The sequence below is a fragment of the Oncorhynchus gorbuscha genome, unplaced genomic scaffold, assembly GCF_021184085.1.
Source record: "Oncorhynchus gorbuscha isolate QuinsamMale2020 ecotype Even-year unplaced genomic scaffold, OgorEven_v1.0 Un_scaffold_579, whole genome shotgun sequence".
Taxonomy (NCBI): Eukaryota; Metazoa; Chordata; class Actinopteri; order Salmoniformes; family Salmonidae; genus Oncorhynchus; species Oncorhynchus gorbuscha.
The window spans coordinates 87,721-159,344 of NW_025745413.1; the positions used below are offsets into that span (position 1 = coordinate 87,721).

At 44.3% G+C, this 71,624-nt stretch overlaps 3 protein-coding genes and 2 long non-coding RNA genes across 8 annotated transcripts in view; 1 reads left to right on the plus strand and 4 right to left on the minus strand.

The window, feature by feature from the left end:
• Positions 1-1,441: 1,441 nt before the first annotated feature.
• LOC124018772 lies at positions 1,442-4,507 on the minus strand. The gene is made up of 3 exons (XR_006835681.1): positions 4,175-4,507; positions 2,355-2,472; positions 1,442-2,252 (listed from the first exon to the last, which is right to left on the minus strand). It is a non-coding gene; the product is annotated as an uncharacterized LOC124018772 (long non-coding RNA).
• A 15,165-nt stretch (positions 4,508-19,672) lies between these two features.
• LOC124018771 lies at positions 19,673-20,593 on the minus strand. Its single transcript, XM_046334130.1, has 2 exons — positions 20,438-20,593; positions 19,673-20,251 (listed from the first exon to the last, which is right to left on the minus strand). Exons 1-2 carry the CDS (start codon positions 20,576-20,578, stop codon positions 19,673-19,675), a joined length of 720 nt encoding a protein of 239 aa, XP_046190086.1. The 5' UTR covers positions 20,579-20,593.
• Positions 20,594-27,906: 7,313 nt separating this feature from the next.
• Positions 27,907-30,021, plus strand: LOC124018766. The gene is made up of 4 exons (XR_006835679.1): positions 27,907-27,930; positions 28,504-28,636; positions 28,855-29,112; positions 29,207-30,021. It is a non-coding gene; the product is annotated as an uncharacterized LOC124018766 (long non-coding RNA).
• A 9,000-nt stretch (positions 30,022-39,021) lies between these two features.
• LOC124018773 (uncharacterized protein K02A2.6-like) lies at positions 39,022-44,974 on the minus strand. Of its 2 annotated transcripts, XM_046334132.1 has the most exons (4): positions 39,918-44,974; positions 39,725-39,805; positions 39,540-39,634; positions 39,022-39,129 (listed from the first exon to the last, which is right to left on the minus strand). In XM_046334132.1, exon 1 carries the CDS (start codon positions 42,333-42,335, stop codon positions 40,584-40,586), a length of 1,752 nt encoding a protein of 583 aa, XP_046190088.1. In that variant the 5' UTR covers positions 42,336-44,974; the 3' UTR covers positions 39,022-39,129; positions 39,540-39,634; positions 39,725-39,805; positions 39,918-40,583. The 2 variants fall into 2 exon arrangements, with proteins under 2 accessions (XP_046190088.1, XP_046190087.1); XM_046334131.1 differs by lacking the exon at positions 39,022-39,129 and having other exon boundaries at positions 39,312-39,634.
• A 14,377-nt stretch (positions 44,975-59,351) lies between these two features.
• Positions 59,352-71,624, minus strand: part of LOC124018769 — a 13,312-nt gene continuing 1,039 nt past the window's right edge. Inside the window, exons 1-5 of one of the 3 annotated variants that reach the window (XM_046334127.1) lie at positions 65,212-71,624; positions 64,947-65,034; positions 64,586-64,846; positions 64,380-64,481; positions 59,352-64,253 (exon numbers count right to left, since the gene is read on the minus strand). The exon at positions 65,212-71,624 is cut by the window's right edge and continues 1,039 nt beyond it. In XM_046334127.1, coding sequence (XP_046190083.1) covers positions 69,016-70,671 — 1,656 coding nt within the window. In that variant the 5' untranslated portion in view covers positions 70,672-71,624 and the 3' untranslated portion in view covers positions 59,352-64,253; positions 64,380-64,481; positions 64,586-64,846; positions 64,947-65,034; positions 65,212-69,015. Of the gene's footprint in view, positions 64,254-64,379; positions 64,482-64,585; positions 64,847-64,946 lie in introns of all 3 variants that reach the window. The other 2 variants (XM_046334126.1, XM_046334125.1) reach the window with 2 other exon arrangements.

Below are 71,624 nucleotides of genomic sequence, written 5' to 3' on the forward strand. Positions count from 1 at the left end.
CAGCGGAGTCAATCACCACCTTCCGGAGACACCTGAAACCCCACCTCTTTAAGGAATACCTAGGATAGGATTAGTAATCCCTCTCACCCCCCCCCCCTTTAAGATTTAGATGCACTATTGTAAAGTGACTGTTCCACTGGATGTCATAAGGTGAATGCACCAATTTGTAAGTCGCTCTGGATAAGAGCATCTGCTAAATGACTTAAATGTAAATGTACCCACAGAGAAAGATTCCCCTTGCTCTCCGTGCCCTTCTGAAGAAAGAGTTGGAGAGCATGGAGCAATGTGACATAGTCACCAAGGTTACAGAACCGGCTGACTGGGTGAACGCGCTAGTGGTGGTGGAGAAACCTCGCATAGGCAACATCCGAGTATGTCTGGACATGCAAGTGTACACTGTGTACAGCAACTTACCAGTTAGTGACACAAAACTGAAGGAGATCTAAATCAAATCAAAAAGAGATCCAAGCAGAAACGGAAAAGGACTCACAACTCGCACAGCTGAGGAAAGTCATACAGGACGGATGGCCTGAGGAGAGGAGAAAATGCCCTCACGGCGTCTCAGAATACTGGAACCATCGTGATGAACTATCACAGATAAACGGAATAATTTTCAAAGGAGAGAACACATTATTCCTTCCAGTCTCAGAGAAGAGATTTTGACAAAGATCCATGCTGGACACATGGGCATGGAAAAATGCAAACGGAGAGCACGGGACATTTTGTTTTGGCCCGGAATGTGCAAACAAATAGAGGACATTGTTGGTAAATGCGCCATATGTTTTGAATGAAGCCACTCAAACACCAAAGAGCCAATGTTACCTCACTGTATCCCAGACCGACCTTGGCAGGTCGTGGCAACCGATCTGTTCACCTGGAACAACGAGGACTACATCTTAACAGTGGACTACTACAGCAGATACTTCTAACTCTACAAGCTTCACAGCACCACATCTGCAGCTGTGATACACAAGCTGAAAGCAGCCTTTGCCAGGCATGGCATTGTAGAGAATTTAACATCTGACAATGGGCACTGTTACAAATCAAATGAGTTTGAATCCTTCACAAAAGCATGGGAGTTTACACGTCACCACAAGCCCATATTACCCTCAAAGTAATGGCCTTGCTGAAAAATCTGTGCAGATTGCTAAATCACTCATGGACAAAGCAAAAGCAAACAAGAGAGACCCCTACCTCAGTCTTCTTGAATATCGCAACACTCCAGTTGACAACTTCAAATCACCAGCCCAGCTGTTGATGAGCCGCAGACTTCGCTCAACCAACCAACAGCACCAACCAACAGCTGAAACTGAGGTCGTCAGCTAATAGGAAATGCATGGAAAACGTGCACAGAGACAACAACAACAAAAACGATACTGTTGGTGTATACATATTGGAGAGGGAATGCAAAACAACGACGCTGGACAGAGTGGAATCAGGTGTATCAAAAAGGCAGTTTATTGAGTCAAAGATATCTTGTCCTGCCGTTTATCGTGCACGGACCTAAGCAATGTGACTCTGTGAGAAGTCAGAATAATTAGGCTGCCTCGCCAGAGTTTACAACAGAATGTATACACAGAATAACGTAGGTGGAGTCTTGTCGTGTTGGTCTTCTGACTGGTCCTGAAGAGTTGGAGGCGGGCCTGCTCTAGTCAGAGGCGCCCCATTGGTGCATAGCAGAGTCCTCTGCTCACGTCACCCGACCAGTAGGGGGGGGGTGGAGTGTGAGTGTGCGTTGCTTCATGAGATGTTTGTGTGTCAAGGAACGTAAGATAGGGGAAACTAGCAGTGTCTGCTTTAGGCACAGGTGTTTCCTGTTTATGCAGGAGTGCATGTAGGGTAGGGTTCAATGTTAGTGAGATAGTTTGGCACTCTAAGCTCGTTAGTGTTGCAGGCTGATCTTTGTAGTTACAGGGGAGTATATTTGCGTGATGGCAGCTGTGTGTCCTTCGGATAATCGTGTTATTGCATGTAGGCTCTAAACTTGACTGAGGACACCTGGCCCAGAGTTATCTGAGGGCATCCGGTTTAACCAGAGCTTTGGTCTGCTAGTAATGCTTGATATTAGATTATTTATATAACAATACTACGACAGGTCAGCTAGACCACTGCCATCACTGATCGACGGAGAGTCAGTGAGAATCGAGGAGCATGGCCTCTGGAAGACAGTAGTCATCATCCAGCCAGCTGACACAGAACGTTCATATCACGTCCGCACCGCAGAAGGATCACACTGCAATCGTCGTCACCTACTGAACACAAAAGAACAACACACTGATGAGATGAACTGTTCCCCTGAAAGAGAACGTGATGGACTAAACACACACACACAGCACAACATACACCATACTTACCTGCAACATCACAAGAACTGTTGACTGACAGAAGCATGCTCAGCATCATATCGCACAAGGTCAGGAAGAGAGGTCAAGCCCAGAGCTAGGCGGATCGCTGCCCTAAAAGAGTTCAAGACTGTAAACATGTTATTGAAAGTTCACTTGAAATGCTTTGGTATTGTATTTGTTTGAATTGTTAAGATGTTATTTCTACAGTGAAAGCTGAGTTGCTGAGAATCCTTGTTTGAAAAGTAACAGTATGTTGGATTATTGTTTGAGTCTGTTGAATCAGTTGGTGTAGTATGCAATATAAATGGTTACCTACCTTGAGATCAAACTACAGAGCATGTATTTAAATGAAACCCGTAGAATATGTAAACATTTATTTTGTTTTAAGAGAAGGGGGATGTAATATTCATGTGTAAACATACTGAATTGTAATTGGATGCATTTTACCGCCATATCATACTGTGCTATGATTGGTTAAGACCACCCAAATGGTTAGGTCATGGGCAGATTGATCCTGGTTGGAGATAAGTGAACATGTCAGTTATAGCTAGCTAAGAATTACGTTAAGAAATATCCTGTAGTGGCCTCCCGGGTGGCACAGTGATTAAGGGAGCTGTACTGCAGCGCCATCTGTGCCATCAGAGACTCTGGGTTCACGCCCAGGCTCTGTCGTAACCGGCTGCGACCGGGAGGTCGTGGGGCGACGCACAATTGGCCTAGCGTCGTCCGGGTTAGGGAGGGCGTGGCCGGTAGGGATGTCCTTGTCTCATCGCGCACCAGCGACTCCTGTGGCAGGCCGGGCGCAGTGCGAGCTAACCAAGGTTGCCAGGTGCACGGAACACCGACACATTGGTGTGGCTGGCTGGATGTGCGCTGTATTAAGAAGCAGTGCGGCGGAGGACGCATGACTTTCAACCTTCGCCTCTCCTGAGCCCGTATGGGAGTTGTAGCGATGAGACAAGATAGTAGCTACTAAAAATAATTGGATACCATGAAATTGGGGAGAAAATGGGGTAAAAAATGAAGAAAAATAAAAAGTACTGCATTGTGTTATTTTGTACGAAGTGTGCAAAACAAGACAATAGGGTATTGAAATTATGTATTGTGCAATTTCTTGGCTTGCAATGTCTCGTGCAAATTCACTAAAGCAAGGGCCATCAATGAGTATGCTGAGCTATTCAACACGCAACAGACCGAAGAGAAACGCACACTAGCGTTTTTCATAAAGGGAGCAGGCGAGGGAGAGTGAGGATCGGGGCAGGCAGAGAGACAGTCAACCGTGTGCATAGGCTATACCAGTGGTTCCCAACTTTTTTGGTTACTGTACCACCAACTGAATTTTGCTCTGCCCGGAGTACCCCTGAAGTACCCTACCCCCTCATGTGCATTTTACCAGAAGGCCTATGGTCTCATGAGTCTTTTCAAGTAACCCCTGTGGTTAGGCCAAGAACTCTCACCAGGCTCGAATATGACTCTCACATTATTAACTTATGTAGAGTATCTCAACAGCATGGGATGATAGGTGGGAAGGACATCTCCAATAAGAATTCCTATTGTAAACTGTCTAGGGTGATGACAACAGGTTATTAACATAAAATGAAATTATTATAGGTTTCTGTTATTGTATCAGGATAGGCCAACATACATAAGGTTCAATATGTGTATTATTACATTTTCATAGCACAACATCAAAAATAAATAAAGAGTATAAACCCCAGTGAGTCGTGCACAACCCATGTCCAAATTATTTCAAGCTTAATAATCCGTTGGAGCTTTAAAAAAACGACGACACACAAAGTCCAGAAGCACCTCACATTGTGATTACTCACTACTTGTAGATATTCCTTCAGCGAAGTATGGCAGTTCCTTGCAAGTTTCCTTCCTCACAACATCCACAGCAAGCACCGCTATCAATGCAGACAGTACTCCTTAGCCGTAATGTTAGTGTTTAAATACTGGAGAGTCGAGACCAAATCACGGGCGCTGGACAGAGTGTATTTCAGTTGAAACAAAAGGCAGTTTTAATGAGTTAAAAGTAATCTTGTCCCGCAGTTTTACGTGCACGGATCTAGTTCATATAACTCGGTAAGAAGTCAGGTGGAAAAGAGAACTTATACAAAGGTTACATTCATTTTTATACATAGAATAAAGTAGGTAGAGTCTTGTCGTGACGCCTTCTGAATGGTCCCGTAGGGTTGGAGGCGGACCCGCTCTAGCCAGAGTAGAAGCCCCCATTGGTGCACAGCAGTCTTCTGTTCTGGGCACCCGACCAGTAGAAGGGGGAAAGAGTGTTTATACTAGGAAATGTTTGTGTCAGGGGTTCGTGAGATAGAGGGGCAGTTTTTGTGGCTGGGTGTATGTGTTCATGCGATGGAATGGAATGTCTTTGTTTCCTGGGGTCGGGAGACAACAAAGCTGAGGAGATAGTGTTAGGGGGGTAGTTTTATTGCTGGCTGTGTGAGCTAGTTCCTGTTTTAGCAGGGGTATGTAAGATGACTTGAGTCAGGTGGATTAGCTTAGCGCTGTATAATATATGAGCTATGTGTATGAATATTTATATAACAGTAACCGATATCCCATGGGAACATGAACTCGTTAAGCTTTCTCAACCAATTATCTCTTGGTGTTACACGATGCTAGGCTAACCTCAAGGCTGTCAAATACCTCCACGATGAGACGGCAGCTTCAGTCTTTACAAAGTTAAGTCTTAACAAAGTTATAACAACTCTCTTATCAAATTAAATCGGTATTTCCATTCATGTATTAGTAGGTATGCGTTTTGTTCTCGTTTTGTCGTCTTCTTTTATTATTTTCTTCACCAACGGTCCTAATGTAAAACGTCCATCTTTTCTCAAAGTCTCTTTTTCCCCCAAGCCTCCCATTAACCAGGTCCATTCTCCCATTGGCCACAGCTTAACAAGCGACCTTATTGGTCAAAACTTTAACTTTAAATCAAACCCAACTATTCACCTACACATTAAATAAATCTTTATTCAAAAACAAATACATTAACAACATTACAATTTAGGAGCAGTAGTATTTGATCACCTACCAACCAGTAAGAATTCCAGCTCTCACAGACCAGTTAGTTTTTCTTTAACTTCTTCGAGATAGGCGCCCTTTTAATTTTTGGATAAAAAACGTTCCCGTTTTAAACAAGATATTTTGTCACGAAAAGATGCTCGACTATGCATGTAATTGACAGCTTTGGAAAGAAAAAACTCTGACGTTTCCAAAACTGCAAAGATATTATCTGTGAGTGCCTCAGAACTAATGCTACAGGCGAAACCAAGATGAAGTTTCATACAGGAAATGCCCCAGATTCTGAAGGCGCTGTGTTCCAATGTCTCCTCATATGGCTGTGAATGCGCCAGGAATGAGCCTGCCCTTTGTGTCGTTTCTCCAAGGTGTCGGCAGCATTGTGACGTATTTGTAGGCATATCTTTGGAAGATTGACCATAAGAGACTACATTTACCAGGTGTCCGCCCAGTGTCAAAATTATTGCGTAATCTTTAGGTCCATGTGCGTTCCATTTCTTCAGAAGAGAAAGTCAACTGCCACGATGGATTTATCGTCGATAGATATGTAAAAAACACCTTGAGGATTGATTCTAAACATCGGTTTGCCATGTTTCTGTCGATATTATGGAGTTAATTTGGAAAAAAGTTCGCGTTTTAATGACTTAATTTTTCTTTTCTTTTTCTTACCCAAACGTGATGAAGAAAACGGAGCGATTTGTCCTAAACAAATAATCTTTCAGGAAAAACTGAACATTTGCTATTTAACTGAGAGTCTCCTCATTGAAAACATCTGAAGTTCTTCAAAGGTAAATTATTTTATTTGAATGCTTTTCTGTTTTTTGTGAAAATGTTGCATGCTGAATGTCAGGCATAATCCTATGCTAGGCTATCAATACTGTTACACAAATGCTTGTTTTGCTATGGTTGAGAAGCATATTTTTGAAAATCTGAGATGACAGTGTTGTTAACAAAAGGCTAAGCTTGAGAGCAAATAGATTTATTTCATTTCATTTGCGATTTTCATGAATAGTTAACGTTGCGTTTTGCTAATGAGCTTGCGGATAGATTTACACAATCCTGGATACAGGTTTTTTTCGTAGCTAAACGTGATGCAGAAAACGGAGCGGTTTGTCCTAAACAAATTATCTTTCAGGAAAAACTGAACATTTGCTATCTAACTGAGAGTCTCCTCATTGAAAACATCTGAAGTTCTTCAAAGGTAAATAATTTTATTTGAATGCTTTTCTGGTTATTGTGATAATGTTGCCTGCTGAATGCTAACGCTAAATGCTACGCTAGCTATCAATACTGTTACACAAATGCTTGTTTTGTAATGGTTGAGAAGCATATTTTGAAAATCTGAGATGACAGTGTTGTTAACAAAAGGCTAAGCTTGAGAGCTAGCATATTGATTTCATTTCATTTGCGATTTTCTTGAATAGTTAACGTTGCGTTATGGTAATGGACTTGAGGCTGTAGTCACGATCCCGGATCCGGGATGGCTCGACGCAAGAAGTTAAGAACCCCTCCTGTTCTCCACTCATTGCCTGTATTAACTGCACCTGTTTGAACTTGTTACCTGTATAAAAGACACCTGTTCACACACTCAATCAAACAGACTCCAACCTCTCCACAATGGCCAAAACCAGAGAGCTGTGTAAGGACATAAGGGATAAAATTGTAGACCTGCACAAGGCTGGGATGAGCTACAGGGCAATAGGCAAGTAGCTTGGTGAGAAGGCAACAACTGTTGGCGCAATTATTAGAAAATGGAAGAAGTTCAAGATGACGGTCAACCATCCTCGGTCTGGGGCTCCATGCAAGATCTCACTGCGTGGGGCATAAATGATCATGAGGAAGGTGAGGGATCAGCCCAGAACTACACGGCAGGACCTAGTCAATGACCTGAAGAGAGCTGGGACCACAGTCTCAAAGAAAAACATTAGTAACACACTACGCCAGAGAATGTCCAGGCCCGTCTGAAGTTTCCCAATGACCATCAGGATGATCCAGAGGAGGAATGGGAGAAGGTCATGTGGTCTGATGAGACAAAAATAGAGCTTTTTGGTCTAAACTCCACTCGCTGTGTTTGGAGGAAGAAGAAGGATGAGTACAACCCCAAGAACACCATCCCAATCATGAAGTATGGAGGTGGAAACATCATTCTTTGGGGATGCTTTTCTGCAAAGGGGACAGGACGACTGCACCATATTGAGGGGAGGATGGATGGGGCCATGTATCGCGAGATCTTGGCCAACAACCTCCTTCCCTCAGTAAGAGCATTGCATATGGGTCGTGGCTGGGTCTTCCAGCATGACAACGACCCGAAACACACAGCCAGGGCAACTAAGGAGTGGCTCCTTAAGTAGCATCTCAAGGTCCTGGAGTGGCCTCGCCAGTCTCCAGACCTGAACCCAATAGGAAATCTTTGAAGGGAGCTGAAAGTCCTTATTGCCCAGTGACAGCCCCGAAACCTAAAGGATCTGGAGAAGGTCTGTATGGAGGAGTGGGCCAAAATCCCTACTGCAGTGTGTGCAAACCTGGTCAAGAACTACAGGAAATTTCTCTGTAATTGCAAACAAGGTTTCTGTACCAAATATTAAGTTCTGATTTTCTGATGTATCAAATAGTTATGTCATGCAATAAAAATGCAAATTAATTACTTAAAAATCATACAATGTGATTTTATGGATTTTTGGTTTAGATTTGGATTTTCCGTCTCTATCAGTTGAAGTGTACCTATGATAAAAATTACAGACCTCTACATGCTTTGTAAGTAGGAAAACCTGCAAAACCGGCAGTGTATCAAATACTAGTTCTCCCCACTGTATCTTGGTTATCTGTAAAATCTATTGGTAGCTAAATCCGGAGAAATGACGGACCATGTAAAAAACTGTTGGTCACTAAATCCGGCTAGAAGGACCAAGTAAAAAATATTTGGCTGGAATGCCCTCGCCCGTCTGAGCGGTCAGCTGTGAATGCCTTCATCCACTATATACTTAACTGATTGGTTTGGTTCTGTCACGTTTTTAATGGAAATATGGGCGGGGTCTGTAAATATATTTTTTTGTGGGGGACTTCCGGTTAAGCACTTCCGGACAGTAGTTTGCAGCTAGCTAGCTAACTAACTCGATAACTTCCCAAACATGGATTCATGAAAAATGGGCATTTAATGTTCGGTAAGGGGATTCCACAATAACTGGCAGAAACGGAAGCTGTTCATGGAGCAGGATGGTTTTGTCCCCCAAACCTTTTTGAGATTGGAGTGCAGTTGTGCACCTTTAGATTTGCACCCACCTCCTATGGATGAGGAGTCTCTTCGGCTTTGGCTCAAAGCATTGAACTTGAAGAAACCACCAAACCGACCCTATGAGTGTTCCTATCACTTCGTGGACAAGAGGCCGACTGAAGAGCATCCTTTCCCTGAGAAGTGACTAGCCTAGATGATCCAGTTAGGCTGGACTCATGAAAATTTTAACAATGCTTTTTTCTGATAAAAAAAATAGTTCATTGCATCCGCCGTGGAGCCCAGTTTCATAATATTACCATATCCCAGCTTCTGTCTGCTAAATGGCATATATTATATTATATTATTTAAATAGGCAAAAAAAACAGGCCTTATTTTAGAGCATTTTTCACCCTGCCAGCTCCTATTAGTTCTATTGAGCACTGTGGCACCAACTCGTTTTACAAAAGTTCTATTCCCAGCCCATTGTTCTACGTCACAATGCCTGCTTCACTATTGTTGGCAATGAGACATGCCCACGTTGTAACGTAAACAACAACAAAAAATTGCTTGTGGAACTCTGAGGTCGTACCATTGTTTCCTATAGGGGAAATATACAGTTGAAGTCTAAAGTTTACATACACCTTAGCCAAATACATTTAAACTCACAATTCCTTTTCACAATTCCTGAAATTTAATCTTAGTACAATTCCGTTTTAGGTCATGTAGGATCACCACTTTATTTTAAGAATGTGAAATGTCAGAATAATAGTAGAGAGAATTATTTATTTCAGCTTGTATTTCTTTCATCACATTCCCAGTGGGTCAGAAGTTTACATACACTCAATTAGTATTTGTGCCGTTAAATTGTTTAACTTGGGTCAAACATTTTGGGTAGCCTTCCACAAGCTTCCCGCAATAAGTTGGGTGAATGTTGGCCCATTCCTCCTGACAGCAAGCAATGCAGGTGTAGAAGCACGGTGGCTAGGAAAAACTCCCTAGAAATGCCAGAACCTAGAGAGGAACCAGGCTATGAGGAGTGGCTAGTCCTCTTCTGGCTGTGCCGGGTGGAGATTATAACAGAACATTGCCAAGATGTTCAAATGTTCATAGATGACCAGCAGGGTCAAATAATAATAATCATGTCATGCTGGTGAATGAGGACCCAAAAGCGACTTGGCGAAAACAGAGTATTTAATCCAGAATAAACTTTACAAAACAAAAAGCATAATACTACACGTAAAGACGAGAACAGACTGGAGACTTGATCGAGAACTGCAGGTTGCCTCGGGAAGGCACTTGAACCTAGCAGACTCAGACACCTGCTCACCACGCAGCATCTGAGGGAAACACGACACGACAGGGCAAAACATAGACACAGCACGGTGAATATAAATGAGGATCCGACGGGGCAGGTACGGGAAACAAGGAGAGAAATAGGGACTCTAATCAGGGAAAAGGATCGGGAACAGGTGTGGGAAGGCTAAATGATGATTAGGGGAATAGGAACAGCTGGGAGCAGGAACGGAACGATAGAGAGAAGAGAGAGCGAGAGAGTGAGAGAGGGAGGGGGAGAGAGAGGGATAGAAAGAGGGAAAGAACCTAATAAGACCAGCAGAGGGAAACGAATAGAATGGGAAGCACAGGGACAAGTGTCATGCTGGTGAAAGAGGACCCAAAAGCGACTTGGCGAAAACAGAGTCTTTAATCCAGTAAAGTAAATACAAACAAAAAAACACAACTTTCACTCGATATGACGAGGACAAACTGGAGACTCGAACTTGAACAGCAGGTGAACAGCAGGTTGCCTCGGGAAGGCACTTGAACCAGACAGACTCAGACACCTGCTCACCACGCAGCATCTGAGGAAAACACGACACGACAGGGCGATACACAAACACAGCACGGTGAATACTAAACAAGGAACCGACAGGACAGGAACGGAACACAAAGGAAGAAATAGGGACTCTAATCAGGGGAAAGGATCGGGAACAGGTGTGGGAAGACTAAATGATTGATTAGGGGAATAGGAACAGCTGGGAGCAGGAACGGAACGATAGAGAGAAGAGAGAGCGAGAGAGTGAGAGAGGGAGGGGAGAGAGAGGGATAGAAAGAGGGAAAGAACCTAATAAGACCAGCAGAGGGAAACGAATAGAATGGGAAGCACAGGGACAAGACAAGATAATAAATGACAAAACATGACAGTACCCCCACTCACCGAGCGCCTCCTGGCGCACTCGAGGAGGAATCCTGGCGGCAACGGAGGAAATCATCGATGAGTGAACGGTCCAGCACGTCCCGAGACGGAACCCAACTCCTCTCCTCAGGACCGTAACCCTCCCAATCCACTAAGTATTGGTGACCCCGTCCCCGAGAACGCATGTCCATGATCTTATGTACCTTGTAAATAGGTGCGCTCTCGACAAGGACGGGAGGGGGGAGGGAAGACGAACGGGGGTGCGAAGAAAGGGCTTGACACAGGAGACATGGAAGACAGGATGGACGCGACGAAGATGTCGCGGAAGAAGCAGTCGCACAGCGACAGGATTGACGACCTGGGAGACACGGAACGGACCAATGAACCGCGGAGTCAACTTACGAGAAGCTGTCGTAAGAGGAAGGTTGCGAGTGGAAAGCCACACTCTCTGGCCGCAACAATACCTTGGACTCTTAATCCTGCGTTTATTGGCGGCTCTCACAGTCTGTGCCCTGTAACGGCAAAGTGCAGACCTCACCCTCCTCCAGGTGCGCTCACAACGTTGGACAAACGCTTGAGCGGAGGGAACGCTGGACTCGGCAAGCTGGGATGAGAACAGAGGAGGCTGGTAACCCAGACTACTCTGAAACGGAGATAACCCGGTAGCAGACGAAGGAAGCGAATTGTGAGCGTATTCTGCCCAGGGGAGCTGTTCTGCCCAAGACGCAGGGTTTCTGAAAGAAAGGCTGCGTAGTATGCGACCAATCGTCTGATTGGCCCTCTCTGCTTGACCGTTAGACTGGGGATGAAACCCGGAAGAGAGACTGACGGACGCACCAATCAAACGACAGAACTCCCTCCAAAACTGTGACGTGAATTGCGGGCCTCTGTCTGAAACGGCGTCTAACGGGAGGCCATGAATTCTGAATACATTCTCGATAATGATTTGTGCCGTCTCCTTAGCGGAAGGAAGTTTAGCGAGGGGAATGAAATGTGCCGCCTTAGAGAACCTATCGACAACCGTAAGAATCACAGTCTTCCCCGCAGACAAAGGCAGACCGGTAATGAAGTCTAGGGCGATGTGAGACCATGGTCGAGAAGGAATGGGGAGCGGTCTGAGACGACCGGCAGGAGGAGAGTTACCCGACTTAGTCTGCGCGCAGTCCGAACAAGCAGCCACGAAACGGCGCGTGTCACGCTCCTGAGTCGGCCACCAAAAGCGCTGGCGAATAGACGCAAGAGTGCCTCGAACACCGGGATGACCAGCTAACTTGGCAGAGTGAGCCCACTGAAGAACAGCCAGACGAGTGGAAACAGGAACGAAAAGGAGGTTACTAGGACAAGCGCGGCGACGCAGTGTGCGTGAGTGCTTGCTTAACCTGTCTTTCAATTCCCCAGACTGTTAACCCGACAACACGCCCATAAGGAAGAATCCCCTCGGGATCAGTAGAAGCCACAGAAGAACTAAACAGACGGGATAAGGCATCAGGCTTGGTGTTCTTGCTACCCGGACGGTAAGAAATCACAAACTCGAAACGAGCGAAAAACAACGCCCAACGAGCTTGACGGGCATTAAGTCGTTTGGCAGAACGGATGTACTCAAGGTTCTTATGGTCTGTCCAAACGACAAAAGGAACGGTCGCCCCCTCCAACCACTGTCGCCATTCGCCTAGGGCTAAGCGGATGGCGAGCAGTTCACGGTTACCCACATCATAGTTGCGCTCAGATGGCGACAGGCGATGAGAAAAATAAGCGCAAGGATGAACCTTATCGTCAGACTGGAAGCGCTGGGATAGAATGGCTCCCACGCCTACCTCTGAAGCGTCAACCTCGACAATGAATTGTCTAGTGACGTCAGGAGTAACGAGGATAGGAGCGGACGTAAAACGTTCTTTTAGAAGATCAAAAGCTCCCTGGGCGGAACCGGACCACTTAAAACACGTCTTGACAGAAGTAAGAGCTGTGAGAGGGGCAGCAACTTGACCGAAATTACGAATGAAACGCCGATAGAAATTAGCGAAACCTAAAAAGCGCTGCAACTCGACACGTGACCTTGGAACGGGCCAATCACTGACAGCTTGGACCTTAGCGGAATCCATCTGAATGCCTTCAGCGGAAATAACGGAACCGAGAAAAGTAACGGAGGAGACATGAAAAGAGCACTTCTCAGACTTTACGTAGAGACAATTCTCTAAAAGGCGCTGTAGGACACGTCGAACGTGCTGAACATGAATCTCGAGTGACGGAGAAAAAATCAGGATATCGTCAAGATAGACAAAAACAAAGATGTTCAGCATGTCTCTCAGAACATCATTAACTAATGCCTGAAAAACAGCTGGCGCATTGGCGAGACCAAACGGCAGAACCCGGTACTCAAAATGCCCTAACGGAGTGTTAAACGCCGTTTTCCACTCGTCCCCCTCTCTGATGCGCACGAGATGGTAAGCGTTACGAAGGTCCAACTTAGTAAAGCACCTGGATCCCTGCAGAATCTCGAAGGCTGATGACATAAGGGGAAGCGGATAACGATTCTTAACCGTTATGTCATTCAGCCCTCGATAATCCACGCAGGGGCGCAGAGTACCGTCCTTCTTCTTAACAAAAAGAACCCCGCCCCGGCCGGAGAGGAAGAAGGCACTATGGTACCGGCGTCAAGAGACACAGACAAATAATCCTCGAGAGCCTTACGTTCGGGAGCCGACAGAGAGTATAGTCTACCCCGAGAAGGAGTGGTCCCCGGAAGGAGATCAATACTACAATCATACGACCGGTGAGGAGGAAGGGAGTTGGCTCGGGACCGACTGAAGACCGTGCGCAGATCATGATATTCCTCCGGCACTCCTGTCAAATCGCCAGGTTCCTCCTGAGAAGTAGGGACAGAAGAAACGGGAGGGATGGCAGACATTAAACACTTCACATGACAAGAAACGTTCCAGGATAGGATAGAATTACTAGACCAATTAATAGAAGGATTATGACATACTAGCCAGGGATGACCCAAAACAACAGGTGTAAACGGTGAACGAAAAATCAAAAAGAAATAGTCTCACTGTGGTTACCAGATACTGTGAGGGTTAAAGGTAGTGTCTCAAATCTGATACTGGGAAGATGACTACCATCTAAGGCGAACATGGGCGTAGGCTTATCTAACTCTCTGAAAGGAATGTCATGTTTCCGAACCCATGCTTCGTCCATGAAACAACCCTCAGCCCCAGAGTCTATCAAGGCACTACATGTAGCACCCGAACCGGTCCAGCGTAGATGGACCGACAAAGTAGTACAGGATTTTGATGGAGAGACTTGAGTAGTTGCGCTCACCTGTAGCCCTCCGCTTACAGATGAGCTCTGGCCTTTTACTGGACATGAATTAACAAAATGTCCAGCAACTCCGCAATAGAGGCACAGGCGGTTGGTGATCCTCCGTTCCCTCTCCTTAGTCGAGATGCGAATCCCTCCCAGCTGCATGGGCTCAGACTCTGAGCCAGAGGAGGGAGATGGTTGCGATGCGGAGCAGGGAAACACCGTTGATGCGAGCTCTCTTCCACGAGCCCGGTGACGAAGATCTACCCGTCGTTCTATGCGGATGGCGAGAGCAATCAAAGAGTCCACATCTGAAGGAACCTCCCGGGAGAGAATCTCATCCTTAACCACTGCGTGGAGTCCCTCCAGAAAACGAGCGAGCAGCGCCGGCTCGTTCCACTCACTAGAGGCAGCAAGAGTGCGAAACTCAATAGAATAATCCGTTATGGACCGTTCACCTTGGCATAAGGAAGCCAGGGCCCTAGAAGCCTCCCTACCAAAAACTGAACGGTCAAAAACCCGAATCATCTCCTCTTTAAAGTTCTGGAACTTGTTAGAGCAATCAGCCCTTGCCTCCCAGATAGCTGTGCCCCATTCTCGAGCCCGGCCAGTAAGGAGTGAAATGACGTAAGCAACCCGAGCTCTCTCTCTAGAGTATGTGTTGGGTTGGAGAGAGAACACAATCTCACACTGCGTGAGAAAGGAGCGGCACTCAGTGGGCTGCCCGGAGTAGCAAGGTGGGTTATTAACCCTAGGTTCTGGAGGCTCGACAGGCCAGGAAGTAACAGGTGGCACGAGACGTAGACTCTGGAACTGTCCAGAGAGGTCGGAAACCTGAGCGGCCAGGTTCTCCACGGCATGGCGAGCAGCAGACAATTCCTGCTCGTGTCTGCCGAGCATGGCTCCTTGGATCTCGACGGCAGTGTAACGAGCGTCTGAAGTCGCTGGGTCCATTCCTTGGTCGGTTCCTTCTGTCATGCTGGTGAAAGAGGACCCAAAAGCGACTTGGCGAAAACAGAGTCTTTAATCCAGTAAAGTAAATACAAACAAAAAAACACAACTTTCACTCGATATGACGAGGACAAACTGGAGACTCGAACTTGAACAGCAGGTGAACAGCAGGTTGCCTCGGGAAGGCACTTGAACCAGACAGACTCAGACACCTGCTCACCACGCAGCATCTGAGGAAAACACGACACGACAGGGCGATACACAAACACAGCACGGTGAATACTAAACAAGGAACCGACAGGACAGGAACGGAACACAAAGGAAGAAATAGGGACTCTAATCAGGGGAAAGGATCGGGAACAGGTGTGGGAAGACTAAATGATTGATTAGGGGAATAGGAACAGCTGGGAGCAGGAACGGAACGATAGAGAGAAGAGAGAGCGAGAGAGTGAGAGAGGGAGGGGGAGAGAGAGGGATAGAAAGAGGGAAAGAACCTAATAAGACCAGCAGAGGGAAACGAATAGAATGGGAAGCACAGGGACAAGACAAGATAATAAATGACAAAACATGACAACAAGACATGATAATAAATGACAAAACATGACAAATCACAGTGGTTGTTGAGGGTGCAACAGGTCAGCACCTCAGGAGTAAATGTCAGTTGGCTTTTCATAGCCGATCATTCAGAGTATCTCTACCGCTCCTGCTGTCTAGAGAGTTGAAAAAAGCAGGTCTGGGACAGGGAGCACGTCCAGTGAACAGGTTAGTGTTCCATAGCCACAGGCAGAACAGTTGAAACTGGAGCAGCAGCACAGCCAGGTGGACTGTGGACAGCAAGGAGCGCTCAGTTGCCTGAGATAGAGAGAGAAAGAAAGAAAGAAAGAAAGAAAGAAAGAAAGAAAGAGAGAAAGAAAGAGAGAACGAGAGAATTAGAGAGCGCATACTTAAATTCACACAGGACACCGGATAAGACAGGAGAAATACTCCAGATATAACAGACAACCCATAGCCCCCCGACACAAACTACTGCAGCATAAATACTGGAGGCTGACTCAGTAGAGGTCGGGAGACACTGTGGTCCCATCCAACGATACCCCCGGACAGGGCCAAACAGGCAGGATATAACCCTACCCACTTTTCCAAAGCACAGCCCCCACACCACTAGAGGGATATCTTCAACCACCAACCTACCATCCTGAGACAAGGCCGAGTATAGCCCACAAAGATCTCCGCCATGGCACAAACCGGGGGGGGGCAACCCAGACAGGAAGATCAGGTCAGTGACTCAACCCACTCAAGTGACACACCCCTCCGAGGGACGGCATGGAAGAGCACCAGTAAGCAAATTGATATAAAACATCCCCACTAAATGTTTTCAAATGCTCACAAATTTCTACAAAATATGCAAAAATGTATATAAAACATGGCTATAAACTATGAAATGAGCTCACGAATTGTAAAACGTCCACGTACTGTAATATACATCCACAATACTTTTAGTTTTTATGATGATATTCCCTGGAGGTCGGGGCCCACAGGGCAGGTGCCCTGCGTGCCCATTCGGTAATCTGGCCCTGATCATCAAGTTAAACCACAGGTATTGTTGTTACACATCCTCACACTGTCTTGGAGGATAAAACTGAGACAGTAGCCAGCTTCCATTTTACCTAATTCTGTAGTCCAAAGAATGTTCTCTTAGTCCAGAAGTATTGGATGAAAATCCACAATGTTGGTGCCATACAGGAGCACTGACCAATCTGCCTACAAAAGAGGACTGCTGGTTTTGAGGATGGTGTGGAGGTCAGTGGTTGATGATCTGAGCACCCCCTGAGATGGTGAGTATGGTTTCAGTAGACCACTATTGAGCTGGTAGATCAGATAGGAGCTTCAGGGAAAGGTAATTTAGTGCTTTGAATGTGGTTCATATTGCCTTATAGTGGATTCAGGACTTGGACATGGAGTCAATGCAGTTTAAAGATGCATTTACATCGGCGCTTGGACTTACCTACTTTCTGTTGTGTATATGAAGCTTGTACTCACTGTTCGTGGTGCCTTTTTCTGCTAGTCTCTGATGAGCTAACAGAGGAGCCCGTATATACGTGTACCAGATATCTTTACTCTGAATAAACCTGTCGCTTGTCGTACAATCTACCACCTTGTCTGAATCGATCCTTAACCGGCTCATCCTTCTACATAACCTTTTATCAACACTTATCAGATAATTAATAAGGTGTTGTTCACAATTTGTAAATGAATAATAATGTACTACTAATGTACTATAAACCAGTTATAAAGTAGTTATTGTCAAGGCATTTGTTAATGGTTGATTAATGTTTTGACTCACCATTTATAAACGTATTTATAAATGTATTTTGTAAATGTCACAAATGGTGTATTTATTAATGAGTGCATTTATGAATGTGAGTACATGTACTTACGTATACCTCAGTGCCTCACTAATAGCCCCTAATCTAAAAAAGTGTTCACTATATATACACTTTATATGGCTAAAACATAATCTAAATAACGCAATGGTAAAATAAGAAGTGCACAACACAAGGAAGTATAAGACAAAACAAAAAAATGACATTCCATTAAAATGTGAAGTCTAGCGTTGGGGTGAGTTGCTGCCGGAAGTGTTGTGGAATAACCTAGCATGCTGATGAAAAAGGCAGTTAATTCAAAACTAGCAGTATTTCAATCTTCTCAATTTTGAGGCTTGGATAATGGGATAATTAGGGGAAGTCCGGATCTACCCCTTAGTGAGTGTTAATTGACCCCTCTCCCTCTTTAGCTCAGCCCACCGACCAGCAGGGCATTCATGACACGTGTAGGGGTGCAGCTCTGCACCATGTGACCCAGGGCAAAGTTGGCTCCCTGCCGGATGAAGGCGTTGGCCTCGCTGGCTTTGTGCAGCAGCACCCATGCTGTCCCCTCCACCTCACTGTCCATGGCCCTCTGGAGGTGGACGGACATGTCGCCCAGTGTGGCCATGGCAGCACAGGACACTGCAGAGCGCAGGTTCTTCACCTGAATCATAATAACACGCACAGGACCAGCTATTAATGTTGAGCAGAACAACCCACGAACATCAGAAACAAGACACAATAATTTGACTTGTTCTCCAAATGTAGCAGATTTGTGCAGATGAATGAATTGGGCAGTGAATGAATACAGCTACCTCATTTATAATGGCAAGGCAGATATCAAGGAGTTTAGGCATCAGTATGTCCATGTGGTTCTGAGCCATCACACGGAGAAAGGTCAAGCCCTCGATCTTCTTCTCCCTGCAATTCAGTGAAAGAAACGTAAGCATTTTCCACAACATTTTCCAAAAACATTATAATGATGTTCATCAATTAGGACTCTGGTCTCTTAATTTCAGAAGTTTCTACGCTCTGTAGCTCAAATCTACATTTCCAAGGACAGTACACTGTGCTTCCTTGAGCCTAGCTCCATTGGTCTTGTCTACAGTGAATGCTCACCAGTCATCAGAGGCACAGTGGAGTAGCTTGAAGGTCTTAGTCAGGGCCTGCTCTGGGTTGGACAGGGGCTGCAATCTGGCCTGGTTCTTAATTTGACCCTTTGGCTCACTGGCTGCCATCTTGTCTATGGGTTGACAGCAGACATCTATCTCTCTATGAACTGTATGTATTTATTTATGTATTTTCTCTTTCCCATAACTGTTTGTAGCTTTTAACACTAGTTCATTATGATATCATTTTAAATTTAGCACATATATTTTTGGTGCTCTCCCTGCTCAGAAACAGGGTCGAATTAGCCTTGAGAAAAGGTCATCTCACCATGAAACAGGCAAATCAATTGTGGAAAAATGTCTTAGCCCTGGGCTAAAGCCATTTGTGTACCTTCCCTTCCTACTGTTTTTCTATCAATCTACCTAGCTTCATCTCCCTGTCTAATTTACATTAGTGTGAGTACATGAGAGGGACTGACCTGAGCCGGTGGCAGCCTTTGGCAGGCTAAGGAACCTTATAGGCAGAGTCTGTTTGCTCCTGGGCTTGGTAGGAGGGGGAGCAGTTCTGGGTGGGCTGTCACGCGACTTGACCGGGGTCCCAACATCCAAGTAGTCACGGAGCTCAGCAGGGGTCTTCATATCCACTGAGCTCAGGCTTCCCAGAGAGCTGGTGGCTATTTCCCCCGTGGGCATGGCCGAAACCAAACTTCTCCTGCCCATGGCCTTCATTTCATGTACCACCTTTGGTGTAGACCAGAAAAGAATGCTCCCATCATAGAAATACATATAGAACTAGTATATATATAAACTAATACACAGAGAGATCCTGTATTCTAGGATCTATTCTATCATGCTGTCAAAAAGAGAGTATCCTTTCTAACCTGTACCTCCGCACACTGACTCGGTACCGATTCCCCCTGTATTTAGCCTCGTTATTGTTATGGCATTGTGTTACTTTAATTATTATTACTTTTTACTTTAGTTTATTTGGTAAATATTTTCTTAACTCTTCTTGAACTGCACTGTTGGTTTCACGGTAAAGGTCTACACTTGTTGTGTTCGGCACATGTGATTGATTTGATTTTAAGACATGGAACCACTATCTGTTTTGGCAATTTATCAGTCCAAGTATAATTTTGAACTGCAAGTTTTCACATTTACAATAAATTCAAAGTCCATGCTACCTTCCAGTCTTCCTCCTTCAGGTGAGCCTCGATGTCTCTCACCTCCTCCATCAGGTCAATGGGTCCGTTGTTGTCAGCACAGCCCTGGTCCGACTGGACTTTCAGGGCTTTGACTCCCCGCCTGCCCTTCTTCTTCTTGCCCCTCTTGGAAGGAGCTGCAGTGGGAGGGACGGGAACAGGCCACACGCTACTGCTGCTGAATGACTTATTTACCTGGATGGACTCCAGAGAGTGAGATCCGGGTCGAACTTGGGCTCCGTCCACCCCCACCACATTCTTCAGTGGGGCCAGAGCTATGTGCTCAAGCCTTCGTGGCAAAGGCCTCGGTGGAGCTTTCGGCCTCGGAATACACTGAATAGAGGGGACGAAGTGGTGCGCGAAGGTGCTGCCAACACCGATGAGAGCAGTCCGGATATAATTCTCATGGATAGCACTTATCTTTCTTTGCTTTGCTTCCATGGCCTCTCTCTCAGCTCTCTGCATCTGCAGAAGTCTGGCATCACTGATGAAGCCACGATGGCCCTCTGCGATTGGGTAGCTCTCCTGATAGCCCTGGATCACAATGGTACAGTATGAAATGTATAGCATAAGTGAAGAAGGCAAAATAGTTTCTACAGTGTGTCATGAAAAACTTTTAAGCTAAAGATTTTATGGATGTAGGCCTACTGTATGTCTATGAAACCACAAAATAAACAGTGATATTTTTGGGAAAACGTTTGAAAAGCTGATGAGCCTTACAAAACTTGAAAACTTGTTCTGGTCATCCCGTTGGTTTAAAGCCATGTTTTGCTTCCTCAGGTTTTCGATGACGCTCTTCATCTGTGAGTTCTCCTTCTGGAGTTTGTCAAACTCACTTGATTTTCTCCCTCGATAAGCCATTGATGATAAATATTAACACTCTTAAAATAAGAACAACCTATCTCTGTGAGAAATCTATCAAGGAATGAGTGGAAATTAAATGTTGCTTGTCAGATGGAACCAGCAATGATATCATGGCAAGGCTTCCGTTACATTGTGATGTCATAATGGGGTCTGTTGACAGTGCTGGTGTAACGGATGTGAAACGGCTAGCTTAGTTAGCGGTGTGCGCTAAATAGCGTTTCAATCGGTTACGTCACTTGCTCTGAGAACTTGAAGTAGTAGTTCCCCTTGCTCTGCAAGGGCAGTGGCTTTTGTGGAGCGATGGGTAACGATGCTTCGAAGGTGACTGTTGTTGATGTGTGCAGAAGGTCCCTGGTTCGCGCCCGGGTATGGGCGAGGGGACGGTTTAAAAGTATACTGTTACATTGATGCTGTTGACCCGGATTACTGGTTGCTGCGGAAAAAGGAGGAAGGTCAAAAGGGGGGTGAGTTTAACGGATGTGAAACGGCTAGCTTAGTTAGCGGTGTGCGCTAAATAGCGTTTCAATTGGTTACGTCACTTGATCTGAGACCTTGAAGTAGTAGTTCCCCTTGCTCTGCAAGAGCAGTGGCTTTTGTGGAGCGATGGGTAACGACGCTTCGTGGGTGACTGTTGTTGATGTGTGCAGAAGGTCCCTGGTTCGCGCCCGGGTATGGGCGAGGGGACGGTTTAAAATTATACTGTTACACTGAGCACATCAGCACATGGTGAACATTAATGAAAGCCTTTTGATTCCCATATAAAATCATAAATGTGGTGAATTTCTAAATACTATATATATGTATATAAACTCAGCAAAAAAATAAACGTCCCTTTTTTAGGACCCTGTCTTTCAAAGATAATTCGTAAAAATCCAAGTAACTTCACAGCTCTTCATTGTAAAGACTCTTCATTGCTCCAAGACTGCTTCCATCACGTGGACTGGGATATGTTTTGTATTGCGTCAGACAACAACATTAACTAATACGCTGATTCCGTGAGCGAGTTCATTAGAACTTGCGTTGAAGATGTCGTTCCCATAGCAACGATTAAAACATTCCCAAACCAGAAACCGTGGATTGATGGCAGCATTTGCATGAAACTGAAAGCGCGAACCACTGCTTTTAATTAGGGCAAGGTGACCGGAAACAACATACAAACAGTGTAGCTATTCCCTCCAGAAGGCGATCAAACAAGCTAAGCGTCAGTATAGAGACAAAGTAGAATCGCAATTCAACGGCTCAGATACAAGAGGTATGTGGCAGGGTCTACAGTCAATCACGGATTACAAAAAGAAAACCATCCCAGTCACGGACCAGGATGCCTTGCTCCCCGACAGACGCTCTGGATAAGAGCGTCTGCTAAATGACTTAAATGTAAATGTAAATAACTTTTTTGCCCGCTTTGAGGAGAATGACGATTTACTACTGTTTTCCCATTGAAGGCCATATTGAGGTTAAATCAATGACTGGAGTTTTTCATTGATAAAAACAAATCACTATTGAAAGTGAAAGTCAGTATCGTGTATAAATCTCCCATGAAGGCGTGGGTTCAAATCCCACTTCTGACAGTTGTTTAGTGCCTCTCAGGAGTCATGCTGCTTAGCAGTAATAATATGATGATGAAATAACAACTTCACACAGTGAAATAACAATTTATAATAAACACTCTCAAATGCAAACCTTCTGGAGCTGAGCAAAGATCAAGGAAAATAAGAAAACAGCTGTACTTAGCATAGGTTACAGGTTTGTAGTCAAGCCACAGATTTCAGGTGAGATCCCATGATACACTCAACAATACAACAACACGATTCTCATGAATAACCATTGAGCCATTTGCTAAGATTTCCCCCATTTTGACATGTGGAAACCTGTTGTCACTCTTACCCTGACGGATAGCTCCAGGCACTTTTTTGGTCCTATCTGAGGCATTTTAAAATTCATGTCAAAATGGCCATATTCTGAAGACACTCTTAAAATCTGCAGGGTAATCGAACTGGCCACATCTAAAGTCAAGCCACAGGCCATAGGTGAGAAACCTTGTTAAACCCTAAAAGAAAAAGAAAAAACACAACTGCATTGAAAATAACCATTAAGTCATTCAGGTCACAGACTCCCCTATAGGCATGGTTTGAAACCCACTCCTGACAACGTTTTAGCGCCTGCATGTCATGCACCTTTGTAAAATTCAGTTGAAAAATAAATGACTTAAGGTCATGTAAATGACACCTAGTTAATAGGAGTAGTGAATAACTATCGTATTTGTAATATTCTGCAAAAACAAAAACACTGTGCCTGTGTCAATGACAGTTCAGCAACAATTATATTATTTAAACAATTATTTAAACATTATTACCAGCCATTTTCTCTGTCCCCCATGTCCCCTGGTGTATGATGGCAGCCTGTCAGAATGTAACAGAGACTGCTCCTGCTTGGCTGGGGAGTGGGACCCTGTGTGTTCAGACAATGGCATCACCTACACCTCCCCCTGCCTCGCAGGCTCGCCCAGCTTTACAGGTTACAGCAAGAACACGGTATCAATACTATTAATGTACTGGTACCGAATACAAAACATGAGTGTACAAAACATTCACAGTGATGATGGCCCCTGTTGACACCAATGCTTCCCACAATTGTTTCAAGTTGGCTGTATGTCTTTTGAGTGGTGGACCATTCTTGATAGACACGGGAAACTGTTGAGCGTTAAAAAAACAGCAGCGGTGCAGTTCTTGACACAAACTGGTACCCCTGGCACCGACTATCATGCCCTGTTGAAAGGCACATAAATATTTTGTCTTGCCCATTCACCCTCTGAATGGCACACATACACAATCCAAGTCTAAATTGTCTCAAGCCTTACAATATTTTTTTAAACCTGTCTCCTCTTCTTTATCTATACTGATTTAGGTGGATTTAACTAGTGACATCCATAAGGGATTATAGCTTTAACCTGGATTCACCTGGTCAGCAAATGTCATGGAAAGAGCAAGTGTTCTTAATGTTTTATACACTCAGTGTAACTCATTGGCACTGAAATAAGTTATTTTTCAACCATTAACTGGGTCCTTGTTGAGGCCTTATCTAAGTAAGTAATGGCTGATTGACAATAAAGTATTATTTTGATATATGGAAAAAATATGGTATGCAATCCCTATGTAGAGAAGGTTCTCTATGGTAGTTGTTCAATGTGACTTCAACTTTTACAGGGCACTGTGGTAAAATAGATGTTTAATCTCAGTGTGACTCCCTGTTTAAATAAAAGTTAAATAAAATTTTAAAAAACATCAACACACACACGTATGGGGTACACATGCTATCACATCATTACATATTAGGCCCTACTGCACCTGCATTCCAGCATCTGGAATTGACTCAACATGTTTTAGGTGGGTGATCAATACATGTGGGGGAAGAGGTGGCTGTCGAATGTATGATTCTGATATGTACAGGTAAGTTTATTGTGGGTGGGGGGTGTCCATGTTTGTGTCTGTAATCTGAGGTGTGTTTGAATATGAATGAGCAGCAGTGTTGTGATCTGTCCTATCCCGTCCTTGCAGAGTGATCTTCCTCGGCCTCATCACCTGTCTTGGGAGACACCACCACGGGACAGACCCCACACACCGCTAGAGATCGAACTTCAGACTCCCTCCAAAACCACTGAACCCCTCAACACACCGAAATAAATTACAGTGCACACCCTTAGAGGGAGCCGGAACAGGATAACTACCTCCACCCTCACAAAGACACAGAGGAGGAGGAACTATCCAACACCCAGGGAGAGAGAACGAGTGACCTCAGTCGAACACAGTCAGAAAGAGGAGGTGGAAGAGGCATTCGATAGAGGAGGAGGTTACCGCAGAGGCCATTCCTCCTGTTCATGTGTGTGCAAGAAAGAGTAGAAGGCTTCTGATCAGCCAAATGGCAGGCAGAGGGAGAGGTCATAGTGATTCACACCCACAGAGAGAAAGACAACCCACACAAGCTCTTGGTTGAGATGAACCACACAGAGGTAGAGGCAGAGGGCTTTCAGCGTTTGCCAGTCAGCCTGCCTGCTCTAATCCTCAAGTCAATTGTATTTAAAATCATGTTCAATTAAAGATTTTTATTCAATAATTGAAAAGTCCCATTTACTTAATGATGATCATTTTTCACTGTCTTCAACCCTCAAGAACCAGGGTGAGTCTGGGTCACCCTTTTACTGGGCAAACACAACTTGCATATCATCATAGACTAGGCCGAAACGTTAATATTTGAACCTTGCTTGAATAAAACAATGCATTTTTTTTATAGTGAGCAAGAGTTGGGATTTTTCCTTTTCTATGATGATTCAAATTTTTGGTTGCACCTCAACTCAACGTTGGTTGAGCTCCCTCCGTTTTTCTTGTTGTGAAATAATACATATTTTTTTAAATGGACAAAGTAAATTATTCAAAGCATTAAATTGGGGTGTTTCCCACTTATTTACACAACCTACTCCACACTTGCAAAGTGAAAGTTTATAGAAAAGTTCTGAAATTAAGTAGTAAACAGAAGAAAAGCAGAATTGAGTTCAATTAAAATGCGAATAATTTAATGGTCTATGGTTCAATCCCTTTTCTGCAGGTGTGATGAATAATTAATATTGTTCCTCCTCTTCCTTGTGGCAGGCGCAGCAGCACACTGCCCTCCAAAGCCTGCAAAATAATCGCAGGACTGCCCCTTTCCTAGCTCTGCATGGAACATCCAGTGTTACGTCCTTGGTGACGTGTGGGGTGACATCCGGGATAACCACAGCAACATCCTCTGGAAAGGGAAAAAAGAGGAACAGAATGCAAGCAAATGCAAACCGTAGCTTCAAAACACTGGCCAGTTGAAAGGTTCTATGAAGATGTCATGACAAACGGCACCTGTCAAAGTATTAACTTAAGGGGGCTGAATAATTTTGCATGCCCAATTTTTCAGTTTTTTATTTGTTAAAAAAGTTTGAAATATCCAATAAATGTCGTTCCACTTCATGATTGTGTCCCAATTGTTGTTGATTCTTCACAAAAAATACAGTTTTATATCTTTATGTTTGAAGCGTGAAATCTGGCAAAAGGTCGCAAAGTTCAAGTTGGCTGAATACTTTTGCAAGGCACTGTATATGTGCTTTGCAGAAGCCTTTAAAAAAAATGTATTCCCTGTAGCGTGCATTTTACTGGAGCATGATCAGATTGCTTTGTTTAAACCAGAATGAAGATTTGGTCTGAGAAACGATGACGATTATAGCACGATAGCTTTTATTTGTACTTTTAATAAGGCAATATATATATGACCCCCTTTCAAAGAGTCACTCATTTATCACTTTCTTGCAGATATACAGTGCCTTCAGAAAGTGTTCATACCCATTATGAACGTATTCCTCATTTTGTTTTCTTACAGCCTGAATTCCAAATGGATTAAATTATGTTTTTTTTTATCATCTCACCCAGCTACAATTTACATAAGTATTCACAATACAGACAAGTCTGGACACACCTCATTTAATCTTTTTTTAATTTTTTTACATTTTAGAAAAATAGTGAAGACTTCAAAACAATGAAATAACACAATTGGAATCATATAGTAAGAAAAAAAGTTTTAAACAAATCCAAATATATTTTATATTTGAGAATCTTTGAAGTAGCCATCCTTTTCCTTGACCACTTTTACACACTCTTGGCATTCTCTCAAACCTTTTCATGAGGTAGTCACCTGGAATGTTTATCAATTAACAGGTGTACCTTCTTAAAAGTCAATTTGTGGATTTTCTTTCCTTCTTAAAGCGTTTGAGCCAATAGGTTGTGTTGTGACAAGGTAGGGATGGTGTACAGAAGATATCCCTATTTGATAAAAGACCAAGTCCATATTATGCCAAGAACTGCTCAAATAAGCAAAGAGAAACAACATTGTTACTTAAGACATGAATGTCAGTCAATACGGAAAATTTCAAGAACTTTGAAAGATTCTTCTAGTGCAGTCGCAAAAACCATGAAGCGCTATGATGAAACTGGCTCTCATGAGGAAGACCCAGAGTTACCTTTGCTGCAGAGAATAAGTTCAGTAGACGTAACTGCACCTCAGATTGCAGCCCAAATAAATTCTTCACAGAGTTCAAGAACTACACACATCTCAACATTCACTGTTCAGAGGAGACTGCATATGAATCAGGCCTTCATGGGCGAATTGCTCCATTGAAACCACTACTAAAAGATGGACACCAATAATAAGAAGAGACTTGTTTCAGCCAAGAAACACGAGCAATGGACCGTTAGACCGTTAGACTATGGACCGTTAGACCGTTAGACTATTTGTTGACTGGTGTTACGACAGATGAGTGAGGAGGTGTGGAGTCAGGCGCAGAGAGCAAAAGATGTGGGAAAAAACACGCTTTAATGTCCCGGATAAATAACATGAACAAAAGTAGGAAAACAAATGATCAGAAATATAAACGGACAGCGTGAAACCCAAAATACAAACAAAATACACTCAAACAAAGAACAGACGAACAAGCCCGCACGAAACAGAAGTGGGCTGAACAAACTATATATAACCCTACCCTAACAACCAAACAAGAAACAGGTGATACCAATCAGACAAAACCAAAGGAACACAGAACAACGGATCGGTTGATAGCTAGTAGACCGGCGACGACGACCGCCAAGCGCCACCCGAACAAGAAGGGGAGTCACCTTCGGTAATATTCGTGACAACTGGTTTAAAATCCATCAGAGGCTGAATAAGTATTGAAGGGGACAGAGCTTGTTTTGCCAAGGAAAGTGAAAAGGACTGAGGGAAAGTAAAATGGAAAATACATGGAAAGGAACATGGAAGAACCTCAAAGAACATTGCATTTTCAGGATCATGTAACATCAAACATAACATCAAAATGCAAAATGGAACACAATGTGATCACATTTTCACATGTGTAGTTTAATGTAATCACATGTTGCTTTACATGTTATCACATTATCTTCACATAAGATTACATGAAAACATGTTTTTGGAACACTTCCCGTGTTCACATGTGAAATTCATGTGGTTTTTGCATAAACACCCTGCAGTTCCACACTCAAGGATTTTAATAATGCTTTAAATGCACATGTATGATTGTGCATGTGTAATGGGTTGAAAACAAAGTCACTAAAAACAGACACACATTTATTATTTACCCCCCCCCCCCTAATTGTTTCTGTATTTGTCTTAATGAATCTAAATGGTATTTTCTACATACTACATACATAATATCCATCAAGGCAAATAGATGGCGGTGTTGCACTGTTGTAGCAGGAGAAACAGCAAGTTCTGGCCAAGCGCTCACCATTCTGCAGAATAAGGACCATAACTTTACAGAGGTAAACTGTGTCTGTTCTTGTACTATTATAGGAATGTAACAGCACGTCAAACGTTCAAATATATGCACAATATGTAATAACATGCTATTTAACAACTTTGTCCAGATATTATCACGTTAGGAAAGGTTTTGTTTTGGCTTTGTGTCGAACTGAGTGAGAGAAGAACGTGATTTACATTGAGTGAGAGTGTATGTTAGCTTGCTGCTAGCTGAGGTAAAAAACGATTTACGAGTCACAGAGACTATATTTACTGAGTAGTTTACTTGTACTGGATTTTGTCTAGGAGATTTTTTATAAAGAATCCATTTGTTAGGGATTTCTGAGTTGGTTTTTACATGTTATTGGTTGTTTTGTGTAAAATTGTGCTCACTAGCTGTTGTTTTTGTGCTCACTAGTTGTTCCTATTAATTGATTGACTGGCGTTTGTCCATGACTCTGTCAAACCCCTAACGTTGTTTTATTTGATGCTGTGTTGTTGCAGCCTAGTATACAAACTGATATGCCATTAGTTTTTTTTAAACAGTGTTTATATGTTGCGATTCCTGACTACTGTAGTGTTGTGGTTTCTTGCAGGTAACCTGCTGTTCCTGGCTGTGGTCAGCCATTTTGGGGCAAAGCTGCACCGGCCCAGGTTCATTGCTATGGGCAGTTTCCTCATGGCTGTAGGATCCTTCCTCACATGCCTGCCACACTTCTTCATGGGACGGTAAAAACAACTGAAATACTGGTTCAACTTGTACTTGTAGAAATACTCCAATGCGGAGGATAGTTTCACTTTAGAAATAAAGAAATGTATCCAGTCGTTGATTAATCTGAGTTAACTTAGAACTAAAATCTTGCGTAATTGGTCAGCTGCTTGATTATGTTTTGGGGCCATACATGTTAAGAGAAGGGATTAAGAGATGCTATAACTGAATTTGTAAGGTTGGACCCAGGTTCAGAGAAGAGACCAGAAGATGAAGCAGGGGTTCCAACCAGTGTCTCCACCCCTCAAGGGCCCACTTAACTGCCAAAAGCTCCCGGTTACCTACATCGTAGTTGCTTTCCGCTAACGAGAACCTCTTGGAGAGAAAGGAGCATGGGTGGAGTTTCTTGTCCTTTCTTGTCATCGAGGTGAACAAAGACGAACCGGTTCAACATATCCCTAAGAGGTGTCATTGATCAATGCCTGAAAGACTGCCGGTGAGTTCGATATTCCAAAGGTCATGACTAAATACTCAGTGACCACTAGGGATGTTAAAGGCAGTTTTCCACTCATCTCCCTGATTCTCTCCAGATTTTAAGCGTTGCGGAGGTCCAGTTTGGTGAAGAATTGGACTCCTAGGGCCAACTCCAAGGCGGCGGTCTTCGGGTAGGGGGTAACGATTCTTGATCGTAATCTTTTTCAGCCCTCTGTAATCGATGCAAGGACTGAAGTTTGGGTCAGAGACAGAGAGACAAGGGATGTGTTTAGACAGGCAGCCCAATTATATTTTTCCCACTAATTGGTCTTTTGACCAATCACATTAGATATTTTCACATCATCTCTTTTTCAGAGCATATCTGATTGGTCAAAAGACCAATTACAAAAATAAATGACTGAATTGGGCAGCCTGTCTCAACAAAGCCATAGAAACCTGGACATGCTCCTACTGAAATGTTCCATCCTGTCAGTGCTGATGTTGAATGGCATTAAATACACTTTTTGTTGTTGTCTCCCATCCCCTATGGGTTTGTTGAATGAAACTCCAGCACACTGGTAGCACTAAAGGCGTGCGAGTATAACTTTTCCAAGTGAGTTGAACCTCCCTCCCGGTGCGGTGGGTATATCCCTGGGAGGTTTCATAGTCACAAACCAAACGCAAATGGTCTAATTCAAAACCTAACTTTTTTCACTTTATAAATGAGTTTAAACAATATGGCAACACTTTAACTAAAATGAAAAACAAAAAGGCAATTCAAACATATTATTAATGAATATGATTTGTTTGTTTAGGATTCCTGGCAATGTAAATAGTTTTTTTGTATGCTTGTTTGCATGTGAATATTCCTCTTTTGTTTGTTGATATTTGTTAATAATAAATAAATAAAAAGATAGAGCATGATGCTGTAGAGTCTGTTGACAAGAATGTGGTGATTGACAGAGTCGAAAGCCTTGGCCAGGTCAGTGAATACGGTTGCACAGTATTGTTTCTTATCGATGGCGGTTAAGATATCATTTAGGTCCTTGAGCGTGGCTGAGGTGCACCCATGACCATGATAGAGCATGACACTTGCAACGCCAGGGTAGTGGGTTTGATTCCAGTCGCTTTGGATAAAAGCGTTTGATGAATGACATATTAATTTTATATATTCACTTACTTGCTATACAATGTCGAGAGAAAAAGGGTCAATTCAAGAGGGAGCCAAGAAATTCATGTCCAAACATCGTTTTCTTTGCCTGATGTCATTAGAAATGACATAGAATTAATCATTAGCTTGTTCTCTACAATATTATAACATTCATGTACTTGTACTTGACAGTGTTGATGAAATAATAACGATCATTTGCTGTGACCATTACTAGTTTAGACTGCACCGCACTTGGTTGTATGTGTTCCATATTTGGTGTTGTGAGGTTAAATTCACAGCGTAAATCGTCGGTAACTTTTCAACCATATATGGTAGAGACTTTGGGTTTAGACTATTGTTTTCTGACATAATGTTCTATTGATTGGGCTTATTTGTAAACCTTGAATGAATTAATAATTTTATGTTTGGGGCTATTTTGCCACCAGATGCTTTCTCATATCGTTGGTATAATATAAAATACAAATATTGTGTTTTATAAAGTCACTAGCTAGGTTGGAAGAATGAGACAAACAAGGGGATTTTTTAATTGTGTTGTTTAACTCCTGAAAGTATAGTCTTTGCCACAGTGTCTTATGGAGGACATATTGGAGGACATATTATGTGTCTTATGTGTCTTATGGAGGACATATTGACCAAATTCAGACAAGCTGGGCCACAACACAAAAACACTGAAGGATCTACACTACCGGTCAAAAGTTTTAGAACACCTGCTCATTCAAGGGTTTTTCTTTATTTTTACTATATTCTACATTGAAGAAAAGTAGTGAAGACATCAAAACAATGAAATAACACATATGGAGTCATGTAGTAACCAAGAGTGTTAAACAAATCCAAATATACATTTTACATTTAAGTCATTTAGCAGACGCTCTTATCCAGAGCGACTTACAAATTGGTGCATTCACCTTATGACATCCAGTGGAACAGTCACTTTACAATAGTGCATCTAAATCTTAAAGGGGGGGGGTGAGAGGGATTACTTATCCTATCCTAGGTATTCCTTAAAGAGGTGGGGTTTCAGGTGTCTCCGGAAGGTGGTGATTGACTCCGCTGTCCTGGCGTCGTGAGGGAGTTTGTTCCACCATTGGGGGGCCAGAGCAGCGAACAGTTTTGACTGGGCTGAGCGGGAGCTGTACTTCCTCAGTGGTAGGGAGGCGAGCAGGCCAGAGGTGGATGAACGCAGTGCCCTTGTTTGGGTGTAGGGCCTGATCAGAGCCTGGAGGTACTGAGGTGCCGTTCCCCTCACAGCTCCGTAGGCAAGCACCATGGTCTTGTAGCGGATGCGAGCTTCAACTGGAAGACAGTGGAGAGAACGGAGGAGCGGGGTGACGTGAGAGAACTTGGGAAGGTTGAACACCAGACGGGCTGCGGCGTTCTGGATGAGTTGAAGGGGTTTAATGGCACAGGCAGGGAGCCCAGCCAACAGCGAGTTGCAGTAATCCAGACGGGAGATGACAAGTGCCTGGATTAGGACCTGCGCCGCTTCCTGTGTGAGGCAGGGTCGTACTCTGCGGATGTTGTAGAGCATGAACCTACAGGAACGGGCCACCGCCTTGATGTTGGTTGAGAACGACAGGGTGTTGTCCAGGATCACGCCAAGGTTCTTAGCGCTCTGGGAGGAGGACACAATGGAGTTGTCAACCGTGATGGCGAGATCATGGAACGGGCAGTCCTTCCCCGGGAGGAAGAGCAGCTCCGTCTTGCCGAGGTTCAGCTTGAGGTGGTGATCCGTCATCCACACTGATATGTCTGCCAGACATGCAGAGATGCGATTCGCCACCTGGTCATCAGAAGGGGGAAAGGAGAAGATTAGTTGTGTGTCGTCTGCATAGCAATGATAGGAGAGACCATGTGAGGTTATGACAGAGCCAAGTGACTTGGTGTATAGCGAGAATAGGAGAGGGCCTAGAACAGAGCCCTGGGGGACACCAGTGGTGAGAGCGCGTGGTGAGGAGACAGATTCTCGCCACGCCACCTGGTAGGAGCGACCTGTCAGGTAGGACGCAATCAAGCGTGGGCCGTGCCGGAGATGCCCAACTCGGAGAGGGTGGAGAGGAGGATCTGATGGTTCACAGTATCGAAGGCAGCCGATAGATCTAGAAGGATGAGAGCAGAGGAGAGAGAGTTAGCTTTAGCAGTGCGGAGCGCCTCCGTGATACAGAGGAGAGCAGTCTCAGTTGAATGACTAGTCTTGAAACCTGACTGATTTGGATCAAGAAGGTCATTCAGAGAGATAGCGGGAGAGCTGGCCAAGGACGGCACGTTCAAGAGTTTTGGAGAGAAAAGAAAGAAGGGATACTGGTCTGTAATTGTTGACATCGGAGGATCGAGTGTAGGTTTTTTCAGAAGGGGTGCAACTCTCGCTCTCTTGAAGACGGAAGGGACGTAGCCAGCGGTCAGGGATGAGTTGATGAGCGAGGTGAGGTAAGGGAGAAGGTCTCCGGAAATGGTCTGGAGAAGAGAGGAGGGGATAGGGTCAAGCGGGCAGGTTGTTGGGCGGCCGGCCGTCACAAGACGCGAGATTTCATCTGGAGAGAGAGGGGAGAAAGAGGTCAGAGCACAGGGTAGGGCAGTGTGAGCAGAACCAGCGGTGTCGTTTGACTTAGCAAACGAGGATCGGATGTCGTCGACCTTCTTTTCAAAATGGTTGACGAAATCATCTGCAGAGAGGGAGGAGGGGGGGGGAAGGAGGATTCAGGAGGGAGGAGAAGGTGGCAAAGAGCTTCCTAGGGTTAGAGGCAGATGCTTGGAATTTAGCGTGGTAGAAAGTGGCTTTAGCAGCAGAGACAGAGGAGGAAAATGTAGAGAGGAGGAGGAGACACCTGAAACCTGAAACCCCACCTCTTTAAGGAATACCTAGGATAGGTTAAGTAATCCCTCTCACCCCACCCCCCCTAAGTTTTAGATGCACTATTGTTAAGTGACTGTCCCACTGGATGTCATAAGGTGAATGCACCAATTTGTAAGTCGCTCTGGATAAGAGCGTCTGCTAAATGACTTAAATGTAAATGTAAATGTAAATGAAAGGATGCCAGGTCCGCAGGGAGGCGAGTTTTCCTCCATTTCCGCTCAGCTGCCCGGAGCCCTGTTCTGTGAGCTGGCAATGAGTCATCGAGCCACGGAGCGGGAGGGGAGGACCGAGCCGGCCTGGAGGATAGGGGACATAGAGAGTCAAAGGATGCAGAGAGGGAGGAGAGGAGGGTTGAGGAGGCAGAATCAGGAGATAGGTTGGAGAAGGTTTGAGCAGAGGGAAGAGATGATAGGATGGAAGAGGAGAGAGTAGCGGGGGAGAGAGAGCGAAGGTTGGGACGGCGCGATACCATCCGAGTAGGGGCAGTGTGGGAGGTGTTGGATGAGAGCGAGAGGGAAAAGGATACAAGGTAGTGGTCGGAGACTTGGAGGGCAGTTGCAATGAGGTTAGTGGAAGAACAGCATCTAGTAAAGATGAGGTCAAGCGTATTGCCTGCCTTGTGAGTAGGGGGGGAAGGTGAGAGCGTGAGGTCAAAAGAGGAGAGGAGTGGAAAGAAGGAGGCAGAGAGGAATGAGTCAAAGGTAGACGTGGGGAGGTTAAAGTCGCCCAGAACTGTGAGAGGTGAGCCGTCCTCAGGAAAGGAGCTTATCAAGGCATCAAGCTCGTTGATGAACTCTCCGAGGGAACCTGGAGGGCGATAAATGATAAGGATGTTAAGCTTGAAAGGGCTGGTAACTGTGACAGCATGGAATTCAAAGGAGGCGATAGACAGATGGGTAAGGGGAGAAAGAGAGAATGACCACTTGGGAGAGATGAGGATCCCGGTGCCACCACCCCGCTGACCAGAAGCTCTCGGGGTGTGCGAGAACACGTGGGCGGACGAAGAGAGAGCAGTAGGAGTAGCAGTGTTGTCTGTGGTGATCCATGTTTCCGTCAGTGCCAAGAAGTCGAGGGACTGGAGGGAGGCATAGGCTGAGATGAACTCTGCCTTGTTGACCGCAGATTGGCAGTTCCAGAGGCTACCGGAGACCTGGAACTCCACGTGGGTCGTGCGCGCTGGGACCACCAGAATAGGGTGGCCGCGGCCACGCGGTGTGGAGCGTTTGTATGGTCTGTGCAGAGGAGAGAACAGGGATAAACAGACACATAGTAAATATATTTTAGATTCTTCAAAGTAGCCACCCTTTGTCTTGATGACAGCTTTGCACACTCTTGGCATTCTCTCAACCAGCTTCATGAGAAAGTAACCTGGAATGCATTTCAATTAACAGGTGTGCCTTCTTAAAAGTGGAATTCCTTTCCTTTTTAATGCGTTTGACCCAATCAATTATGTTGTGACAAGGTGGGGGGGGGTATACAGCCCTATTTGGTGAAATACCAAGTCCATATTATGGCAAGAACAGCTCAAATAAGCAAAGAGAAACAACAGTCCATCATTACTTTATGACATGAAGGTCAGTCAATACGGAATATTACAAGTGTAATTGCAAAAACAATCAAGCTCTATGGTGAAACTGGCTCTCATGAGGACCATCACAGCAATGAAAGACCCAGAGTCACCTCTGCTGCAGAGGATAAGTTCATTAGAGTTACCAGCCTCAGTTATTGCTGCCCAAATAACAGAGTTCAAGTAACTGACACATCTCAACATCATCTGTTCAGAGGAAACTGTGTGAATCGGGCCTTTATAGTTGAATTGCTGCAAAGAAACCACTATTAAAGGACACCAATAAGAATAGACTTACTTGGGCCATGAAACACAATCAATTTGTCCTTTGGTCTGGAGCCCAAATGTGAGATCATCTGTTCACCCACGTGGTATCCAATTGGTAATTACCGTCTTGTCTCATCGCTGCAACTCCCGTATGGACTCGGGAGAGGCGAAGGTCGAGAGCCGTGCCTCCTTCAAAACACAACCCAGCCAAGCTGCACCAATGGGTCGGAGGAAACACCATACACCTGGCAACCTTGTCAGCGTGCATTGCACCCGGTTTGCCACAGGAGTGCTTCAATAGAGTCTGATGTTCAGGGTTGGTTGGACATATAAGATGGGGTGCTGGTGAGCTTCTGCCCCCATTTTAGGTCGTCACACAAATATTCCCCCACCCATGTCCAGGGGTCTCAGTGTTATGTCCCTTAACGCCATTATACCAGTCACAGTATTCAAATGATGTATCTGTGAATTACAACTTAAAAAGACAATGAGTGACAACATTTCCATGTTGAGCCATACAACATATAACTGAAGCATACAGTAGTGCAAGAGTTTGCTGCTGACATCTCTGTTGACGAGTCTACGATATGTAAAACACGATAAACAACAATGGTGTTCATGGGAGGACACCACGGAAGAAGCCACTGCTGTCCAAAAAAAACTTTGCTGCATGTCTGAAGTTTGGAAAAGTGCACCTGGATGTTCCATTGTGCTACTGGAAAAATATTCTGTAGACAGATGAAACTACATTTGGGTTGTTTGGAAGGAACACACAACACCATGTGTGGAGAAAAAAAGGCACAGCATATCAACATCAAAACCTCATCCCAACTGTAAAGTATGTTGGAGGGAGCATCGTGGTTTGGGGCTGTTTTGCTGCTTCAGGGCCTGGACAGCTTGCTATCATCGAGGGAAAAATAAATTCCCGAGTTTATCAAGACATTTTGCAGGAGAATGTTAGGCTATGTTGTAACTTTAATGTGTTACAGAGTTAATGTTTAATTTGTTCATTGAGCTGTATCTAAACATATTTCTTTAGTTATTTGCATATGTAATTGTATTGGTTTGTGTTGAATTACGCTTTTTGACTGCAAGTTCCAGAATGCCTTGCGAGAGGAATGAGAGAGATAATGCGCCAATTATGTGCAGGTGCTAGTGATTGTGGCTGACTTTCCGACAGCATCTTACCTGCATTGCTCTGTACCCAAACAAAGTTGTTAAATGTAACGTGAACAAGTATTCTTACTAAAAGAAGCTTTCGTATCAAACCCGACGTCCCGAGTCATTAATCTAAAAGGCTATCCGACAATTGAAGCTCAACAGAAGTTGGGTGATGCAACAGGACAACGACCCAAAACAATAGTAAATCAACAACAGAATGGCTTCAACAGAAGAAAAAACACCTTTTGGAGTGGCCCAGTCAGAGTCCTGACCTCAACCCGATTGAGATGCTGTGGCATGACCTCAAGAGAGCAGTTCACAGCAGACATCCTAAGAATATTGCTGAACTGAAACAGTTTTGTAAAGAGGAACGTTCCAAAATTCCTCCTGACAGTTGTGCCCGATCTGATCCACAACTACAGAAAATGTTTGGTTGAGGTTATTGCTGCCAAAGGAGGGTCTACCAGTTATTAAATCCAAGGTTTCAAATACTTTTTCCACCCTGCACTGTGAATGTTTACACAGTGTTTTCAATAAAGATATGAAAACGTATATTTGTGTGTTATTAGTTTAAGCAGACTTTGTTTGTCTATTGTTGTGACCTCGATGAAGGTAAGATCACATTTCATGATCAATTTATTTAGAAATCCAGGTATTTCCAAAGGGTTCACATACTTTTTCTTCCCACTGTATACTGCATCTTACCCCAGCTGTAGGTCCATTGTGTGTGTCATCGTTTTAAGTCTCAACATCAACCAGCTCTGGTGGCATTGGGGACTTGGGATGCTTGCTCTCAAACTGCTGTTTGAATGTCTTCAGGTCACGCACCTGCATCTGTAAGGGTCAGGTAAGGAATGGAGGATATTAACAATCATTAGCTGAGACTGAATTTTCGGGTGACAAACAAACAAAGTAATAAGATGCATCAAACTACTACACATCACACAGGCCAGTACAATGGACTGTACTGAGAGAAACCTAAAGGTAGGCACGTGAAACATTCAGGTTGCTGCACTGACTATGGAGGCTCAAGTCTAGAGTGCCAGGCATTTGTTCAACTCTCATTTGTTCAATGGTTAAATGACTCTGACGTTCAGGGGTGGTTGGAGAGACTGCTGGTGTTGGTGAGCTTCTGCCCCTATTTTAGGCCGTAACACAAATATTCCCCCACCCATGTCCAGGGGTCTCAGTGTTATGTCCCTTGAAATATATGTACTTTTGGTAATACCTTGTGAGTAGGCAACAAATACAATCTTCTTAAATTGACATGTTGAATTTTTTTGCCATAGTAAATTGTATATTGCGCAAATTTCCCTAATGCGGACAGTTTGCGTTACTACCTTACACAATCTTGCATTTTCACCCTATAAAACTTAGTGGAATTACACAAAATGTTAACCTCAGATCACGATGACAAGATTGATTGTCTTAAACAGATTTGTCACAACTTCCGCTGAAGTCGGTTCCTCTCCTTGTTCGGGCTGCGTTCGGCGGTCGACGTCACCGGTCTTCCAGCCATCGCCGATCCACCTTTCATTTCCATTTGTTTTGTCTTGTTTTACCACACACCTGGTTTACATTCCTTCATTACTTGACGTGTATTTAACCCTCTGTTCCCCCCATGTCTGTGTGTGGAATTGTTTGTTGTAAAGTGTATGTGCACTTCAGACTGGTTTGCAACGGGTTATTTCAACCCATATTTTGTTGTTCTGGGTGCCTTTGGGTTTTTCCTCATTAAAGTGCTCCGGTTAGTACCCAGTTCTGCTCTCCTGCGCCTGACCTCCCTGCAGCCCGTTACGCACCTCCTAAAAGATCAATATCTTGCCAATATCTTGCCAAGATCAATAAATGTCCAGGAAATGGCACAGGACATTTGGGGCGGTCTCTCCATAAAAGTCAATGGCCACACACCAATACATGGATTTGACAGTCAAATTATTACTTAAATAGCAGTCAACTGTTGTCACTGTTGTTATTCTATAGAGGGTCGTGATTCGTTTAGGTTAACTAACAGAAAAAGTGGTCTGGTCTCTTTTCCATGATGGAAGCCTCCCGAAATCATCATCCAACATTCCAAAATATAGATATAAGCCTTCAAGTACTCATCTAACCAACTTCTTCAGGGCCAGCCAGGCCCAATGTCTCCCTGAAACCCAAACCCCACAAGAAGAAGCCCAAATACGATCTGCCGTTGCCCAGTGACAAGGTCAGGGGAAAACACTGGTTTTTGTCTTGCAGTTAAACTTGTTTTATACAGTTTAAAGGGCTAGGTCATCCCAACTACAAAATTACTTAAGGTGCATTTACATTTCATTTGAAATAGAATGCATCCAAAGTGTACATTAGTCTTTCCTGGTTCATAACATATTTTTTGGGTGATTCAGCAAGAGAAAAGATTTAACTGCCTTTGAACGGGGTATGGTAGTAGGTGCCAGGCGCACCGGGTTAAGTGTGTCAAGAACTGCAACACTGCTGTTTTTTTCATGCTCAACTGTTTCCCATGTGTATCAAGAATGGTCCACCACCCAAAGGACGTCCAGCCAACTTGACACAACATGGGCCAGCATCCTTGTGGAACGCTTAGGGCAGCTTATAGAGTCCATGCCCAGATGAATTGAGGCAGTTCTGAGGGGAAAAGGGTGTGCAACTCAATATTAGGAAGACGTTCCTAATGTTTTGTGCACTCAGTGTATGTCGTCCTACATGTTTTTAAATAGTACAGTATCTCAAACCACAGTACAAAACCATATAAAGTGTGGGCCTGTAGTATCTGTAAATCAACTAAACATATTTTTTATTTCCATTTGCAGATAATAAAGCATCATTGTTCATGTAATAATCTAATATTAGCTTTATACCTCTAGGAAGAGGAAATGGTCATAAAATCAAATAGATGAAAAGACGGAAGCAAAAATGTTTTTGAACTACAACTTATTTTATTTAAAAATGTAGAATTCAGTGCAAAGTAATGTAGTGCATTGGTGTCTAGATCCCTGTTGGGTGGCAAAGTGTCACAAGAAACCTGTGGGGAGAGAAAACAAGAGAATACATTAAATTAATGGGTGTTAACTAATCAGGGTTCAACAAAGCACTTCAAGTCCTCAATTCCTTCAAAAGAGAGAGAGAAGGAGAAAGGAGTATGGTCCCTGCAGTAGGACTACATGCTGGCCATGTGGTTCTCCAAGTGGTACTCCAGGAGGCTGGAGAGCTCAGTGACCAGAGACTCTGGGTTAAAGTACCAGGCCAGCTGCTGGCCAAACATATCATCTAGCAGAGCCATCAGCCCGCCCTGAAGAGAACACAACACATAGAAAATGGCTCTGAGTTACTAGCTTATCAAGAGGAGAGAGACAATACTCCCCCTAAAATGGCATAGGAACCTGGTTAACCATGAATATGGAAGTAAACAGGAAGTAACCTCTTGACTCTTACATTGAGCAGCAGCAGGTACCTGTCAGCCTCTGCCTCCACGTTGGCAGCAGTGGGCAGGAAGGAGCGTACAGATGCTCCATGAACCCACCAGGGTGCTAAAGGAAACAAAGGAGGAGAGAAGAGGAATTTAAGTGAAACTGCTAATAGAGAGAGATCAAAACATGTACCAGTGAGATGCTACTTACCACCATCAGGGACTTCTGAGCTGTCATCATCCCAAACAGCACCAGCTCAAAGAGGACATCTATCATGTTCACATGATGGATCTAGGACAAAAAACACGTTTGGAGAAAATAGGAATGATTTCAGCTTCTGTGATGTATAAAAGACATGCATGTGGAAGAACTCAGTGAGACTTGAAAGAGTTAATGAACTCACCTTTGCCTCAGCCAGCTCCCTCTCAATGTCATTCCGCTTGGAGGGGGCGGCAGGGTAGCCTAGTGGTTAGAGCATTGGACTAGTAACCGGAAGGTTGCAAGTTCAAAACCCGAGCTGACAAGGTACAAATCTGTCGTTCTGCCCCTGAACAGGCATTTAACCCACTGTTCCTAGGCCGTTATTGAAAATAAGAATTTGTTCTTAACTTACTTGCCTGGTTAAATAAAGGTCAAATAAAAAAACTCAGGTAGTCCACAAAGTCGTTATAGGTACGGATGAACTTGGCCTCGTCCTATGACAAAGAAAAGAGCATCTTAATGAACAGAATACATTTCCCCTCAGGGACGCTCTCTTTCCCTTGAAAGAGAATGAGTTAGCGAGTTACCATGTGGTTGGCCTGAACCAGTGCGCCCAGGAGGACCTTTCCTACCACAAACAGTTGGTTCCTGCTCAGGGTGGAACCAAGCAGGGAAGAGGGAATAGTTAGGGTGAGACATCTTCCTCTAGGAGACAGAACAAGAAGTCACAGAGAGAAAAAGAAAAGTGGGTCCACTCACAGTGAAGGCCTGGCGCAGGGAGACGAGCCTCAGGGCGAAAGTGTTTGTTTTACTGTCCGTTTCAGAAACAGTTCAGCTGGTGAACTATTCCGTTACTGTGTGTGGGGTGTTACGGTAAGTAAAACAGGAACCGGGGAAGCCTTTGGTGGATGGGCACAGACTGAACCTCGAGTCTAGTCCAGGCCTTCTTAAAGGTTTGCACGGCTCTCCCCGCTGCTCCGTTTGATGCCGGATGGTAAGGTGGTGACAGGATGTGCCTTACTCCATTGTTCTTGAGAAAAATTTCTAAATTGTTTGACGTGAACGGAGGGCCATTGTCCGATACGAGCTCCTTGACTAGTCCAAAGGATGCAAACAGGTGTCTGAGAAGATTGATGGTCTTCTCAGCTGTGGTCAGTTGAGTAGGGAACACTTCCATCCACTTGGAATGGACATCGACGACAACAAGGAAATGTTGCTTGTCAATTTCGGCGTAATCCACATGGATGCGTTCCCAAGGTGTAGCAGCCCAGGACCATGAATGAAGAGGTGCAGCAGCCCAGGACCATGGATGAAGAGGTGTAGCAGCCCAGGACCATTGATGAAGAGGTGCAGCAGCAGGCTTGTTGCGAACAGCTTCACAATGTGAGCAGTGGCCTACATGCTGTTGAATGTCCTGATCCAGTCCAGGCCACCACAGATAACTGCGAGTTAGTGCTTTCATTCGAGTGATCCCTGGATGTCCCTCATGCAGGTCAGATAGCAGTCTCCTCTGGAATTTGTGAGGTACCACCACCCTTGATCCCCACAGAACACACCCTTGATCAGTGGACAACTGTTCTTTCTTGTCGATGAATGGACGAAGGTTATCGTCATTTACGAAGGTTGGCCAACCGCCTAATGTTAAGTCCAAGACTTTGGAAAGCACTGGGTCTTTCCTTGTTTCCTCTGCTATGTCAGAAGCAGATATAGGCAGGTCATCAATGAGAGAGATCTGGAATACTGCTCTATCATCTTCACTGTCGGAGTCACTATTGCATGGTAGTCTTGATATTGCATCGGCATTTGCGTGATCACTGGATCGTCTGTACTCAATCTCGTAGTCGTAGGCTAACAATATCAGAGCCCAACGTTGCATTCGAAGTGCAGCAAGGGTTGGTATAGCTGGTCCAAGGATGGCCAACAGAGGCTTGTGATCTGTCAGCAGTTGGAACTTCCTTCCGTAGAGGTATTTGTGAAACTTCTTCACTCCGAATATTATGCTCAGGGCTTCCTTCTCAATTTGAGCATAATTTTTCTCACTTGGTGACAGAGTCCGTGATGCAAATGCAATAGGATGTTCTTCACCTGACGGTAGAACATGTGAGATGACAGCTCCTACGTATGGAGATGCATCACACGCGAGTCTAAGCTTCATCTCTGTGTTGTAGTGGGCAAGCCACTTGCTCTTTAGCAGACGCTGTTTGCATGTCTTGAATGCTTCTTCGCATTGTAGGGACCAATTCCACTTTGTATCGGCCTGCAGCAGTTGGTGAAGCGGATGCAACAATGTGGACAAGTTTGCCACAAACTTTCCGTAATAGTTCAGGAGCCCCAAAAATGACCTCAGCTCTGAGATATTTGTGGGTGCTGGAGCGTTTACGATTGCTTCCACCTTTCTGTTGGTTGGGTGCAGGCCTTGTGCATCAATCTTGTATCCGAGATACTCCACTGAGTCCTGGAGGAACTCACACTTGCTGCGTTTCATTCTCACTCCGTATTTCTCCAGTCTTGACATCACTTTGTCCAGCACTACAAGGTGCTCTCCAATGGTTGGTGCTGACACGAGGATGTCGTCCATGAAGCACACAACATGGTCTATACCGTCCAAGATCTGATCCATTGTTTGTTGGAATATCGCTGGAGCTGTCGAGATTCTATAGGCCAAGCGATTGAATCTGAATAGGCCCTTGTGTGTATTGATGGTCAGATACTGTTCTGACTCCGGATCCAGCTTCAGTTGCTGATAAGCGAATGCCAGGTCCAGCTTACTGAAAACCTTCCCACCAGAGTGGCAAACAGATCTTCAGTGTTTGGTAGTGGATATTCCTCTGGTAGTATGCAGCGATTTACTGTGACCTTGTAGTCACCGCACATTCTGACGGTCTTGTCTTTCTTTGGGACTACAACAATCGGAGCGGCCCAGTCGCTCCTCGCTACTGTTGTTATTATGTTATTCTTCTGTAGGTGGTCCAGTTCCTTCTCTACTGCTTCCTTAAGAGCATAGGGAACTGGACGTGGTTTGCTTAAAGATAGGCTTGGTTCCTTCTTGCACTCTGACTTTTGCTGTGAAGTCTTGTATTTCACCGTAGCCATCTTTGAAAAGTTATTTGTGCTTCTCCAGCATGTTAGTGAGTGTAGCCTGACTCACTGGTTTGTCATTTCTCAGACTGAAGATTTCTCCCCAGTTCAACTTGATCTTTTGTAGCCAGTTTATGCCTAGCAAGGCTGATTTTTCTCCTTTAACAATGACAAGCGGTAGCGTCCACTCCTTCCCCTCATACCGGACTGGTACCTGGATCTGCCCTAACACAGGAATAGTGACACCAGTGTATGAAGAAAGGCGGATGGACGCGGGCTGAAGAGGGCACTCTTTCAGTTTTTCATTGTAGAGTCTCTCTGGAACCAGAGATACAGACGCTCCGGTGTCCAGCTGCATTTTTACTGGTTTTCCCGCTAACTCCATGTGGAGATAGATTCCATCTTTTAGTTGTTGAGCCATGTACACTGTGAACAGTTCCAATACTGTTTCAGTTGTACCTTCCTCGTCTTGTGGTGCGGTGCGTCTGACACTTTGTGCGCTCTTGCCATGCGTTTCGAGGCTTTACACACTCTCTGTAAATGTCCAACCTTTCCACAATTGTGGCACTTTTCCTTTTGGAATCGACATTCACTGTGCTGATGATTATCTTCCCCACATCTGTAGCAACTTGGCTTAGACCTTTGAGATGTGGGCTGCTTTGTTCTTGTGTAACCTTGAGGACGGGACTGAAAAAAGTCTGACTTTTGTGAGCTTTTTTCACCACGTGCATCACTGACCTTGTGAACACATTTCTGACGTTCTGCATGTCCCGATAGCTCAATAGTATCCCTGTGGGCAAGCTCGAGTCCAAGTGCTATATCACAGGCTTTCTTAAAGGTCAGGTCCTTCTCTGACAGGAGCCTTCTGTGATATGCTTCATCTGTGAGACCACATACAAACTTGTCTCGGAGAGCATCATCAAGAAATCGTGCAAACTCACATGTACTTGCCAGCCTTTTCAAAGCAAGGATGTAGTCAGCCACGGTTTCCCCTTGACTCTGGTGGTTGGTAAAATCTGAAACGTTCTGCAATGAGAATTGGCTTAGGCTTGAAATACCTTGAAAGAGTTTCAGCCAGTTCTGCATAGTTCAACTCCACTGCTTTCATTAGTTCAATGAGACCTTTCAGCAATCCATACTCAGTTGGACCCAAAACACTGAGAAATCTGGTTTCTTTCCATCTTTGATTTCATTTGCAGCCAGCCAACGCTCAAAACGCTCCAAATAGGAATCAAAATCCTCTTTTGTAGCCTCAAACTCTGGTACTCGACCAATGGTTGCCATTTTCACAGTTAATTGTTCAGTTTCCTTATATTCCTTAATTTTCTGAATATTCATCTACTTCTTCACTTCAGAAATTTCTGCAATTACTTCATTCACTGCACTCATTTGTATTAATGTACACACCATGTCACGTCCCTTCTTCCTTTTTTTTCTTCTTGACAATATTTCTCCACTGAGATTGCCTAATTTCAATGGGTTCAATGACAGTTTCTATATTTAACCACCAGAGGGCAGTGTCGCTATTCTGGAATCCAATAGTCTTGCTACTTGGCAGCTCCTGAATAATGTACTAGCAGTGCTAGCAGTGCTTAGCCTTCTCTACTGGCGAAAGAAAATAAAAAAATAACTGACGAATTACACAATTATTTTGAGTTTCATTACTCACGCAACATTCTTCCCTTCAAGCAATGTCCGTTTATGTAGTTTAATCACCTCGTCGCCACTGTAATATTTGTGTTGTGGAGAAATGACCAGGCAGGAGACGGGAGTACAGTTAGTTGTCGTTTAGTCAAAAACCCCTCGTGCTCTACAGTTCGCGGCATTCCAGTGCACATGTGCATTTCCTATTAGGTGTAGTAACGTAACACTGCCGTAATGCATTACTGCTTAGTAACAGCACAGTAACTAATATAAACAGATGTAGATCCCAGATACTACACATGTCAACCATTAGAGTCAATGGGAGATAACAGCATTATGACCACGATCCTTCAGCATCTGACAAGCCCAGACTACACAGACATTTCGAGGAACTCACTTTAGCAGAGGAACATTTTTGTATTTATTTTATTTTACCTTTATTTAACCTTTATTTAACTAGAAAAGATCAGTTAAGAGCAAATTCTTATTTTCAATGATGGCCTAGGAACAGTGGGTTAACTGCATGTGCAGGGGCAGAACAACAGATTTGTACCTCGTCAGCTCGGGGGTTTGAACTTGCAACCTTCCGGATACTAGTCCAACGCTCTAACCACTAGGCTACCCTGCCGCCCCAGGGAGGCTAACCTCCCTCTCCTCAGGCAGCAGGTCCTCCTCCCAGCCCTACGACAACAAAACAAGCATTCAAAATCAGTGACCAGTGCAATGACATTACAAACGATCGGTCAATGGAAGGATCTTAATGCTCCTAGTCAATAGTATGTGTGTGTAACATCTGACCTCATAGCAGTTGTGGCCCTCAGGCTCTGGGTCAGTGAACTGCTGAGTTGAGTGGTGGGCACAGAGAAGTAGGCAGCCTCCGACCACACTGAAGAGGAGAGAAGCCCGTCCAGCCCCATGTGGAGAGTGGCGTACACCACTGAGACATCAGCCTGCTGCTCAAAACACACACAACACACCTGTTTACCACACACGTTATTAGAAAACACACCAAATCTAATGCAAAAATGCCCAGTAATGTCTAGTCTATATACATAGGAAATTGTTTATTTACCTGGTAGCAGCCAAGTGTCACATCCACAGACGTCTCGTGGCGGAGGTGAGACGCATAGTGGGTCACCCTACCAGCCACCTGCTGACAGAGAGAGAATACATGTTAAGGCCAAATGGAATACGTGAAGAAAAGCCTAATCTACTACTTTTTCAGTAGTATTTATGTCTTACCTGGATCCAAGTGATGGACTGCACTTTGGTGGCACAGTGGGGGATGCCCTCTGGACTAAGCCTGCCTGTCTCCTTGGAGATGGCCCACACCAGTTGAGTCTCCAGGCCTCTCACCCTACTCACATGGTGCATCCTTATCACCACTTGCTGTTGAGATAAACAACAAGACAACATCAACAAAACCACTTCAGCAATTGCTGTGACACATTTACACAAAGATCAAATGACTGACAATGTAGATTAGGATTAGCTAGTTACAATGACACATACCTGGGATCCCCCACGCATGTAGGTGATGATGGGGCTTATGAACTGGAAAGTTCTCCAAGCTTTAACCACAGGACCGGCATTGTTCTGCACATTACAATACATTCATGTTGGAAACAGTAAACATTGTAACAGCAGCATTCTGGACATCAAGGAGGAATGGCAGCTGTGGAACATCTGGCACATCATCCAATGGCACATCCAACTGGACCTCATCCAGGACAGTTGTTTCTAAAATGAGGAACATTGGAATATAAAATAAACTATTGTTAGGACATAAAACGTAGCAAAATTGCTAATACTAGCTAGCTAGGTAGCAAAAGTCAATTGCTTAGCAACAGTTACTAAAGTAATGTTAGCTAGCAAGCTAGCTAGCTACAACATCTCCAGCACTAGCATTTTTGCCAATTCTGAATGATAGAAATACACAATATTTCGCAAATTATAATGACATTGTTAAATGTAGTAAAAGAAGAGTTGTAAACTCCACATACCCTCTTCGAAATCCCTGTCCACCTGTCGACGATCACGAACCCTGCAAAACAGAAAAAGACAAGAAAAACAAGCCACAAATGAATTTGAACAACCTGTTGACGCAGTAGGCCGCCGACGTCCACGCACTCTCTCCACCAGTCTTGAAAAGCATCCAGGCATTTTCCAGTCGATTGTTCTCAGGTCTCAAAAATCAAACAAGTTTGTTGTCAGCAGCAAAGTTGTTGTTTTCGCACAGAAAACGTTCCATAGAACGTCGGCTAGATTGTCTGTTGGCAACACACGTTCGAAAATGATTGTTTACAAAATTGACAACTGTGTTGCCATTGTTGATGAATAACTACCAGAGAGGGAGACCAAATCAAGACGCTGGACAGAGTGGAATCAAGTATAGCAAAAAGGCAGTTTATTTAGTCAAAAGATATCTTGTCCTGCAGTTTTTAGCGTGCACAGACCTAATCATATGGCTCGGAAGGAGTCAGCTGAAAAGGCTCCCTAAACAGAATGTGCAGCGGATTTTGTACATAGAATGACGTAGGTTGATTCTTGTAGTTCTGTCTTCCGACTGGTTGGTGAAGGTTGGAGGCGGGTCCTGACCGAGCCTGTGCAGGAGCCTCATTGGTGCCCCGTGAAGTCGTCCGATCCTGGCTCCTGCCCAGTTGAGAAGGGCGTGGAGTGTGTGTGTGTGCTTACGCAAGAAGGTATTTGTGTGTCAGGGGATTGTGAGATAAGGGGAACTGAGAGGGGCAGTTTATGGCTGAGTGTGTGTGTTGTGCGATGGAATGTCTATGTGTACGGGGTCGTGAGATAAGGGGAACTGAGAGGGGTACGTGCAATGACTTGAGTCAGGCGGATTAGTTTGGCGCTCCATAATATATGAGCTATGTGTATGAATATATATATATATATATGACAAATCCCCCTCTTCATGTCTATTAGACGTGAAAACTATAGCAGAAAGGAGAAGGAGGATATAATGAAAACAAGAAGCCCCCTCTAGTATGCAGCGGAGCGAGGTAAATAAGCAAGGACAAAAAGGAGACCACTCCAAGTGCTACACCTGAAGTGGCCAAGAGGAGTAGACAGGAGGAGGGGATTCCTGAAAAGGTGGAAACGCCTCATCAGGGTCATCAACCGCCAAGAGTGGGTACATGTGGGTCTGGTCGCTGGGCAATGGCGGTGGTGATCGCTCTAGTGGCTAATGTGCGAGCACAACGAATACAGCAACAACCGCACAGGGTTAGGATAGCCACAAAAACAGCAACGGACACTAGGACAGAGGAGATCAGGGTCTTATATTTACCGAACGCATCCATCCAGGAGTCCCACATAGAGGTATCAACACCTGAATGCTGTTTCATCTTACCATTAAGGGTACGAAGACCCTCCAGGGCAACAGTCAAGCTGCCATCAGTCGCTGTGTTATTGGGAATGAAAGTGCAACATTGTTCCCCAAACATGGCACAAACGCCACCGCGTTCCGCCAATAACATGTCAACAGCAATTCTATTTTGAAAAGCCATCAATGATGTTGCTGCCAGTGGTCCATGTACGGCCTCGAATCCTTGCTGAGTCCAATTGCCTAGTTTTTGGACATTGAAATGAATGTAGTTAATACGATCTACATTTTTGTTAACTGTACACCACCAACAAATAGATGATTCAAAGCCTGCAGCCACTTGGTCAACGAGTTTATACTCATCTGGTACCCCCCTGGGCACGCCAATTGCATCAATGTAAGTTGGGTCCCCAGCTGAAGGGCCCACCGTGCGCTTGGTCATGGTAGGCCAAATTTTAGGACCCAGGGGTTGTATGCGGGTGAGCAGATCTTGGACGCCTATGGTGTAGACAGAGATTGGCAGCAGAAGGTTAACAAGCGTACAAACTCCAGTGGTGTTCCGGGTAAGTCCGTCAAACAGCCCAGTCCCCCCACACCACCACCATACGTCAGCTCTGGACACCGGTTTAAAATAACTTGTAATGACATGAGTGTGAGTGCACCAACTGGCAGGGAGTTGTCCCAGAGACCGTCCTCCACCTGTCATGTTGATGCATGTGAAATTAGCCTTAGCCACCTTAGAGGAAAATGTGGGTTTCTTAGCAATATCAGAGACTACTGGATAAACCGTGTCCCATTGTGAGCAATTGGCGGGTGGGTTGTCTTTATTCATAAGGGGCAGTAGGCAGTCATCAGTCAGTACTGCCGGCACTATGCGAAGCAGAGGCCTGGCTCCCATGCACACAACACAGCTTTGCAAGGTTGTGTTGGCTGCTTGTTCAGCCAATAAGAGCCAATTATTGGAAAACCCAGAAATTCAGTGGTAGTGAGTATGGTGTCATCAGGGGAGATGGGAGTGGAAACCACAGTTACAGGACCCCAGACTCCTGTCCCCTGGCCTACAGAGACAGTCTTGTTTTTGTCATCTCCTACAGTAATTGCTGTGGGCTGACCCTTTTCCACAGAGCAGATTTGTACTTGCCAGAATACCTTTGTCTCAGTAGAGCCTACATATGGAGCGACCCAAAAATCCTGACAGCCCCTACTGGGTTGGGCCCGGATATGGTACTGGTCCTGGTCAGGGACAATCTGCTCCTCCATTCAAGAACTGTCTGACCAGAGGAACAGCTTGACCAGTCATAACCAGTCTCAGCCACCAGATTTTGCCAGGTCCATTCGTCATAGGTTTTCCCTTTTGTCATGTACCAGTCATACCTGGTGTATGAAAGAGCCGTCAGTCCCCTCCCATTCCTCCTGTCCCCCAAGGTAGTGCAATGGTGGTGGTTGCATTCGTGGGTATACATAAGGTGGTGCTTCTAACCTTGTCTGGTGTGCATGGTGGGTCTGTAGGTGTAGTGCTACTTTTGGTGCGTGTGAGATTGAAGGGAGTGGTCCTAGGAATGGTATCAGGGATAGGGTTTGGGTGAGAGGGGTTGATGCTTTAGTATGTGTTTGTTGTTCTTTTAACCATGTGAGAGTGCCTAGGGTTACTCTAAATATCAGTAGGAATATCACAAACAGTGGTTCAGATATTCCTAGCCTCACCCAGGGAGGGAGAAATGTCACTCTAACTGGGCGAGGTTCCTTTATCAGGGTTAGAGGGGTTTGATGCCCCATTACCTGAGTCAGGAATATCTTCATTTGGAATCAAATTTAGGCTGTTCAAATCAGCTCTGACCTCTGTCAGTGTTCTGGAAGGAGTTGGGAGAGAGTAATAGGATACGGTATGTGTCAAAATGATTGATTGGTGACAGGTGTCAAAAATGATTGATTGCTGACCTTATGACCTGCTGACATGTACTGAATATGTGCCCCCGCCCCGCCCCCCCTGTTCGTGTGGTCATGTGTTAGAGGGTGTGTGTTATTTTGTGGCCCATGCCCCCCTCCACCCCCCCCCAGTTTTATCTCCCTTATGGTTGTTATCTATGAAGCAGGAATGTCTGGGGCTATAGATAGCGCTGGGGCCTCAGCATTATAAATGTCCAGAACAAGCCATTTTTTAAGACCTGAATATTAAACATCTAAAATATGTCTACAAGTAAAATAAGGCTATCTTTGTGTCAAATGGAACGTGCCCTGAGTGCTTCAAGGCTGCCAGGATATGCGTTGGAAGAACAAGTCTGTGGACGCCAGGATCTAATGGCTCTGAGAGTCACTTCCATGGGGTATACCCCGGACTACCCCCTACGTCATGATGACGCGTGCATGTTTAAATATGTGCCCCCGCCCCGTCCCCCTGTTCGTGTGGTCATGTGTTAGAGGGTGTTTGAACTTTTGGGGCCCATGCCCCCCCCTCCACCCCCTCAGTTTTATCTCCCTTATGGTTGTTATCTATGAAGCAGGAATGTCTTGGGCTATAGATAGTGCGGGGGCCTCAGCATTATAAATGTCCAGAACAAGGCTTGCGAAACCCAGAACCGTAAACTCTATTTTTTAAACATGGATTTTGCGATCAGTGGCAAAGCTGTGATGACTGTAGCCTCGGAGGCAGGACCGCGTCTGAAACATCGAGAAAGGGCCAAGTATACAGCCTCAATATACGATGCACCAAAAAAGCGTTTTTTAAACGTGTATAGAACCCAGATTACCGCCCGCAACGGCGCTGAAAGATGAAGTGTTGATGTCTAACGGACAGCATTGGGGGCATCTGTTTGATTACTTGGCCAGTAGCGTGAAACTCTATACGTTAGCCGAAGGGGAAGAATATACCGACCAGAAATTAGGCGTGACTTATGATGTTGAAGACTGGACAGTTTTTCGACAGGTTTTGTGTCCCGAACTGAGCCGTATCACCAAGGGTTACAGCTTGTTCACAGGCTACGAGACCCGTTGGGAAGGTACCCCGGACACCTCAGGACGAGTATTTCACAGAGTTAAATTACAACGTATAAATGGACGGCCTTGCGGGTTCGTGGAATTTTACGTCAGCACCGAGGAAATCCGAAACCAAAACATCAGGGATGGCGGTTCGGGCGGGGATTTCCGGCTTCGAATGCTTATACCCATTAAAAGCTGGCCTTTAATGGAATTGCAAATGTTGGAGCTGTTGGACGCTCTGTTTGTGCAGAGCCAAAAGCGCCAGAGCATTGTACGGATAAAGAAGTGCATAATATATACGAATCCTGAGGATTACGACTCAAAGCAACCCCAAGAAGATACAACGTCAGGAGAGGCAGCCCCCAAAGAAAGCGAGGTAAGCGGTGTTGTTAACCCCGCCCAGATACCCCGAGGGTTGGTTCAAGAATAAAAAGGCTGGTTCTTAAAACCTACAGTTCTTAACCGACCATGGATATTCCTAACGCATACCCGAACTCCGAAACGGCCTGGGCTCCCGACACTAAGAATTGTATGCCTCGCAGCCCTCCATTCTACTCCCCCCTGGCAAGACCCTCGACACTCCCTACCTGTACACAACCTGAGGACGTGTTTGATGGGGTGGTCAGTACTATTTTTGTTGACACAATCAAGGCCTCAGTAGCCGCGCTTTTAGGCGTGGTGATTGGAGAATATATACGATAAAAATGCATCGGTTGTGAGATTAATCACCCCAGCCAGCGAAGGCACCCCTGCCTATACGATCCCCCAAGATACTACTTCTTCAACAATTTTGAGGCACTGGTGAAAAGACTTTGGTCCCGCCGGTTTATACCATCGCTGGTCAGAGCCCTGGAGGCTATGGGGCTTGTGCCGTCTATCCCCAGAGTTTACGGGGTAACCGAAGCATTCCTACACAAGCTAAAGGAGGCAATTCACATACACCAGAAACTCAAAGAAATCCGACACACCCTGGTGGAGGATAACAAATACAGGGAGGCTGTGGTGTCGGATGTGATGGCTTTCTGGCTCAATAAACCCCAAGAGCCTGAGTGACATTTTTGTTATTTAGATATAGAGCAATGGGTTGCTCAATGGGTTGCTGTATACGATGTTAGATAGAATAAATACATTTTTTCTTTTGAGAGAACTTACAAGTGTTATGCATCAAATTATTGAAAATAAAGTGAACAATGTCTCATTCTACAAAACCCCCAATTGTTATGCAGGTGAGTGAGGACCCAAAAGCGACTTAACAGAAACTGAGTTTATTAAAGTCCAAACAGAGATAACATAATCCTCAATCCTTCACAGGAAATGTCCAAACGGGGAAAACATAAATCCTCTAGTTGTTGAGGGGAATTGCAGGATAAGAGGCAACAGACTGCAGGTCCCTTCGGGTAGGCGCGGGCCGTAGCGGACAGAGACACCTGCTCACACGCAGCATCTGATGATAAGGCAAAACACGACAGGACGGAACAAGGACACAGCAAACAGCAAACAAGAATCCGACAAGGACAGAGGCAGAAACCGAGAGAGAAATAGAGACCTAATCAGAGGGCAAAATAGGGGACAGGTGTGAGAGAGTAAACGAGGTCGTTAGGAGAATGAGGAACAGCTGGGAGCAGGAACGGAACGATAGAGAGAGAGAGTGTAGAGGACTGCTAATTCTTATGTAGGTGACATTACTGCTATTGCATTGTTATAACTGAGACAACACATAACAACGTATAGTAAAACAGGTTGGGCCCCATACAGGATACTCCTAGCCACAGGTGCTGGCCGGGAGTTCGGCCATAACTCCTCTGAAGATAGGGACGCACACACATTACACACTGACTCCTCTGAGGACAGAGACGACGCACATACAATACACACTAACTGCCGAGGACACACAGATAAGACATACACACACACATTGGGAAGAAGAGACACAGCCTTGACTTGCAGACAAACTAGCACACACACATAATCTCCCTCCCAGCCGAACATTGTGTGACTGAAGATAGCGCACACACCAGATCCCCTTTTCAGCTGAACATGGTGTGACAACCAAGAACAGGCATGGCAGGACTCTACGATGAAGGACAGACAACAGAGCCAATGCCGGACGACTACACCCCAGCCTGAACCAATCCGAAGATCCGATCTCCTAGAAATCAACCTACTTTCTTTTGTGTATATGAAGCTTGTACTCACTGTTAGTGGTGCGCTTTTTCTGCTAGTCTCTGATGAGCTAACAGAGGGGCCCGTATATACGTGTACCAGATATCTTTACTCTGAATAAACCTGTCGCTTGTCGTACAATCTACCACCTTGTCTGAATCGATCCTTAACCGGCTCATCCTTCTACATATCCTTTTATCAACAAGAGGGATAGAGAGAGGGAAAGAAACCTAATAAGACCAGCAGGGGGAAACGAATAGAAGAAAAAGCACAGGGACAAGACATGACAATATATGACAATACATGACACCAATTCCGGGGCTAATGTAGAGCGTGTTTCGAAAATGGACCAAATCATGACTCATGTACGCCATGCTGGCGAGGTTCTACAATGGACACAAATGGTAACCCGGCTTGGTGGTGATTCTGAAGAACTAGAAACAACCTTGTCTAAGATTTTACTTTATTTGTTTGAAACACCCTTTAATTGTACCATGTATCATATTTGTTGTTTATATACTTTTATAGCGGATGTGTCTGTTGTAAAAGTTCAGCGAAACAAACCTGTTAATCTAAACCAAATATACAAGGTTTTACATGATTCGATCATAGAGAAAGGGGGGGGCATGTATCCTGCAACGAATTAGGGATTGTCTGTATACGTAATACCTAATGTTTTCATGAAAATAAAAATCCCAAAAATGAAAATGAAATGTTGTTATTTGAAAGTGGCTCATTAACATTATTGTACCTCAGAGAGGCAAGAAGGATGGCAGAGCAGATTTTGAAAAACATTTATTATAATCCCTCTAACCCGGGGTCTTATGGTGGTAAGGAGCGTTTACAGCGCGCGCTTTAGCCGAAGAAACAGGTCACAGGTTAAGCGATGTTAAAGTCACGGAGTGGCTATCCGAACAAGATGCGCACACTCTACATAAACCCGTGAGAATACATTTTCCTAGAAATAGAGTTTTTTCTACACAACCATTGTCCCAATTTCAGGCGGATCTATGTGACATGCAGGCCCTTGCAGATAAAAATGAAGGAAACCGCTACATGCTAACGGTCATAGATATTTTCTCTAAAATAGCTTTTGTCCGGGTCTTAAAGAATAAGAGCGGCGCTGAGGTGACCAGGGCATTTGCCTCTACCTTGAAGGAAGGAGGCGCCCCCAAGAAAGTGCAGACCGATGGCGGAAAATAATGTTTTAATAAGACCTTTCAGAAACTAATGAAAAAGCACAATATAGTACATTTTGCTACAGGATCGGATTTGAAAGCTTCTGTGGTTGAACGCTTTAACAGGACTTTGAAGGAGAGGATGTGGCGTTATTTTACAGCGCACAACACGCATAGATATATAGATATAGTTCAAGATTTAGTAATTGCGTATAACAATAGTTATCATAAAAGTATAAGGATGAAACCCTCCGAAGTCTCTTCGGAAAACTCTTTTCAAGTCTTTAAAAATCTGTATGGTTTGCTCCCTCTTCGCCGTAAGAAAAAAATACATTTGAAATTTATTGTGGGGGACTTGGTTCGTATATCCAAGATGAGGGGTGTTTTCGATAAAAAATATGTGCAAGGATACAGTGATGGGCTTTTCACGGTTACAGAATGTCTGCCGCGCATACCCCCGGTCTACATATTAAAAGATTATGACGGTGAACTTATAACGGGATCTTTTTATGAGCAGGAATTACAGAAGGTAAAGGTTGGTAAAGACAAGGTGTTTCACGTAGAGGAAATTTTATATCAAAAGAGAGAGAAAGGTCAAAAATGGGTGCTGGTCCGCTGGAAAAACTGGCCGCTAAAATTCAACAGCTGGGTATTAGAGAAGGACGTAGTGGAGGCATCAGGGGTTAATTTAAACCCCCATGCATGATAAAATACATCCTCATTCGGGTGTACACCGGAGGGCATAATGGAACACAGCGGCTTCTACCTGACTCTCCCCAGTAATGCGTCCGCACACATATATCGTAATAATCAGAGTTCTAATTATAGAACCAATTTTCCAAAGCCTATAGAGTTATCAGAGGCCTGGGAAGTAGGGCTCAGCGAGATTACATACCCCCATAGCTGGTATAATATCAAAGATAAGGACCGGGAATTTTATTTCAAAAAGTTAACGGAACCTGCTAAATTTATTAAGGTTAAAAAAGGGTTCTATAGAACCGTCGAAAGGCTCGTCTCCGAGTTGAATGAACGGCTATCGCAGAACAGTATGGAAATATTCCTGATGTACAACCCTATACATAAAAGGGTACAAATCTCAGGAGATGCTTCCGGGGGGATAAAGACCAGTGGTAATTTAGCCTACATGTTAGGGATGGGGCCCAATACATGGACGTATGTGAGAGATAAATTATTCCCATTCCCCGCGGATATACATGCATGATTTTACAACATATTTGTGTATACCGACATCATATCATATCAAAGGGTTGGAGACAGCTGTGTGCCACTCCTGAGAACGGTTCATATAGATGGAAAGGATGGGGACATCGTCACTGTCACCTACGACAAGCCACACTACGTACCTGTAAGCAAGAAATATATTGAAAACATTCTTGTTGAGCTTAAAACGGATCAGAACGAAAACATTGAATTTACTTATGGTAAAACGATTGTAAAACTCCACTTTAGACCCACCAAAACCTCTCTACATATATAATATTAGTATTATATATTTTATATACATAATACATCTAAATTAAAATTATGGAACACCGACATCTCGACCCTAACCGGTATGTCACATACTATGTGGATCAAGTGGGTAATGGTTTACCAGGATATTATGGATCGCCCACCATGTATGGTTCGGGGATCGGAGGGATATTTCGTAATCTCTTTAGGATGGTTTTACCGTTTATGAAGAGAGGCTTCAGCATAGCCAAACCGCATTTAAAATCAGCAGCAAAAAATATAGTAAGTGAGGTTGTCGCCAATGCGATAACCAGAAGGGCGTCGCCAGATGTCGAGAGTCAAGAATGCTCGGGGTTGATGATGTTGTCTCGAAGACCGAAAAAGAGACCGCCCGGTATAAGGCGAAGACTTGCGCCTAAAAAACGGAGGTTAACGGTTAAAAGAAACTCAGTTAGTCAAAGACGGGGTAAAGTGAGCAGGTCTGGACCAAAAACGGTAAAAAGAATACTCGGAAGTATTTTCTAAAAGAACAACCACCATGGCTCTTTTACACCGCATGTCCTCTGAAGCTATAAAGACAGAGCTCGATCTTTTCACGGCCCCCTTAACCCAACATTCAGTAGAGAGGTCCAGTTATGTGGAGATAGCCCCACTCTCGGCCATTACAGACAACGGCCCCATAGAGTTTTTCATACCAGGCCACGGTGACAACTATCTGGACCTCAACAACACCTTGGTGCATTTGCGTCTAAAAGTAACCAAAAGAGATGGTACTGATATTGGAAACGATGCCAAAGTGAGTCTCATTAATTACCCAGTGGCCACCATCTTCTCCCAAGTGGATGTGACTTTGGGGGAACGGCTAATCAGTCAAAGCAGTGCCACATACCCCTACCGTGCCATCATGGAATGCTTACTCAACTACTCTGAAGACACTCTCAAGACCCAATTCAGCGCAGGGCTTTTTTAGCAAGGATACTGCAGGAGGCTCTATGGAATCGACAGACCCATCCACAGGTGCAAATAAAGGCCTGGCCGCCCGGGCTCGCTACTGTGCAGAATCTCGAGAGTTTCATCTGCTAGGCCCTATACACTCTGACATTTTCTTTCAAGAACGTTTACTCTTAAATGCGGTTGATTTAAGACTAAAATTAACCAGGGCCAAGGATGAGTTTTGCCTAATGTCTGCAACGGATGGGGACTTTAGCTTAAAAGTGTTGGGGGCCACGCTTTTTATTTAAAAAGTAACGGTATCTCCGGCAGTTCGTCTGGGTCACTCACAGGCTTTGCTGAAAGGAAATGCCCTTTACCCTCTCCAAAGAATTACCATGAAAACCTTTAGCATACCCGTGGGCAGCAGAATCTCCAGTCAAGAAAACCTATTTCTAGGCCCTTTACCGCGATATGTAGTTATAGGTTTGGTTGATCACGCCTCCAATACGGGCAGCTTAAATAAAAAAAACTTTAATTTTCAACACTTCAATGCAGAGTATGTCGCTCTGTGTCAGGACGGACGTCAGGTCCCTGCTAAGGCTTTCCAACCGCAATTTAATAACAACATATCTGTGCGAGAATTTTACAATCTATTCCTGGCTACCGGGAGGCATCTAAAAGATCTCTCTTTACCTATTGACAGAAATGATTTTGCCGAGGGTTACACAATGTATGCTTTCAATTTATCCCCAGATGATGACACCTCAGGAAATCTTTCTGTGGTGTCCCAAGGTAACCTCAGGCTGGAAATGCGTTTCCGTACACCTTTAGCCTGTACGGATAGCATGATTGTTTATGCCTGCTCTGATTCAATCTTGGAGGTGAATAGCCGAAGACAGGTTTTAGTAGATTATTATTAAGGATCGTTGAGCAAAAGACATGAATACCCAAGAGTTGGAAGGGCTGATGAGCCGACTGATTGGAAAACAATTTTGCGGAGTGTTGGCTTGTGATGAATTACCTATGGAGAAATGGAAGGTGCGGCCTGCAATGTTTATTGTCAATACCCATCCTAAAAACATGCCGGGTGAACATTGGCTAGCTGTGACCTTAGAAGAGGAAGGAGGAAGAAAAATCTCAACTTTTTTTTATTCCTATGGTTTCCCACCCGGTTTTTCACATTTCCCCAAATCTATTAAAGAATTTCTGACCAAAAATGGTTCAAAGATATACTACAATATCAAACAGGTGCAAGATACCCTTTCAACGACATGCGGTCAACACTGTGTATTCTACCTATGTCAAAGAGCCTGGGGAGTTTCTTTTGAAGATGTTATGTCTCTTTATAAGGATGATTTAAGAAGTAATGATAAAGTTGTAGCTTGTTTTGTTAGAAAATATCAAAAGTGTTCAAATGTGTATCCTCTAAGAACGTGTAATCAAGGTGTATGCTCACGCGAAATGTTTCAAGAATGCCACAAATGTTAAATTGCTTATTTTTCAAATAAAATTTATTGAATTTAATCATAGTCATTCAAAAGTTATTCAAAAGGCTAACCACCCAGAGAGATCGGGATTAGGGAAAGGTCCAGAGGCGTTCAGGGGGGTAAATGGGTTATCGTCATTCATTTCATAAGGATGCGAGGGTTTTGGGGCATCTTTAGGGGTGCTGTATCTCGGTGACGGTTTGTGTTTTAAAGAGTGAATCTGTTGCCGAATCTTATAGTTGGGTACACCCGAGAGGGGTATGTTGAGGATGGCCAGGGCCTGGCTCTCGCGAGGCTCGTCATCTTTTAAAGGGTCCTGTAGGGAAATAGTTAAATGGCCTGTCTCTCTCTCCCCTTGTTTCACCAAGGACAAATACCTTTGCAAGAGGTTTGTGTATTTTTGGACCTTATCATAGGGGTTCAATCCTTTTTGATTCAAAATATCCTTCATGGCCGTATCCAAATCATTTTCCGCTGTTTGTCTGATATTTTCGGGGGCCCCTGCATTTGTTTTTTAAAGTCTATCCAACTCTTGTTGTGGCACCAGATACATTTTATTGGCCATCACCCTATGTGTTCAACCACCACGTCGGGCTGCAATAAGGCTGGTGATGAAGGGCACGGCTATACTTAGTAAAGGTAGAATAAAACCGCCAGACTGTTGTATGCTATGTCGTTTCTTTTGAAGACTGACCCTTTTATTGGCAAAGAGCTTGATCGAGGTCTTTTGTCTCTTTAATTTTTTCAATTGTGTCAGGGTGAGTGGAATGCGTCCTTTGAGAAGATTCTAAGCAATCTCACATAGGGATAATATGAGATCTGTAGAACAGTGACCCAAGATGGCCTTCCGTTCATTAGATGTAGCCCCAACTAGGCTTCTCAAGAGGGGCAAGTTTCTTTTTAAACGCAGAGACATAGCGGCTACTTTTTTTTAGGAATGTACGCAGCCGGCCACTCCCACGGGAACAGACCGGTTCGTAGCCTCAGGTGTTCTGGAGTATTTGCTTTTAAATCCACGATTAAATAAGAAAATGGCGCTTGGGTTGTGTCCTCATAGCTCTCCATAAAGTAGGATTTCCTTCCCGGGTACATATGCTGAGCTAGAGTGTTAATTTGTAGTTTGTCTCTAGGATTTTTGAACAAAACCATGTAATTGGCGTTCAAACTGATGGTGCGGCTATTTTTACCTTGGTGAAACACATTCTGCACCAAGTACAGCACGGACAGGTTTCTATGATGTGTATATTGGGTAAACGCTCGGGCAATTTCGGGATGTTCGCTACCTGCAAATAGCATATCGTCCAAAACCAACAGATTGTTTTTATGAGGAGGTAAAAGTTCATCATCAGACAGGGTATCAGGTATTCCTTCAACAAACTTGATTTTTATTGTCTTCAACAATTCATCATACAGAGGTTGATAACATGAATAACACCACACAACATTATCAGGCTTTTGAGATAACACATGTTCAGAATTCTTTAAAATACTTTTTACAAAACAAGTTTTACCACTATTCGAAGGCCCTGCGATTAAGGCCGAAAATGGTAGTTGCAACCGGGGGTCAAAACCTTCTACAGCAGTCATTATATCTTAAGCTTTAAGACCCCTGTAGCTTGTAGCATAAGTCAACACCCAAAGGGGTAATGTGGTCCAGTCAGGCAAAAGCAGTCTCTTGTCATAGACAACCCTGAATCTTTTAGTAAGTGGGGCCTTCCTCAGATGGAAGCCCTGTATTATACACAACAATCTTTTTGTAGGAGCTCAAAAACTCCAAGTCACTATTCCTGTCATTTAGGAACCCCTCGACCAAGCGTGTGATTGATTCCAAGTTTACACGCTGGGCATTTTCATAGTTTTGAGTCACTCCTTTGGCTTTCAATACCACGTGATTCTTTAGCGTTCTAAAAGCATAGCTTTTGGGCCCACAGGATGACCATTCTGTGATATGGTCACCCTCTGCGAGTTCGCTCGTTAAGCCACCCAGATAGTTGCTGAGTGGGGGGCTCCAATCCCCTGGTTTGCTTACATAGACCACAGAGTCTGTGTCGTGGTAAAGTACCCGCCTCTGAAGCTGCTCCATGAGCTTGTACAGTTCAAGTCGGCCATAGGCCATGGTAAATGCTGCAAGAAACACATTTACATTACCCGGGGGTAGAACCCACTTCTTGTTACGTCGCCATTGCACCAAGACAATGTCTTGACTCAAGAATGAAAAATGTGAAATTTCGTATTGGTCCGAAAAAATGAATTCCAAAAATTCTTCAGGGTCTTTAATAATCGACGTTGTCAACATATTACACCTCTGCGCTAATTTGCCCCAAAGCGAATTTAGGTACAATTTCAACACATTTCGTTTGGTTTTGTTGACCTCTATTCTGTCAGGGTCAAGAAGGATGCCTTCTCTGTCATGATAGTCTTGAATGTACCTGTCTTTACTTTCTTGATCTGTGACCGATGCAGGATAGCCTGAAGCCATTTGCTTACATCTCAAGAAGGTATTGAGAAGTGGTCCTTCTGTAGCTCAGTTGGTAGAGCATGGCGCTTGTAACGCCAGGGTAGTGGGTTCGATTCCCGGGACCACCCATACGTAGAATGTATGCACACATGACTGTAAGTCGCTTTGGATAAAAGCGTCTGCTAAATGGCACATATTATTATATTATGTACTCTTTAAAAAGAGTGTCTGATTTCTTTGGAAAGTTCCATACTTCAAAGATTTTGGCCACACGATACCCCATCTCTAAAGCCTTAGAGAATTCAGCTGTGACCCATACACCTGTCAGTGCTCTTTCTTGATCGGTGTGATCACATGGGGTTTGTTGTATGTTTTCACTGCAGGTGCGACAAAGGGGAAAGAAAAGTTTTCCTTGAGGGCCCCTGCAAGGCAACACAGGTATAAACAAACCTTTGCTTTGATCAGACCAAAATAGTTTTGAGGTAAGTCAAAATCACGATGAATAATTTCAGGATGACCTATAGGATAGCATGAGGAACTCATTACATGCGGATAAAGGGATGTAAAATCCACATAGCCTATTGTCTCGTCGGGTTGCGCTACATACCTCAATGTCAAAGCATTGGTACGGCCGCCATACAAGGCCTGTCTTGGCTCCAGAGGTTCTGGGATGTCAAAGCTGGAAAGGAATGATTGAACATGAGGATCAGACTTTTTGAGGGCTGTCCATTCGTGCTCCCACAAAACAACCACTTTTAGACCGTAAGTAGCCTGTAACGAATCAACTTTGTCTTGAAACTCTTGGTACATTTCCCCAAATGTCTTTTGGGTTAGGACACATATGTTCTGGGGCACAAAGCAAGATTTGCAACCATGGAAGAAACAACTCATTTTATGAGTACAACTCCGTGTATGAGTTGTACTCATACACGGTCTCAACCCCGTCAATCTTGGTGTAGCCATCTACATGGTAAGAGCCAAACGCCTTCTCCCCTCGATTCAAAGCATGTTGAATAAAAATGTCTTTATCCTGGGCCATATACTCTAGCCATTGAATGGACCCACTAGAGTAGGCCTTGAACTGACGTCGGTAGTTGTCAGGCGAGGGCATCGCTATAGAGGATGTCTGCAAATAGTGTGTACGGTATGTTTTCATGCATGCCGATGCAATCGTTGTACAACTCCAAGGGTCAATGCCTGCATCTTTGATTACCTCTTCTCTGAATCTGAGGCATCCTTCACGAAGTATAACCACATCATTGTCACAGTATGATTCCATCTCTTTATGGAAATCAAAGGTGCCATGTCTTACTGTCTCATACCAAGTCATGAATCTCTCTCGCTCTTTGGGAGACATTTGATCACACCCATACATTTCTGGGCTGGGATATGATCCTATATAGTGTAGATTCTCCTCAGATGTGAAGAAGTGGGGGAACCAGCCTTTCACAGAGTTTTCAAAACCCAAGGCCTCTGGCATTTGAGCCAATCTCATGGGTAAGAAGCTTAAACTGTCAATGTATCTCTGGTTGGAGGCGGGATCTACAAAACACAGGATTTTACTACCTTGCGCTAGGACCCTCGGCGCTATGCCTTGCTGTATCAAGGGGTTCAGAAGAAGGTACGAGTCGTAGGCTCTAGCATTGTGCGCTATGAACGTAAAGTTTCGGTACTGTGGTTTTCTAAAATGTTTTAGAAAGAGTAGTACACAATTGGATCCTTCTGCAGACCACTTTTCCCCCGTGAATGTCATGGTAGATACAAAAATAGGCAAATGATCCCCCGATTGCTGATTTGTCTCAAAATCATAGAACACATATTTCTCTGAAGGTTCATCTTCAGCCAAGGGCTGAATATAACACTCGTGTGGCACTTCTTGAACCACTTCAGCATTTCTGCTTTTCAGAGCCCCTTTACAGATTGGACACTGTAGGATTCCACAAACATGTGGTTTAGGGCTATCTATTTTAAGGCTGTAATTGCAATGACATTTTGGGCATTTCTTGTTAATGGCACAAATGCTTACAGATTTACAGACCTTAGGGTGCCATGTTTCAATTTTGTGTTTATCGTAACAGTAGGTCGAACGACATGTGCGATGGCAATCTTCACATGGTGTCAAGTTTAGGGTCTGCATAGGGCACTCGGCATCCTGACATACAGAACAGTTATAACGGCACGAGTGCCCCCCCTTTCGGCTGTAGCCGGTATGGCAGGATCTACACACATAGGTTGCCCCTAGGAACGCCGTGACGTTTGTAACGGCATAGTAATGTTCGTTTTATACATAAAAGTACAGAATCTGGGGGTGCGGTTGGGGGGTGTTTTGGAACTTCAAGAGAGCTGCATTAGCTCTACTGTGGTACAAAACCACAATCTTGATATTCAGAAGGTTTTCAAATTTGACAATGTCTGAGAATGCCACGCCTTCATGGATCCCGAGACCCACCGCCTTTTGGATCTCTCTAGCCTTTTGCAATGCCGTCAGATCAGTACATCCGGGGTTAAGTAAATGCGCTAGGCCTACTGCAAAACATAGCTTATTATCGGGATTGTGAACGTTTATGAGGTAGGCCCTTTTATTGCTTATGATTTCTGACTGCATTAGGCTATCAAGCTTCCTTCTCTGCCCACCGCCCCCCTGTGGTTGACTTATTATTTGCACTACAAGCTCTAGGGTCCGATCGGCTATGATGGCTAAATTTGACTGAACAAGGCGTTCTACCAGCGCTGTAAATTGTTCAAGATCTGCTTCGCCATTGGGTAAAATAAGAGATACTGAATTATGCAGGCTATCTCCACATATTTCCAACTGTAAGACATCACGAGGTTCGCCAAAATCTCTTGCTGTTTCTAACAGGTCATTCAGTGTCCATTATCAACATGTAAAATACAGCATAGTCAAGATTCTGATTCACACATAGGAAATTGAAAAACTGTCGAATCTCTGTATTGTTGAATTTATTCCTGTACACAACCCTGACACGTCTATCATGAACATCTGCCGCCAGATTTATTAGACAATTGTCCAATTCCCCAAAAACATCTTGTGGCGTTTCAGACTCTACGGATCTAGGCGTTACTGGTTGTTCTATCGCTGTTGGGGTTGTCAGGCCCAAAATTGTCTGACTTTCGTTTATACGATTAATTAAGGTTATGAGGGCTTCGGGAATCTGGGATAACATGTTTTCTTCAACCCCCCCTGACTGGTTCATACGATTAATCATTTCTAAGAGTTCGGCGGGAATCTGTGTTAATATACTTTCATCTAACGTTCCTGAATTGTTCATATGTCTTATAACCTCTAGGAGTTTGTCTGGAATCTGGGATAAGAGGCTTTCAACTGTCTCCCCGTGTTGCGTTAGTTCTGCCATTTTTGGATAATTAAGAGTGTTCGTTTTTTTTCTGTAATGGTTGGTGTTACATGTATGATTTTAGCGTCTGTATTTGCGTTTTTTAATGGGGTTGCGGTTTAACATGCGTGGAATTGTTCTATGCCAGAATAACATATCGTCTCTGTACTGTCTCTCAATTAAATCCCCCAGTCGTTTCTATAGCAAAACATTCCTCGATTTCAAAGCCCTGGAAAATAATGTGAAAAACCTTTCTTGTTCGGCTGCAGGTACTGAGGCCGTAGAATTGACTGGGTCTATAAGGTTGGCCGCATCACAGAATAGCTGGTCATCAACATCTGACATGTCATTAAAAACAGGTCTCTTGGGTGTTTCATTCTGAATGCGCGGTGCGCCGGAATCCCCCAGCTCTAGATTTATGTGGTCGTCTGTGCCGTTTTTCGCCGATGCGGAGTCTGAATGAAAATAATACATACATAATTACGTTATTAGATATAAAAAAATATATATGTTAGCTACATACAAATGTCAAATACCTTTCCGTTATAATAATATATATTAACAATACATAGTTAAAATACCTCTGCTTTTTTGGCGCTTGTTGTGACGAATCGCCGAAACCGGGGGTGTGTGACTTTTTCCCTCTAGCGTTCCAGATTCTGCTGGGCCTGTCTCCGGGCAGTCTGAAAAAACATTATTTGTCCTTGTTTTAACATAGGCTATCAACAGATCTATAACTAATAAAAAGGCTGATAACTAATAACAAAACTGTATAATGGTCCCATACCTTGTCCCTGGAGCGCCGGCTCGTGAAGCAGCAAGTTCCCGGCCCAACAGTAGTTTTCGGGGGGGCTTGATTCTGAGCAGTGTACTTGGGCCACCATTGATAGTTGCTTGTTGGTGTCTGGAATATGTCGGGAGGGGGTCGATGTTCCCTGGATTCGCGGTGAGTTTGAAAAAGCGCTCGTACAGAACGGTAGAATTGCATCAAAGTCCTGCGTGTCAGATGTCCATAACGCATCCTTTATCATAACGGGCTGTATGTCGGCTGTAAATACATAAAATAGTTTAAAAAAATAGTACAACCTATTTTTAAAATGTTTATATATAAATATTTCTTGGGTATGTGTTTAATTATAAGGACTTACAACGAAAAAAGGCCGTTGGTGATTGTCTGCCAGACTTTTGCTCCTGCGAACCCCCATCATGTTCCAGATCAGGTAACTCTCGTAAAATCTGCGTAAATGTCGGGGATCCTAGATTCCATTAGACAATGTTAACAGTTATACGCTATATCTACACTTTTTTTAACCTATATTGGGCTTTTGGCCTGAAATACCCAAATAACTAGGGGTTAATATTCCAATAATATTCAAACAAATCTTAAAATATAAGTTTTTTTCATTTACTCACCTCCAGAAATATCCATTATGCGAGATTCCCTTATTCCGAATATTATTATTATTATTTTAATCTGTCCGTGCAGCTCAATATTCTGGGCCTTTATGTTTGCGCTAAAGCAATGCTGACAACGTTAAAAAATAGTTCTGTCCCTAACGATCTAAAAGTTCGAAATTAGTTTTTTGAGAGATGTATGCTACACCCCCCACCCCATGTATGTCTGGTTTAGAGAACACAGGCTGTGAATTCAAACAACAGGAGAGGATGTCGTGACATTCTGTCTGCAAACGGGTTGTGTGGGGGCCGCAGATTAGAGATATCTATGTTTAACCCCCGCTGTTCGGCTGATATCTCGACATGCCTTATGCCTGATAGTGCACACCTTGGTTTCAAACGGTTCTCTACAGATAAAAGAGTCCTGGGACCCCCTGGTTGAAACAACCCCCAACCTTAGGATTTATGTTACACACACACACCCAACCACACACACACACACACCTGTTGCTCCGCCTCAAGACCCCTCCCCACACACCCAAACACTATGATATTTTACTTCGCGACAGAGCTGGAAGACGTTGTTAAATAGGCTTTTCCCATAGTTAAAGGGTGAGATACCGTTTTTAAACATTCCTTTTATTGAATTCCAAAATATTTCGTACAACCTTTAAGACATGTTTGAATTAAGTAACACATTTGAATAATATTTAAACATGCAGCACACGTGTTTTATGTTAAAAAAAAAAAAACTTGGATGCAGGTCTTTACATTATTACAAACTTTAATAAAACGTAATGTTCATAACATACCCATGAAGGAATAGACTATAAAATAATACATGTTTTTTTTCAGATCTTACAGTTGTCTGCGCCAGACCCTAGCTTGAGAGAAAAGAGCGCTAGCCCTTAGTTAAATGGGGGGGTATACATTTTCAAAAATTAACACCTACATTTTAACACACGTTATAATTAAACATTTATTTTAACTATTTCTTACAGATATAGGGGTCCTGTTAGCCCTGAACATTATCCGTTTCCAATTCCCCATCACAAAGTCTTTTCCGCTCTCCGTCGAAGCTCTGTCCACTTTCCTGACAGGCAAAGATCCGCCTTCGAACTTGTTGTTGTTCCGGGGTATGTCTCAACGATAACCTCGGCCATCGCCGTAATTGTTCACGATTTTCGAAAAGACTGTCCAGCTTATTCATCAGGGTTCAGAAAATGTGGTAATCGCGCCATTTATTTGAAAAAAAATTACATCCTTGCATGCTTTGGAGGATACATATGAACTGACCGTTTTCGTAGCATTTGACCTGTCAAATTGTTCACATGCTAAAATTGTCCCTCTGGAGTCCGGGGTATACCCCATGGAAGTGACTCTCAGAGCCATTAGATCCTGGCGTCCACAGACGTTCTTCCAACGCATATCCTGGCAGCCTTGAAGCACTCAGGGCACGTTCCATTTGACACAAAGATAGCCTTATTTTAAGCCATTCTCGCATCCTTAGCGCTGGAGAAAAAGGCTCGGGTTCTGCACGATAAAAGGGTTGGGACACGCTGTCTGTGAATATCTTAACCGTAGATTCCTCCGGGTTGAATATGTACGAAATATGGCCCTCGCTTGTACACAGAAATCCGTTAAAACATTCGGGAGCCTCTACCAAAATATCCTCCAAGCTTTTGGCGTTGGGTTCGTGACATGAGCTACAGAGCACTCCGAGAATTCCACTTGTAGACATATTTTAGATGTTTAATATTCAGGTCTTAAAAAATGGCTTGTTCTGGACATTTATAATGCTGAGGCCCCAGCGCTATCTATAGCCCCAGACATTCCTGCTTCATAGATAACAACCATAAGGGAGATAAAACTGGGGGGGTGGAGGGGGGCATGGGCCACAAAATAACACACACCCTCTAACACATGACCACACGAACAGGGGGGCGGGGCAGGGGCACATATTCAGTACATGTCAGCAGGTCATAAGGTCAGCAATAAATCATTTTTGATACCTGTCACCAATCAATCATTTTGACACATGCCGTATCCTATTACTCTCTGTTGGGGCTGGGGTGCAATGTGTAAGGTGGTGCCAAGGTGCGCCTGATTTACCTTTGACCTGGACTGAGTGTGAAGTAACCTCCTTCACTTCGTACGGTCCAGTCCACCTGGGTTCCAGCCACTTTCTCTTGTGGACTTTTAACCCTCACCCAGTCACCCAACCTTTACCTTCAGTGCTTGCGTGTCCCCCGGCAGACTCCCCCTCCTGGACCTTGTGAACCTGGGTAGAGAGTGCTGCACAGAGAACCGTCAGTTTTTTCACATAATTAGACATTACAATTTGTTGTACATCAAGGACGGGCAAATGACCTCCCTCCCTTGGTGGACCAGGCATGACTCTTAGCTATCTTAGCTTTCAGCTTTTGGTTTAACGTTCCACCAGATTTTGGGACCGGGAGTAGTACACAGAACCAAATCTGTGTGTTATGCCAAATCTTGTGAGCCATTTGTCAAATATGATTTCTCTTGGGATGCCATACCTGGGTATTAGTTTGGTTTGTAACCACTTAACGACTGACCTAGCATCCTCCTTCGCTGTTGGTATTGCTTCTACCCATTTGGAGTACCTATCTACCATAACTAGGAGATAGTGTTTGTCTTTAGAATACATTGTCGGGGCCCATGTCGGTGTAATCTATACTAATATCCTGAAAACATGCATTAGGTACTGGGTATGAGCCCATTGGTGTTTGATATGGTTTCTTTAGGTTGTGGCTGCCACATATGTTGCATTCGTTACAAAATAAATCATTGTCATAAAATAAGTCAGTCATATTTTTTATGTGAGGGTGCCACCAGATGTGCGAGGCCTTTTGGAGGGTCTTTAGTTTGCCTTCGTGTGTGGGGCCATGTGCTTCTCGTAAAAGTTCTGGGTCCATCAGTGTGGACTGCCTCATGGGCATAGGCTGAGTCTGTATAGATATTCACAGTCTTTCCTTTTCCTCTGATGAGGGCCTGTGTCAATCCGATGATTTCAGCTAATTTGGGCAGGTGCTGGTTGAGGGATGATGACTGATTCAAGGGTGACATCACGAGGTGAGCTGTTTTTTCAATAGCTTTTGCTACTGTAGGAACGTATCTGGAGCATGTTGTCTGTCCTACCTCAATGTGGTCAAGTTTGGAAGAGTAGTACATCAAGACCCTTCTCTCCCCCTCTTGTTTCTGGAAAAGAACGGATGAGGTGAGTCCTTCATTTTCAGAAACATCCAAATGGAACTTGTTCTTGTAGTCGGGTGTAGTCAGAGCTGCTGCCGCTGATAGATCTGTTTTCAGGAGTGTTATGGCTGTTAATGCTTCAGCTGTCCAGGCCAGGGGTGCATGGAGGTTCCTTGATCATAGGATGACCGGTGCTGCCACCCCCTCTGCGCCACACCCAATGGTACAACACCTGATAGGTGGGGTCAGGTGCATCATGTCTTCGTCCCAGTCTTCAGTGTAGAGGTAGTCATCAGTTTCTGTTGCATTGAGTGTGCAATGGATCTCAGCTTGGGGAGTCTTATATGGGTGTAGAGTGTAGATTTGGGCTGTCAGTTGGTTGAACTTAAACAGGATGTGAGGGGTGGTAGGCCCTGTGAGTAGGAGGCAAATGGTGCTGGGTGATTGTATGCAGGTTGTTCTGAGGGGATGGCCTGTAGCCACCTCTCCCTTGGTGGACCGTGGAAGGGCCTTCCTCCCCTGGTTGGGTGCTGAGGTTGAGACAGTGGATATGGGCAGTCCCTGGAGTAGTGACCGGGTGTCCTACAGTTGTAGCAAACTCTCCTTCTAGGCAGTCCTGGAATCCATTGTGGCTGGAATGCAATCTGCGGCCCCCACTGTGGAGCCATTCCCCCACTGTGGAGCCATTGGCATTGGTGTTAAGTGCGCAGGGCCAGGAGCGGGTGCGGAAGTCTGCGGGACAGTTTGTTGCTGCATTATCTGGGTGACTGCTTTAGTGACTATATCAGCAATGTCTGTAGATGCCTCGGCCACCATCTGTTTCTTTGGTTTGTCTCCCCTCTGCGCGTCCTTCAGTTGCAACTTCAAGAGCTCAAGCTGGAGCTTTTGCACCTGGGATTCAGCTCCCCCTTTATCCTTGTGATGTTGAGCAACGTGATGATGGATGTGTGTGTTGAACTGGGTCAGAGGGAGGGAGATGAGGCCCACTGTGCCCCTCAACTGTGCTTTCACTTTAGTAGGACATCCATTCACCACCATTTCTTTCCACATCGCTAGAGTGGTGTTGGTGTGATCGAATGGCTCTTCATGCACCGACCTCCATGTGGTCTTAGCCCTGTCCAGGTAGGCAGCGGGTTGTTCACCAGGTTCCATGGTAAAAGAGGTAAGGGTGGCATGGTTCCTTTCCGTAGGATATGCTCTTCTGAGCTCATTCCATAAGCCAGTCCTTATCTGGTCCAGCGGAGTGGCGTTTGGCGCATCTTCGAGGTCAGCTGCCTTGATGAGGGCTTTCATTTGCCCGTGATCGGTGGCCCGAGCCAATAGTGCCTCCATGTCTCCTTTACAGAGTTTCAGACCGGAGGTGAGAGATTGTAGTCTGAGGAGCCATGCTGATGCTCCCCCGTGTAGGCTGGGCATTTGTTCCATGAGGGTGGTAAGGTCCGTCATTTTCCATGGCTGGTATTCAACGTATCGACGATCCACAGCTGGGCGGAGTGGGAACAAATAGGCCTCTTCCTGTTCTCCCCTTAGTTCTCTTAGTGCAGACATGTGGCCAGTAGGGTGCCGCTCCTCCATATGTATGGGTTCACACAGTATCTGCCCTCCCTTGATTCCCAGGCTCATGGTTCCCTTTATATTGCCCCCTTTAATAGCCAGCAGTGTTGCCTGGAAAGTGGCATCTGACAGGAAAGGGTTAAATGGGTTGTGTGAGCCCCCATTATGTGGCCACTGGCCAGCCTCCAGGCCCGCGGAGTAGGGAGGTGGAATTTCCTTTGGTAGTGCTGGGTAGATGGATGCGTAGTGTGCTGAGGGGCGCGGCTGGTGGTTTTTCTCTGTTGAGTCAGGTGGGGTTAGAGTCTGAGTTGGAGCAGCGACTGGAGTTACCACTCCCATCACATCGAGATTTTCTTTCTTCTGCAGTTGCACCCGTTTCATTTCTTCGATGGCCCACGTCCCTATTTTAAATTCGTCCTCAGTCCTTTCTCTGTCTTTTGTACCGTCGTTTTTGAAAAAATGTTCACTATTCCTGTCTACCTCCCCCGCCTTCGCTTCTGCCACTGCGTCTTTTAATCTTTTCTGCATAATAGACAGATCTCCCTCGGAAGGGAGATCTCCACTAAAGTAACCTGCCTGTATCCATTTTAGTTTTATACGCTCCCAAACCTTCCTTATTTTGTTATATTGATCTTTACTTCCTGACCTGTCCCTGATTTGCTTGTCCAAATATTCAGTCAATTTGAGTTTGACCGAACTCTCAGCCATCGCGAATCGGTTGTAAGATACACGTTAAATTAGTCCATTCGTTAAAAAATATATAAATAATTTTAAAAATCCTTGTATACTTAGCCCGTCCTGGACCTTACATCCAGGATGTATTCTTGGCGCAAACAGTAGTCTTAACTCTAGTGTTTCACCCTCGTATACAAAGTTAGAGCGCAATGGTGGATAGGCATCACTGGCAGAGAAAAACAACTTGGAATTTCGTCTAAATAGGTCTCAGGAACGATCGCAGGAACGTATCTAAAACCCAAAACAGGGCACGCGGCAGTAATACAAAACTGGTTACCTATTAATGTTTACACAAGGGACACACAGCTCCTCCGTGGAATAAAATGATTTAATTTACCTCCTTGACCGTACACAACGCGTCAACGGGGCACACAGCTCCTCCGTATTCTCTAATTAATATGAATTTGGCATAACATGAACCCGGGGCACACAGCTCTTCCGTATTCTCTAATTATTCGACACGGGGTACACACTCTTCCATGGAAATTTATTTTTTAAATACAGGGCACACAGCTCTTCCGTATTCTCTAATTATTCGACACGGGGTACACACTCTTCCTTGGAAATGTATTTTAGGTATTTTCTAGAAATGATTGAGCAATCCCCTCTTGGGACAATATGTTAGCAAATTCAAGCGGTTCTATAACATTTGTCAGAATAATTCTAGTACTTTAGGAAATATAAAAAATAGACAATAAAAAATATAAAGATTGTTCAGTGAATCATTTAAATACTTTCTGTAAATAATTCAGTAACTTCCTTTATGAACTTATTTTAGTAAATTCGAGCGATTCTATAGCAATTGTCAGAATAATTCTATCTGTTTAGGAAATATGGATAGAATAGAAAAACTAAAAATCTGTGTATAGCTCGGCGGCTTGTCAATCAAAGGCAGTGCTTAGCTCGGCGGCTTACTTAAGTACTTT

Bases quoted from the DNA above. Each gene is read 5' to 3' on its own strand.
- LOC124018771 (XM_046334130.1), bottom strand. From the start codon at position 20,578: ATGGCTTATCGAGGGAGAAAATCAAGTGAGTTTGACAAACTCCAGAAG. The intron at 20,252-20,437 runs GTAAGGCTCATC...ATTGTGATCCAG, and splicing joins AGAACAAGTTTTCAAGTTTT to GGCTATCAGGAGAGCTACCC.
- LOC124018773 (XM_046334132.1), bottom strand. From the start codon at position 42,335: ATGGATCAGATCTTGGACGGTATAGACCATGTTGTGTGCTTCATGGAC.